Source organism: Ptychodera flava, chromosome 22 (genome assembly GCF_041260155.1).
Source record: "Ptychodera flava strain L36383 chromosome 22, AS_Pfla_20210202, whole genome shotgun sequence".
Lineage (NCBI taxonomy): Eukaryota > Metazoa > Hemichordata > Enteropneusta > Ptychoderidae > Ptychodera > Ptychodera flava.
This window is the reverse complement of record NC_091949.1, coordinates 19,634,935-19,707,023: the sequence shown is the minus strand read 5'-3', so window position 1 is coordinate 19,707,023 and position 72,089 is coordinate 19,634,935. Positions and strand designations below refer to the sequence as shown.

Here is a 72,089-nt window from a genome sequence, read left to right as displayed (position 1 = left end):
TTGGTTCAAGCAAAGTACATATCCAGTAACCATCCAGATACCTTATTATTGATGCTAACTTTAATTCTACTTCTTGAAATATAATCTTTGTTCAAGGTTAGATATCTTTTCTTGTCTTTAGCATATATTTCTTAATTATCTAGAAGATAAAATTTCTCTCTTAACAAATCTTTTGTCTGTAGGTATATATATGCTAGTATTTCTCATCTTTGATATTTTAATGTAAAAATTAAAATTAAAAGTTGATGTTCAGAATGTAGACTATCTGTAGTGATAAGAGATCCAAATGCCCGATGAAAGTACATTCAGCAAATTGTGGTCCTAATAATCTATACTGCGTTGGGTTGATAATACTGAGAATGTGATATTCTTGACCATGATAATCATGATCACCATTGCTCTATTTTGACCCCAGAGTGTACATTCCGAAGAATTCAGAAGTGGTTCAGCAGACCTCAGAGACAGGCTTTCGACACCAGCAGAGCAAGACCCAGCAGTGAGAAGGTCACTGGAGCAGGCTCCCGACCCAGACCACATTGAATCGTTTCCCTCAATTACTGTTAAACACCTAGGCGAACAAATGGACAGGCTTCTCGGCACGGCAGAGAAATCAGCACTCACGCCACACTTGGCAAGGACTGTGTCCCAAGTCCTGAAACTCGAGAGGGACAATAATACTAAAACGGTAATTACAATTAAGTGACTCGTCACCATTTCTATTATTTCACAGAGTTCAACAACTGTGAGCCGATGCCTTAGTTGGCTGTCATGTAAGTGTCAAAGCAAGATAATGACAAACTATCAAGGCACCAGAAAATGTTACATTTTAGTAAATAATTATGCCAAACTTTATTACACAACTGTCCAAGTTAGTCTTAGCAAAGCTGATATCTCAATCTGATAACTGGCTGATACTAAGTTGTTTAAGTTGTAGCCAATGAAATCATCGATAGTTTTTAATCAGCTCCTGTTTGATAGATTATTTTACCAACATCAATGAAACAATATTTCCGACATCTTTCCTACAACGACATAGCATTTGTTTTACCCTGACAGATTCTTTCAAGAAATCTAATGCTAGAGAACGCAGAACTGAAGACAAAATTGAACCAGGTCAAAGAAGAATATGAAGAACTTCTAAATCATCAAAGGTGAGGATACACAGCTTTATATGTCGATGAAATTAAAATATGTGATCGGCAAGATATAAATTAGTGTGTTATGTACCATTAATCATAGTAACTGTTTCTGCCAGCAATTTCATCGCAATACATTCATTGTGAAAAGGACATAGTATGTATGATGATTTAAATTGACTTTTTTCTTCAAAAGATGTGTTTTGACCACAGATATGACACTGTGAGATGTATGTATGTATGTATGCCTGCCTGTTTGTCTGTCTGTCTACATACAAAATTTAGAATCACAGTACCTTAACCAATGATAATTTTCATTCTTTCCAGGATGGAAATCAAAGTTCTGAAGGACAGAGTTAGAAAATTTTATGAAGATGAAGGGGAAAAGTATGAAATAGTTGAAAAAGCACAAGTTGAAAAAGCCATGAAGGTTACACCAACAGACACCAGAGAATCAAAGGTAGGGTCAACCTTGGATTTCTTTGACGATTGTTTTGAACATAATCAATTTTAAACCATGTCAATTAGTGTTGTATTGAAAAAATTAAATTGGTCCTACCATAATACAATGTAAGTTGATACTAGCATTAAAGCTGTAGATTATTAGTGTATACCATCAATCTGTAATCTTTGAAATGATTTTTTACAGGAGGATGAAATCCTGGTTACTGCTGCGGCTAAAAGTACAGAAGCAGAAATGGAAAAACTCAAGATGAGAATTTCTCAACTGGAAGGTCAAAATAAAGAGGTATGAGACATGTCCTCTTATGATGATATTTCACAAGTCACAGGGGATGGTTGTAGGGCACTTTTGAATATCGTAGAACATCTGCAGGAAAACTTGGCTCTGGTAGCCCGTCAACTGAGCAAAAAATCAGTGTCTGCATTAGGATAGGCCTTTTGCAGAAGAAAACGATTAACACGGCATTTACTACTGCCATTGTTGTACAGATATATGGCAAAAGAACACAAGCACTTGCGGTTCAAGCAATACATGAGCAAAAAACATGTCTGGATTCACTGGTTTGTACTCTAGTGTGCAAAAGAGGATTGTTTGTGTCACTCTCCGTTCAAATTCCAGATTTCTCCAATTTCTTATCTTCGGCTATTTCTAACAGTTGTTGCACATGTTTTTGTGTTAACTGCTTTATCTGGCACTTACTTATTGCTGAGATAGTATACTTAAAGTGTACATTTGGCCATCACTGAGATGTTACACTAAAAGTGTATATTCTGTTTCGAATAAGGAAGTGTACTTCATGGCAATTTTGAGACATGCCACTTTACGGTTTGTATCTTCACTTTGTAGATACTTAAAGTTAACCAGCAGTGGGACGCACATTATAAAGGTATGAAAGCATCCATGGAGGACCACATAAGGAAACTTGAGCAACAATTACAGGACAAAAACTCTGAAAACTTCAGACTTCGATCAGGACACAGTGCATCGTTTGATGAACAGAGGCAGAAAGACGTGGACCGAATGCTTCTTGATGCTAGGAAGAGAGTTGAAGTTGAAGAGAGCGCGAGAGAGAGTGCAATGGAGGAGCTTCAATTTGAGAAGCAGAGGTCTGGTACGTTGAATAATAGGGTTGGAGTCCTCGAAAGACAAGTCACACAACTTCTACAACTGAAAACTGGAATGGAAAGTGAGATTAAAAGACTCAATAAGGTAAAAAAAATGAAATCAAGAATATCAACTGTAAAATCAGAAATTGTTTTCATGAAAAGCTTCCATTTTGGTAAATATTCTCATGGTTTGCTGACCAGAGCACTTATAAACACAGTAAGATATCGAAATCTGTCCAGAGAGATCATACATTTCCTTTGTCTAGTTGAAATCCTTTGGCACAAAAAAAGATTGTTTCTAAGAGTTCAAAATTGCTGTGACCTAAACAGGCATTAGCCGAGATGCCACCTCAACCAAGGACTAGACAACCAAACCAGCCGCCTATCAACACGACAGATGAGATGAGGAGTCATATCGAGGCACTGCAGGCACAAGTCTCCGTTTACAAGGAAGATTTCGAAAACGAGAGGCGTGACCGCGAGAGACTTGCGTCTATCATCGATGAGCTGAAAAACGACAAAGATGCAATGAAAGCTGAGAGGGATACCTATGAACAACAGGTATGTCAGCCATAGAGGTTTTACAAGTCTTTCAGCCATCGCTAATTAGCTGTTGCAGCATTTTCTCCAGTTGCATGTCGTGTCAGTGCAGAAGGGCGACGGCCAGTATGACCTCCAGAACCAGACAAAGCACATAATGCAAGGAAGTGAAAATGTATAAATGTTATTTAAATTAGATCAGCCAGCAAAGCAGTAACTCTACAAAAGTAAACAATCAATAGTAGTCAACAAAGCGTCCAATTAAAAATACACTTTTTACACTCGCGGAAATCAGGTGAAAATAAATACAAGGGGTCAGAGGTCAAACTATTGTTGCGAATATGCCAAAGTTTATTTCCTGGTTGTAATCAATCATCTCATTGCAATCACATGAAACACTACAGAAATCGCTGATAGGGTGATAAGATTAATCCATTAATGGTTGCGTTAATGTCTGTTTCTCAAGGCCAAATGGTACGAGGAAGACTTCCGCAGAGAACAAGAAGACAAGGAGCGTCTGCAGAGAATGCTGAACAGACGGACAGTAGACAATGATTACGTGGTAAGCATACAATCGACACTAGGAAACAGCTCTCTAAACAGAGTAGTTATAGACATGCATGAGGCAGTCCCAGTATTCTTCCCGGTAGATATCTGTCAGCCTTGTCAGCTTCATGCCATCTTTGCAGAGAAGGGGCAACATCATCAGCATCTTCCATATATGCTGAATATTGAAGGTCCCTGTGATAGTAAACTGAAAATTGCAATCCAAAGAAATTGAAATCATTTTTTTCAGCTCATATTTAGTATGTGTATAAATGCCAAAGAGAGCTTGTATTTTTGAATTACAGGGAGAGTAATCACTCTTTACTATTTTCCACATATTCTTTCAAGTGAATTTCAAAAACAAGTTTCATACTTTTGACTGCATATTGGGCAGGCAAACCGAGAAAATAGCATTGTGAAGTACATTGTGACCTGTTGTAAAGTTGTCTTCATGGACAAGCCAATAATAACAACTGTCCTTATTCTATTTCTCTCAGTTCAATATTCAAGCACCCGCAAGGCCTATCGAAAAGAAGGTATACCCCCCTAGACCAGCAGAATATTTCCATGAGCCTAGGGAGTTTGATGCATATTACAGACAACCTGACAGGTACATGGCAACGCAGCAGATTCCGCAGCCCCCTCCATATTATCCGCCAGAAAACCCTGCACAGCATCGTTACAATGAAACCCAACAGGTAGGTCCACCACCACTTCTTGCATTGTTCTCTCAGTGTGTAAATACTTTTTTGAAATTCGTTTTACACGGAAACTGCTGAGTTCACCTTTTTGTTCGTTTTCTCTGCATGTAACAAAATTGGGGGCTGGTCCGGGATACAAATATTTTGAGCCATGGGTGACTTTTCAGTGATCATCACTGTCTTTACGGCAAAAGCATAATGAATCAGTTCTTGAAAATCAATGTTATGGAGAAAAAGAGAAAATGCACAAAAGAAGACTTGAGAGTCTGAATTGAAAAGATATAAAGTTTAATTGTGTATTTCAACTCACATAATAGTTTATGAACACATCAATACTTAAAAAAAATATGTGTATATATATAATTACATATATTACATATGTACAAACATTTGTATATATTTATATACATGTGTGCATAATGTATAAACACACCTTGTTCTGCATTATTGAGTCGCAGCAAAAATTTAATGTTCTTTATTCTTCACAGGGAAGGCTTATTCGTCGCGGCCCATCAAAGGAGGACCCACCCATAAGGTACCCAAAGCAAGGGCAAAATTTGGCCAGAACCGATTTGGAAGTTGACGGAATGGACGAAGTAGATGCCGTTGGTGCTGAAGCACTTGTTCTCAATGGTCGCAGTTTGAAGTGCCCAAGGTCAGTAAAAATCATCCTGTCATATTTGGCAGCTATTTGCCATATGCTATGATGTATGGCATGAAGAGTTTAACACAAAGGTATCCATTTAACATCTGTATATCTGACAGTTTTTATGTATGTACATATGTATGTGTGTGTATATATATATATATATATATATATATATAATATATATATATATATCGGTATATATATATATATATATATATATATATATATATTATATATATATATATATATATATATATATATATACGCATCAGTGTATGTTTGTAGGAATGTTGTTATATGTATGATTTTGCAGTGTTGAGTCAATGTTATATGCTTTAAAGTCCCTTTTGAACAGCTTCCACAACTATATATGGTATCCTTCCACCAAAGGGTGTAAACATTTTGGCTTTATCAATTGTCTTGAACTGTGAAATTAACAAACAGGAGACAATGTCTTGTATCAGAGTATTTCTTTTCTTAATGGGACTGAAGTTACCTGGCACGCTTTACATGGCTGAAGTATCCTGTATAGACCAATGTCAATCTGTCATACTTAATTGCAATCTGTCGTACAGACTTTGTGTAAACGACAATGTCTTGTTATGTTCTAGGTGTGAACGGGACTTCCAAGAACCAGAGGCACTTCAGACTCATGTGGAAAGATGTGTGGCATAGCTGAGGCACGAATCGTCACGTCAGTACAAAGAGATCGTATCTGCGAATTTCAGGAAAACCTAATTTTGTGATAATTGTAACCAAAATATGACTGTGAAGCATGTAATTATGAATATTCGATATCAATTTTACACAAAATTTTACTTTGACTATAGCTTATGTAAAGCAAGTAAAATCTTTATTTAAATCCGTTTATAAGTGCATGTTTTACATTTATGTACTGACTTCTTCCATAAAATTTTCTTTCACATCCTACCAAATACAGAAATTCGCAGATACGAGCTCATTGTACTGACGTGACGATTTGTTTAGTGTTTTGCTCAGTGGTACATTTAATCAGGAAGCATTCACTGAAACGAATTTGAAGCACTGCAATCCTCTATCATCGACTTAACTTTGACTTTTTTACCACAAAGCTATAAATGAGCGAGACACTAAACAGATCACATCCTCACCGCTGTCAGGACGCCATCAGAAATGGAAGCGGAAGGCTATTTCGGTTGTTTCATGACAGCTCTGTTAAAGTACAAGTACCTTTGAGGTACCTTATCAGAAGACTTATAAATCTCTGGGTTCACTTCTTTCATTCCTGTAATGGGCCTTCCAAGACTCGTCCAATCAGTGAGAACAACTACATTAGATATTGGTAGAGGCCCAGCAGAGAGAAATAGGACGTGAACACAGAGATAGACTCTCAGGGAATAAACATCGCCTCAGACGGTGCCGGAAGAGAAGAACCTAACAGTGCCACTATGACCGACCTATGATGCAAGACTTTGCGCCCAACAAATAAACTATAATAAACTATGTCACGGTTGGACGTAACATTTTGTGTACTGTACTCAAAAATCTCCGAGGTATATGTAGTTCTAATATAGTTTTGGAGATGTACATTACTTTTCTTGGCCTGGCAGTTAACATTCCGAAATGTTTACAAGCTGTAGCAGTTTCTATATTTTAAGCGTACTTTATGGCATAAAGTCTCATTGCACATATTTTATTCTGCCTGGTCAAAGTAGTTTTTCAAGCCCTGCAATATACCATTGTTCTATAGAGTATGTATTTTCCATCAATTCATCTGACTGCTTATTGCAAACTAGTATTGAGAGCTGTACAACGTGACCCTGAAGACGCCTGAATGGCCAGCGTATAAAGGTTTTACTTGAACTGTGAAGACTTATGGGTCGATTGCGGTATATGCTATAACTCATATCATGAGACAATAAAACGAGCCATACCTTGCAAGTAGTTCTATACAATTTTCGTAGGTATGTATGTGAGTGTGAGAGGGAGAGAAAAATTCATTAAGCGAAGTCATACTCAGCGAAGTCATACTAGAATGACTAGTCATAGCCGGCAAGTGTTACAAGTAATGCGCTTTGACGGTACATCTTCGGTGCATCAGTGATCACAACGGTGTGAAAGCTTTTTGAGACTTTTTAGCCGAAATACTACTATCCGAGTCAGAGTAGTGCGGGAAAAAAATTTCGATGATAAAACCGTAGAGAAGTGCGGACAACATTTATTCGTCGGTAACTTACTGGTGATCGTTGTGCAATCTATAGAAGTTTGGCGTAAGCCACCGACAACAATTCGGAACCGTTCGTAAACGACGGTCACTAACTCTACAAACCCGTGCGTAAATCTAGACTGTAGGCCTACTGCCTGTTCCAAACAAGTAAGTTATTTCAATTCTTCAGAACTTTAAGATCGGCTGAATTCACTTTTTTAGTTTTGGTGCGCGATCTTTGGTGGTTTCATTGCAGTTTTACTTAAAAAAACTACCTAGCAGTACAGGTAGTTTCGAGGTGGGACAGTTGCTTGCGCAATGTGAACTCTTGAGGGCGCTGGTTTTGCTGTATGTGTGACAAGTTTTGGCAACATTTGATATAGTTTTTCTTTAAAATAGAACTTTGGCAAGGTTGTTCGATTTTTGAAGTCAGGTTTAAAATTTTTCAAAAAGGTGTTGGAGATATTTTCTTGTTTATCAGCAATAATTTTTGTAACATTAAATGATCCGAAATTATGAAAGCGCGTTCATGTCAGTTGCCACGCAATTGGCAAAATCGTTCATATTTTTAAAGTTTGAAATAGTAATAGCAGGCATTAAGAATATGAGAATTTCAACCTTTAAAAATAAGTATCACAGGCCAGTATACAGATAATTTATTCATGTGTATTTATAATCTTGTATGAATAACAGCTTTCGTTAAGTCATTATAAAACTTTGTTCTAAATGACTGGCTTTGATCCCGGAAGAGCAGAATACACGAATTTCAGCTTTATTTCTAATGAAAGTTCATATTGAATGTTATGTTTGTTAACTTATTTTGTGTATGTTTTATATGAGTTGTAAATAAAAACGTTCTTTTTATAATTCTATGTTTTTTCTCTTTTCTTTATTCTTTTTCCGAGTTGGACAGTCACCAAGCATGGTGATATAGTATTCGATTGTGCAACGAAGGGGATCATGGGAATGTAAAGTTTATGATGCAATCGGGGTGTGGCTGCGAATCGAACCAGTCAAACTGTCATGGTCATAAATTTTTGATGCGTTTGTCGGGACCTGAGATAGAATGCGCCTCGGGAACAGATACACGGACCCTAAAAATCTTTTACAATACGATTTTGGTCTACCATTTGTGAGGCCCAATTTGAAGCTCATTTCGTAAATAAAGTTTGTAAAAAATCCAAAAAACATTTTCCCAAGATGTTAACACAGGGGACGGCGGCCATTTTGAATTTCAAGTATCGGAAATATTGAGTAATTTCTTTCTCTAATACCAAATTTTGCACGGTGAGCCCTATTTCATTTTCCATAATTTCGATCGGGAGGTTTTGAGGAAAAGTACGCTCGCTATATTTCTTACGAAACAAATTAAACGAATCTTCCGTTGGACGAAAATACAAAGAAAACTCACTCGGAAAGTTGTATGACTGCTGATAATATCAAGTCATATTATTCAACGTTAGTCAAATAGATGAGGAAGTTTCTCAAATTTACGTACGATATCCTGTATTTTCTATGCAAATAAAATGACACAGCTGCGTTGTGGCGGTGCAAATAGCTTGTAACGAAAATCCCCCGTTTCAGTCCCGCCAGAGAGCAACGCACACATTAAAGATGGCGGCATTACGCGAATACTATGTTGAGAATATGACGTGTACCAACTTGAGATAAAGTTACCCTTTTATGTTTTCAAACGGAAAAAATAAATTTATGAGCACGATTTGCCAGATAAGTGACATAATAATAGAAGCGTATAATAATTAACTCGGATCCTTGGTGTGGTCAGTTAATGCTTAGTTTGCTTTGTCACAACCTATAATTTCATCCTGATTTCATCAACAGAAGCCAAGGAAATAATTTACCTAAAAGACATATGTTATTTTTGTCTGCAAATGCGTATTTAAAGGAGGATTTTAGCGATAGTTCAAGCTATGCTTCGAGACTTGCTATTCTAATATTTTATTTTAGTTTCATTTTTAAATAGAAGGGCAATCTTATCTTAAAGGGATACAGTCGGAACTGCACTCAAAGGTCGTATGGGACCCATGCGACCAATGTAAACACTGTATCCAAGGTACGATGGTGATTGATGAAAGTTAAAACATGTCTGTCATAATCTACATCCTGTAATTTAAATGTTGCAGCTATGATGATGTGCATCTAGATAGCGTGCACGAAATACATTGTTTGTAAACAAGAAACTCGCACAGGCGCAGTTCCGACGACTGTTTCCCTTTAAACTTGTATTCTTTTGACCTCACAACGCAGAGTCTAGCTAGTTTAAAGGCACTGCGCTAGGAAAAATTAGAACACACTCAATCTTGTTCGTTTATTATAAAAAACGATGCCAAATGAGAAAAATGATCCTTCTTCACATATATATCAACCACGGGGTCAAGGTCATGAATGCGTCATGTTTTACCGTGAAGTCTCTTTAGAATATACATTTCCCTTGAGGAAAGAGCTATATCGTCATTTCGGAGAAAGAAAGTCGGCGATCAGTGTCCATTGCTTGGCATCAAGTGGCACCATTAGGGTAATGGTCATGACACCATGTTTCAGTGAACTGTTTTAATGGCGTTTGAGAGATCAAAAAAGCGATACCATCCGATCAGAGTACTAGAAACATTTCATTCGTAGATTTGCCCGCCATAGATCCTTGAATAAATGACGAATTATCCATCACAAGCAAACCTGGCTAGCAGAACCAAAATATTATTTGCATCTGTGGTAGGTCGAAATTTCGAGACATGTTTGTCATTAACCACGATTTGGATTATTGCCAATTTTGGTTACTGTTTGGGGAATTCCAATGACAGGCTGACAATAGCGGATTTGGGTACCGGTTCGGTTTCAAGGTGACAATATGTTTCAATGGGAACGAATTTAAACTGCTTTTGTGAGTATTTGTCTCCTACACGATCCGGTCTGTCAAACATCGGACGATTTTAATCTGCCCCGCTCATCCTGCCACTTCTTGTATCATATTCTGAAATGTTTGAGGTCTCCACATGCGCGGGGTCAGGAGTTGAACAGTGGTCCGGCTACGCCTCCACAAACAGATCGATCGAAGACAGGAAATCGACCCGGAATTCAAATATCACTGATATCCTGTCTGCTATTTGGGGCTTCTTCTCACTCTAACTGTCCCCTGCTGTCAAAATACTTCAAAGAAGACTTACATCACGAACAGGGAAGTAGACCCATCTGCATCGAGAGCAAACATGTCGTGATCGCGGCAGCAACAAAAAGAAGAACATCTTTTCCACAAAACCGAACATTTATTATTTTAGATGCCTGGTACAATCCAAAGAATCGAATATGTTGGTAAACTGTCAACAATTTATTTGATAGTTACCGTGAGCTCATAAAACGAACACTTCTCTATTCCGAAGTCTGAAAGTGTCAGTCGTAACAGAAAATTTGCATATTCAAAAATTCTACATTCACAAACGATTGACGAAAAAAGGTGAAATTCACCGAGACAACAGAATGAAAAGGAAGAGAGAAGGACACAAGTATAATTATAAGGAGTAATACTTTGTGTTTAAAACAACCCGTTCTTTCAATATACTGGCGTTCATTGTTGTAAATGTATATTCTGACGTAGTTATTCCTCATCATTAATCTTTCACTTTGTTCTCATCTCGTGCTACAAAAGATGTATTGTGGTGGCGCTGTTGTCGTGCCAAAGACAGCGACATGTACATTACCTCGCGTGATGATGATGATGATGATGATGATGATGATGATGATGATGATGATGATGATGATGATGATTGTGATGATGATGACGATGATGATGATGATGATGAAGATGATGATGATGATGATGATGATGATGATGATGATGATGATGATGATGATGATGATGGCGACGACTACGTTTCTGACATATACTACGTATTACCTCATATATAACACCCGCTAATGTATTTTGGGTTTCGCTCATTTAGTTTTTGCTGAGTCATCATAGTCAAAATTCGATTGTTCGAGGAAAGAATATAAAAATTATATTGCAGTACGGATACATCTAACAATAAGTCATGAAAATATACCGTTAAAACGTCATTTTACATCATTTTTCTTTTTAAATCTAACTAACGGAAAATGACTCAGCAAAAAGTAAACAAGCGAAACCCAAAATGCATGAGGGGGTGTTATATGTGGATCATCTGTGTATTTCTTTCTATATTTTGTCCTCCATGTTTTGCGCTCTAACTAAAAAGACAGCGAAATCAATCGTTTAATTGCATCGGAACAAACAGATTTTTGCAAATGTCTATGGGACTGTGCTCTAAAAATGCTATGATGATGATTGTGATGATGATGACGATGATGATGATGATGATGAAGATGATGATGATGATGATGATGATGATGATGATGATGATGATGATGATGGCGACGACTACGTTTCTGACATATACTACGTATTACCTCATATATAACACCCGCTAATGTATTTTGGGTTTCGCTCATTTAGTTTTTGCTGAGTCATCATAGTCAAAATTCGATTGTTCGAGGAAAGAATATAAAAATTATATTGCAGTACGGATACATCTAACAATAAGTCATGAAAATATACCGTTAAAACGTCATTTTACATCATTTTTCTTTTTAAATCTAACTAACGGAAAATGACTCAGCAAAAAGTAAACAAGCGAAACCCAAAATGCATGAGGGGGTGTTATATGTGGATCATCTGTGTATTTCTTTCTATATTTTGTCCTCCATGTTTTGCGCTCTAACTAAAAAGACAGCGAAATCAATCGTTTAATTGCATCGGAACAAACAGATTTTTGCAAATGTCTATGAGACTGTGCTCTAAAAATGCTATAACGTTCGGAGCAAATATAGTTATTGGCGAGGCGATATGACGTTGGTATGTTAATTTCCCCGGGAGCCATGCCAAGTCAATATGCCTCTGGTTACTGATATGATGAATGATTTTGAAATCGAGGCCCGTGTCTTATTCAATACTATTTTTGGGGCAAAATGAGCCGTCTATATAGTTCCATATTGGACCGGACGCGAAATGCAAGAATTAAGTACGTGGGTTTGCGTGTCCGTATAGCATAGACACTCGCACTGTAGGCGTTATTTAGTGTCACAACACACTTGTGTACTTTCAGCTTTCCAAAAAATTTCAGAAAAATCTAAGTAGGCGTTCTTAAGAATCGAACTGCAAAACTCTAAGTTTACTTATGGACAATATAATCAATATAATTGCTTAACTGGAGGAAAATAATTATCTTGCGCGTGTCCTGCATCCGCCTCGCATTAATATTCCCCTTACCAAATTCTCTCTCTCTCTCTCTCTCTCTCTCTCTCTCTCTCTCTCTCTCTCTCTCTCTCTCTCTCTCTCTCTCTCTCTCTCTCTCTCTCTCTGCTAGTATATATTGCACCCTCCCCTTAGATAACCCTCTCTATCTCAGGTCTCAGGCTCTCTCTCTCTCTCTCTCTCTCTCTCTCACACACACACACACACACACACACACATCTTTCGAGATTTCCGTTTTTCTCGCATTTACATCATGTCAATGCACTGCATCCATTATCAAAACGGGTTAACGTCATATTGCTAAAATTAGAAGAGAATGCTTATAAAGGATCACACCAGAAATCCGGTGGAATATTTCCTATTCAGTGGTGTCGTTTTAAATAAACATAGATGTAAGAGTTTGATGTTCATCGGTCCATTAGCCAGACATTACGCAACACCAAAAGTATCCCCCGACTTGAGTGATGTAATTGCTACCAGTTCTGAATAATACTTAAAAACACAGGATTCACATAGGAGTAATCGTTTTAAAGGAATTTTCTGGACAAGTACACAAAGTCGTTGATCGCTCTAGCCCAAGGTAATTTACACATTAGTACGATGCCCTTTACATTTCCTTGAGTGACAACACGAGAGACAGAGAGAGACAGAGAGACAGAGAGAGAGAGACACAGACACAGACAGAGACACAAACAGACAGACAGACAGACAGACAGACAGAGCATGAACAGACAGAGAGACAGCCAAGTAGTATCAGACAGATAGACAGAGGGGCAAGCAGATAGAGACATGCATAACTAGAAGGAAATAGAGATAGAAAGAGAGAGAGATAATGAAACAAAATAGACAAATATCGTGACTAGAAACTATGATAGATATACAGACGATAATTTTTAGGTCAAGTATTTACCAAAACCTCTCCGGGGGTGAGACAAATTAACGAGACGGAAGAAATGTAGACATGAAAGCAGAGACGAAAATGCATGGTAGGCCATTAGAAAGCTAGCACAGTGTTTTTCTGTGTACTGGACAAGTCGTAAATCTATTATTAATGACAAAATCATCAACTGTGCTTTTCAACGCTTTGTTCTGGTTTTATTCTTTTCTGGTAATTCTTCGCTTGTTCTATGCTAAGTTCTAATCTTAGGGTTTTGAAAGGCCCAACAAAATGAAACAGATTAATCTAAAGGGGAACTTTCAATCAGCCCAATTTCAGGAGGAAATTACTGTACATCACTGTTTTTTTCAAATCAAACGCGATATGTTGTAACTGTGAAATAAATGCTTATCTGTGATTGTGATTGAATTTTTTCCGTCGTGGTGCATTCATTTCGAGATCAGCTTCGTAGTCTGTGTAACCAATGTACCTGATATATGATAGCAAATTGAGGACTGCGATATCGGTATATTTTATGTATCACAATTATGGTAATTCGTGCCTCGACATTGAAAGACACTAAACTTTAGCTCAAACTGTTGGTATGGAAACTTTTAATCCTTTCCCTTCGAAATCGAGAATAAAAATCAGGGCTCACCGTGCAATGTTTAGCGCTAGAGAAACGAAGTACCTTCTAATAACATTTACCGGCATTTGAAATTCAAAATGGCCGCCATCCCTATATGTTCATAAATACAAGCCAGTTGAATTTAAGATACTCAATGAGCTTAAAAATGAATGACCAAAATAAGTAGTAGACTAAATAAGAATGGTAAAAGTTTGAAAGTCAGAATATCTGTCGCCAAGGCACATTCTGCCATTATGGTATAAGTTTACACTTCATTGTAGGCGCAGCGAAGTTTGAATTATCATTGAGGAAATGTTTTCCATAAATGTGCATTCACCTCGGTATTGGCGTCGTGATATCCTGTACTATTCTGTGCACTGCAGATCCTGCTTCTCGATAGGAAACTGTCACCTGCACTTCTAGTAAAATGAGGCTCTTTAGTCGGGCAATTTGCACAACAGTTGAATTGTGATTCAAGGTCAGACTTAAAGGCCTGCACGGGAAAATTAAGGGGAGACCCGGGCGGCTCGTTGGAAGACGTAATATTTAAAGGTATACTGTCACCTGTTCCAATTTTGCCACAGTTACCATGGAGAGAGAAAATCTAACCAATCAGAGATTTTAAGCGGGTGGCCATTTTTTAAAAACAGCGCCTCACATGGACATTTGAATACCAAGGAACGCCCCTTTGACCATATATGGGCATATTTAGATTACAGTGACTGTATACCTTTAACCTAATTGGTTTTAGTGTCAACGCACCTGGTAAACAGACTGATCCAACTGGGATATAGAGAATGAACCAATCACGGACAACCTTGTTGGATAGCTGCGGCCGAGGAATTACTATACTGCTTCGCTCAAGGGCGCCCAAAGCCTCCCCTTCCTCCCTCCCTCGCAAGGGGAGCACTGTCCTTGAATAAACTGCCTTCATGTTCAAGTTAGCCCAAAAAAATTTAAACAGTTCAATGTCAGACCGTAAAAAATCACAAAAACGCACCGCTCATGTTCTAAAACGAATCCCTCCATACATTTCTATAATTGTCTTTTTCAATGTTTGGTTAATACTTATGCACAAGCTTTTTCCTCGAAGTCCGATTTGCAGCAAAATGTCTTAATGTATTCATAAGTCTTGCGTATTTATGTCGAATGGAAAATTCAGTCTATTTTTATTTCTGTTCTCACCTTGGTTTAATCAAGCGTAATGGCATGCCCTTTACAAACTCAAACATAGAAGGGCCCGGACACAGTAATGGGAGGAGTACAATTAAAACTAATTAAAATAATAGTCCCACTTATGACTTAGCAAGATTTATAAATTTAATGCAAAGTTTTGTGTCGTTAAGGAAAGCAAATGTTCTGCTTAAAACATTTTAGAGATGCTAAGCAATTTTGGCAGAATGTTTCTTACTGTCTGCCCTACAAAGAAACTACCTACGATCACAATGCTCGAAATCTCCTATGGTCAGTTTATTAATGATCAAAGCTATAGTGATATCGTCAGTTGGAGCCGTACTTTTCTGCGATTGATTAGATTTTTTGAAAGAGATTTTTGCGGCGGTTGTATGATTTATCATCATTCTTGTCAACGAGATCGGCATTGCCCTGTCGTGAAATGAAGTTGATGCACGGTCTGCAGGGACTGTGCTTGCTGTAACTATAACCAAATAATGTATGCACTGTCTGAAGGGACTGTGCTTGCTGTACCGTAACCCTACTAATATACACGCACAATTAAATTTGGCATGAACCCGAGAAGCTCATAACATGTGAAGTCAAGTTTTTGAAAGTTTTCTATCACACTTCACTCTTAGTTTTGCGGACCTATGACAGCAGCCCGCAGTCTGTAAAATTATGCCGGTGGAAAGTTATTTGAGACAGTTTTACACATGAAATCAGATAGCTGTAAAGTTTTCCCGATATCTTTGGTTACATGTAATTCAATTCTGGTTCGCTGCCTTATTCAAATACTACCACCCTGTGCTTTATAACTCTCTAGAGCGCGACATATATGTCGCTCACTATCTTGTGCCGAAGATAAAGTTTGCCGTGCTCACAACATAGTATCTCGTGCTCGCGAAAAAGTGTAATCGTGTATCTTTCTCGTGAGCACAAGATGTACATACTATCTTGTGCTAACAAGAAAGTTCTCCTTAACACAAGATACGTTCTCGTGTGCACAAAATAGCTTCTTGTGCTCACCAGAAGGTTTGTCGCGAGCACAAGATATTTTCTCGTGAGCACGAGAAGCTTTCTTGTGAGCATATGATATAGTTCTTCATGGTAAGTCACAACATATGTTATCATTAGCACTAGAAATAAGTATTTTCCGGGAGTGTCCGGCACTTTATTGTCGCTGCTTGGCTCCTTTTGGCATTTTCATTATTAGTCAGGCGGTTAACATGAAAATTGTGCACTTTTGGTTAAAAGCATGAAACTTGGCACAGTTGTACATCAACTTATGACGAACATTTCTGGATATGGATCCAAGTCGGAAGCGCCCTCTGGTGGTCAAGAAAGGAAACTTATTTTTTCCCTTTTATTTATTGACGTATCTTGGTCAATTTTATCAAATATGCCAGGGAGAATCACTGATTTCATGTTTAATACTGTAGAAATTTCGTTGATGTGATATTTGCACTAGTACTTGATATATAGCTATGTAATTATCGCCCTCTATTGGTCAATAAGTGAAATAATTCCGCCATTTTCATTCTTGACAAATTTAGGTCAACTTCATATTTGAAAGGAAGCTTGACTGTTTCCTGGGTTGATATTTCGCTGAAATGATATTTTTCAAGATCATATCCCATTTAATGTAACTTTGAATGATTGTTCAGAATATCAATGTCCTATTATCAACCACAGGCTCATTGTATATTACTTACTCAAGCGTAAATACTGAATCTTTTGACACAGCTTGTTGCTTGGGTGCATGTTGTTATTGCTTATTGAATTCATATCACGACTGAAGTTCAACGCAACTATTGTCAACAATAATAACGAAACCATCAGATAAGCAGAAGATGTGTATCGGTTGAAATCAGGTTTCTGCATGTGCTGATGGGAGTTAACAGAGAATCTATAATTATATAGTGTAATGAGAGAAAAGCACGTAAGAGTTACATTGCTGGATTTACAGTACTCGCGATTTTAATTGGCACAGGGACAGAGTCACGAGTTTGGTTTTTTGTGACTTGGTCATGTAACATTACTTTGAGACTATTTTGAAAATGATGTTATGTTGCCTTGTTGAAATTTCCTAAAAGTAGCTTAAGTAGCTGTTAAGTTCAGATAGGTTCGTAAACATCACTTAGGGCCTTTGATAATAATGTTATATTGCCTTGTAGGAATTTCCTAAAAGTAGCTTCAATATTGGTTACATTTGATAGATTCAACAATCTGGTTTTATAAGCCAAGTTAAAACCAGTGTTTTTATGAAATCTCATTTTCTGAGTGCACCTTAGACAACAAAATTCTGTAGAGACTTTTCAAACATGTTAAAGGGCAGACGCTAGTCTCATACTCTTGACACCGTTAATCTTTTTTTGTCTGTGACTAGACGAATAATAAATATTTTCGAAGTATATCTTTGTCAAATTGCACCAAAAAGCGTCAAAATTGGTTGATTGCTTCAAAATTGTTATACGTGAGGAAAATAGCCCCCTCTTGAACTCTGTCTGTGAATGAGTGCCATCTTTATGCCATTTTGTTAAGAAAATAAAACAATTTCTGCAAATTCCATTTATCATAGCGCTTAGAGGGGCATCAAAGTGGTCGTAAGACAACGTTTCTCCATCTAGGATAGACATTTTTCTTGAAAATATATCACTAAAAAACCTTTAGACCACTCGCACACTGAAGTAGGTGCAGATGGCAGACGTGTCCAACCAATACAAGCTTGTAGAGTCGGAAGAACCGAGTCGTTCTAGTAAGATAATCCAAGAAATAAATTGGAAACTATGCATCCTTTGTCAGACTGAAACTGATGAGCCATTGCAATGCCCTGCTAATTCAAAAAGAAAAGATATTGGGGCAGGATATAAATATGTTGCAGAAAATCTTATCCAGTTCCATGAACTTAATGCACTCCCTGTGAATGTTGACATCGAGATGCTAGACACGGGATCAGGCATTGAAGTGACCCTACGGGATAACAAGCAGCATGGCACAAACAGTGTAGACACAAAATAAGTAACATGAACTTAGAAAGGGCACGCAAAAGGAAATCTGAAGAAACTCAAGAGTCAAGTCCTGTGAAAACCCGGAAAGCGCGTACTGGAAACCAAGATCTCAAGCAAAGTCAAAATATGTGCATATTCTGTGACAGACCAGCTGGTTCTGATAGCCTTCACAAGGCATCTACATTTGAACTTGATTTCAAGGTTAGAAAATGTGCAACAGAACTTAATGACACAAAGTTATTATCTAAGCTGGCAGGTGGAGATATGGTGGCTATTGATGCTGAATATCATTTAAAATGTTTGGCAAAGCTGTATAAGCGAGCACAGGTACAGGAAAGAAAAAGTCTAGGTGGGTCGTCTGAGGGTTTGGCACATGGTATAGCTTTTGCAGAGCTTGTGTCACATTTAGAATCATTTCGTGATACAAAGAAACAAGACCAGTCTTTTACATGACAGAAATTAAGAAGTTGTATTTATGTAGGTTAGCAGAACTTGGTGTCGAGAATGCCCAGGTACACACTACCAGGCTCAAACATCGATTAGAGGCAGCAATTCCAGACCTCAGGGCATATACGCAAGGCAGACAAGTTGTTCTTGCATTTGACCAAGATGTCGGAGAAGTGCTTAAACAAGTCCGTGATCAAGATTTTGACAGTGAAGCATTAATCCTTGCAAAAACTGCCAAAATAATACGTCGCGATATCTTCAAAACGAAGCTAGAATTCGCGGGAAGTTTCACACAAGACTGTCAGGAGAAAGCTGTACCTGCATCTTTGAATGCTCTTATCAGTATGATTCTAGATGGGCCGGACATTAAAGTGCAATCTGATGAGGCAAAACCGAATTCACAGGCTTCTAAAACTATCTCACAGCTAATTGTGTTCAACAGTGTGAAAGCAAGATATAGTCAAGGTACCTCAATAATGACTAATAGACATAGTAGGGACAGAGAAACACCTGTACCCGTATACCTGGCCTTAAAGATCCATTGTGAGACAAGGAAGAGAGGCCTGATTGACACTCTCTATAACATGGGTTTATCCATTTCCTATGATCGTGTCCTCAATATCTCTACAGACATTGGTAACAAGGTTTGTACTATGTATGAAAAGGAACAGGTGGTGTGCCCTCCAAAGTTGTCCAAATGTGTATTCACAACAGCCGCTGTCGATAATATTGACCATAACCCAAGTTCAACTACCGCAAAGGACTCATTCCATGGCACAAGCATTTCTTTGATGCAACATCCAACATTTGAAGCCCAAGGGGTGCCACGTAATGTCCCAGAGCTTGACGGCTCTGAAAGTGAAATGAGTATGAATGGCATTGCACAAATTCCAGTATCATATGTTACTGTCCCTCCTGCTTCTCCTGTAAGGAAAGATGTTCTTGTACCTGCGATCGTTATGCCAGTAGAGCCCGAAGGTTCATCTTGCTTACCAGATACTTTGGCAATAGAGTATGACTGGTTAGAGAATGTAAGAAAGCTTATCAATAAGCAAGAGCTAAGTAAAGATGACTTCATTTCATGGTCTGCACATCATGCATTCTTGCAGCAACCTTTCAGGAATTTCTTAACTACAGTTGCTCTGATGCCACTGTTTCAAGAAACTGCACATACAGTTGCCATGATCCAGCATTCCATGAACATCATAAAATCTGCTGTTCAGCATCTAAACCCTGAGCAGGTACCAGTACTGGTGATGGACCAACCTTTATTTGCAATAGCAAAAGTAATTCAGTGGAACTTTCCTGACACTCATGGCGAAGATAAGTTTGTCATCATGTTCGGTGGACTTCACATTGAAATGGCAGCATTCAAGATCTTGGGAGACTGGCTTGATGGAAGTGGTTGGACAACAGCACTGCACACAGCTGGCATTGCTTCTAGTGGCACAGCTGATTCCATGATTAAGGCCACACATCTAACCAGAACAAGGCGTGCCCATCAAATCACAGCAGCTGCTCTCTTTATCACACAACATCAGGCATACTCTGCCTACAAAGATTTGAATCCAGAAAATCCTTTGCAATTTACATCCTGGTGTGAAAAAATGTCCCTTGAACAGCCTCAGTTTCAGTATTGGTCGCTTGTTCTTCAACTTGAACTGTGCACTTTTGAGTTTATAGGTTCGATTCGAGCAGCAGATTTCTCAAAGTATGTTGAATCACTAAGACAGCTGATGCCATGGATATTTAGTCTCGACCACATCAATTATGCTCGATGGCTTTCGGTTCATGTGCGAGATATGTGTGCTTTACAAACAAAACACCCAACAGTGCATCAGGCATTTTGTTCAGGAGCATTTGTTGCACATAAGTCTAAACGTTCATTTTCTGCAATGGCACTTGATCAGGCTCACGAGCAGTGCAATGCACTGGTGAAAGGGGATGGTGGTGCAGTAGGGCTAACTGAGAACCCATCAGCATTGAGACGCTGGATGATCTCTGGTCCTGAGGTATCCCGAATGATACAAGAGTTTGAACACAACAGTGGTATAAAATTTACAAGAGAAACCACAACACACCATGAGCAGTCACAAGCTTTTCAATTATCTTTTGCAAAGGATGTCTCAGCTCTTGTTGATGTCTTCAATGATATGGGAAATCCTTTCAAAGAGGATAGTGGTGAACTACTCTCATTAGATACTAAAGACATCGTTGATACTGATGTGATTAATTCTGTCAGAGAGGTATACAAGATTGGCCAGGAGCAGTATCAACTCTTTATCAAGGAGAGGTTCATAGAACGATCGAAATCCATCCAGGAACCAATAAAGAAGAATAAGTTGCCACTATTCTCAAGAAGAGGGACTTCTCCTAAACAGAAGGCACAGATAACGACAATAAAGGAAGATTGTGCCTTATTCTCTAGATTATACATCGCATGCCAATCCCGAGATGGAAATCTTGAAGAGTTTTTCAAGTATGAAAATCAGCCATGGCCCCCTTCTTTGGCAAAGCAAGGTGAAATGAGATCAGGTAACAAAGCCGTACTGCTGGCTGAACTTGAACAACAGGTCCATGTTTCTAATGCAGCTCCCAAAGTTAGTACAAAGATCATAGATGGTGCAATGGCTGTCCAGCTGCTATCTCCGGGCACCTCCAAAACATTTAAAGATTATAGTAACAGTGTATTCAAGCCTTACATAATGTTAAATCTGATAAATGTTGACAGAGTTGATATAGTATGGGATGTTTACTTTCCTGATAGCTTAAAAGCAGCAACGAGGGCTAAAAGAGGTAAGGGTTATAAGGAGGAGAGTTCTACCCACATCAAATGTACCGAGTAACTGGCAAAGCTTCTTGCGGGACAATGACAACAAAACTGAGTTATTTCATTTTTGGCTGAAGAAGTATGTTCAATAGATATAGACATTGAAGGAAAGGAATTGTACAGTACTCTTGGTAATCAAGTCTTATGTACATCAGCCAGAGAAGACAAAAGTCATATTGAACCCTGCTCTCATGAAGAAGCAGACACACGTTTGGTACTCCATTTATCTGATGCAGCAGAACGTGGCCATAAGAATATCATGGTCCGTACAGGTGATACAGATGTAGTTGTCATAATTGTGTCTAAACTGCACTGCATACCAGTTGACGAAGTATGGATTGCCTTGGTACAGGCAGAAAACTACCGATATATAGGAGCTCATGAAATTGCCAACTCCTTAGGCCCTCAAAAAGCAAAAGCGTTAGCAGTATTCCATGCCTTGACCGGTTGTGATGTGACATCATTTTTCTGGGGAAAGGCAAAAAGTCTGCCTGGGAGACGTGGAATGCTTTTCCAGATGTAACTGATGCATTCCTGACACTGGCAGATGCTCCAACTTTTGTGCCCGATAACTGTATTTCGCTCATTGAGCGGTTTGTGGTTCTTTGGTATGATAGAACAAGTGGCTTCCATAGAGTAAATGATGCAAGACAGCATCTTTTCTCCAGAAAGTCAAGAGCTCTGGAGAATATTCCGCCAACAGAAGCAGCTTTAAAACAACACCTACTAAGAACTACCTATCAAGGAGGATATGTGTGGGGACAGGGCGCTGCAGAAAGATGCAAAGTTACCTGATCCAATGGACTGGGGGTGGACAAAGAGAGATGGGTCTCAATGGAAGCCAAAATGGTCATCTCTTGGCCAAGCTCAAGAGATGTGTTATGAGCTGATACATTGCAACTGCAAAAGATCATGCAGGGGTTTATGCAAGTGCTACAGGGCAAGTCTTACGTGCACTGCACTCTGTTACTGTGGAGGAAACTGTCACGAGGATTGATCTACAAGAGCACTTTATGGACATCACTTTCTACTATAACATTAATGTTTGTTATAGTGGTGAATATCAAGTGGATCGTTCCAATCGGTCCAATCACAGTGCATATGTGAAATACGCAGTGGGTATTTGTAGATAATGGATACATGAGGTATGAAAATATATTAACAAGACCCCTCTGCTACTCTAAAGTAGATGTTTATTCTTTCTAATGTTTCGTAAGTACGCGGATGACCTTCATCATTGTGCTTGTATAGCCTCTGATGAAGGTCGTCCGTGTACGTCCGAAACCTTAGGGGGAATAAACATCTATTGTATAGTAGCAACTGGGTCTTGTCAACTATTTTTCAAACCTCATGAATGTTTGCACATATCAATAAGAGAAATATAGTCTTGGTTGACAGATACTGTGGGAAAAATAGTGATGGTAAAATAGTGATGGTAAACCCAATCGTGAAACCTTTTTGTTTGCTTTTAATGGTGGTTAAAATGATATTCCATAGATTATTAGTATAATGACATAACGATATTCATGTTTACATTATGTTGAGCGCAAGATTAAATTTCATTAGAGTACACATCGATTCTGATCCTATTTGATGAAAGTGCAGCAAGCAATAGGGGTAATTTTGCATATTACTGAAAGCTTGCACAATACGCACGTTCCTCACCGCTAGAGGGCGCTTCTGATTTGGATCCATATCAAAAAATGTTCAGAACAAGTCAAACTGTTAATGTGCAAAATTTCATTCTTTTAACCCAAAGTGCACAATTCTCACAAAAATCTCGGGTTAGCTGCCTGACTATATTGATAGGAAACAAGGTGGTATTTTACTATTAGTTTTAACTACTGTGAAATTTTGGCTTTGCTAACGGCTTAGCTTTGTCTACGGCCTTCGGCTTTAGTCTTAGCTTACCTTTAAAAGAGTATTAAGGAAGGATTTGTTACAGACAGAAACACCAGTCTCTCATAAAAGGTTCATCTCATTCCTGCATGAGAGATCAAATAATGAACTAAATATACATTCTAACAAAACTTGATAGAGAATAGTTGATGCGAAACATAAATTTGAATGGGAGTACTTAAGAGAATATACCGTGCGTATTATACTTAACCAAGCTGTGTACTATCATGACTTAATGACGTATGCTTTTAATTGTATCGTAGTAAATACGATTATATGTTAAGAGAAAACAGTAAGTTTGCAGTAGACTGATTTTCCCATAACACGGAATAGACGAAGAATGCATAATTTATTTGCCTTAGTGAATGTCTCATACAAATTAGACTGCAAGTAGACCATCGCATAGAGGCGCGATTATTGGTATTATTATCATATTTGGAAAACGTCGGCGCATCGACAGAGGTCAACAACAACTGACAGTGGTAGCATGGTACTGCACCAGGCTGGATGGCTGACCAACATCCATGACTCGGAGAGAGTTGATATGTTCACGAGATTGCAGCTCGCGCTACTCATGCATGAAAGAGCCCATATTTTTGCCGCTCTTTTTCCTTGTACATGTCGCTGTTATCCAGAGGTTTTTTTTGCGATCCATTCGTGTTTAATACATGACAGGACAATTAATCTCAGCAAGAGTGATTTCAAAAAAAGAGTGGTCGTCCTCCATGACAATTCAAGAATTCACAGACTTGAAAACTTGGAAAAAGCTATAACTGCGCTGTAAGAAATGCATCAAATTGGTCAATAGAATACAAGAAACGAGAATGGAGACACAATTTCAACTAATATATCGTTCTGTTTCCGTGTTGCTCTTTGTCGTGTCTCTTAAAAAAAATACGGTATTAAAAATGTTAAAAATATACCATATCTAATGATACAAATATCAGGCGTGGCGCTGTGTTTATTTGCACTGACAGTACAGAGCGCATATCAATTGAACTTTAACAAAATCTATTATTGGACTGATGCTATCTTGCTTTAGACCAAAAGTTCAAAATTAGCTTTTTAATTAGAAAATTCCGAGATTTGAAATTTTCACTCTTCTTTATTGATCAGCCGTATCGCTTCTAACGATCTACTATGACCGTGTTTGAATATTCAAGTGTTCGCTGGCATTTCCAGTTGGTAGATTTTGTAAGGGCTGATTCTCTCAGCAGACTTAAAGTGATAAAGTAGCACATTTTTCTCGTAAAAATGTTCCTTTTTAGAATATTTATAGTCACTGAATGTACAAAAATATATACTGAGTGAGGTATTATAATTGCGCAATGCAAATACGTGAAAGAATTCATTTCCTGGTTTTGTACCCAAATGTGGAACAGTTAGTATGGTGTGTTAATTGATGTCCACACGTGTTGGCGGATTTAACCTTTGATGTCTCTCTGTGGCATACCTGATGAGCTGTGAATAGCAAGGGTGTGACTGTTGCTAAAATCCCCTGCTACAAATAATAGACGATTTTGAATTCCGAAAGAAACTGAAAAAAAAACTGGTAGCGAAAGACAGAGCGACTGAAATGGGAGGAGACGGTGACAGATGGTGACAGGTACGCTGGTGGAGACGTGGGCAGACACTCCGATTGATAACAAAAGGACACACATTTTACGAAACGTCATTGAAGATAAAAAGCAGCCTCTACGATAAAGAAGTTCGATATAATTAAAAATTGTGACCAGTATATAATTCCTTCAACGGTCCCTCTTGTTGTGTTGCGTGTTTTGACTTGCAAATGTATTTCTGAATGGCGACAGAGGGCGCTATTAATCTTGATAGTCTCATGGTCGACTTTCGGTCCGTTACAGTCTGAACAAGAGACGTTTGGAAGATCTAAAATAAGAATTATATACATAGAGTATGATAAAATGAACAGCTGCTCCTCTAGGGGTTCTGAAAACGCAGACGACATGGATGCGGCACTGTGTATATGTGTGTATATATGTTATATGTATATATGTATATATGTATGTGTATGTATGTATGTATGTACGTATGTATGTATGTATGTATGTATGTATGTATGTATGTATGTATGTATGTGTGTATGTATGTGTGTATGTATGTATGTATGTATGTATGTATGTATGTATGTATGTATGTATGTATGTATGTATTGTTACGTGCAGAGATAAACGAACAAAAGGGTGAACTCAGCAGTTAACGTTTAAACAAAATTTATTACGAAAAAAAACTAATTGCTAAGTCAGGGATAGAGTACAAGCTTTAAAAGTGTACAGACTACTTATCTCAGCTGGGACGGCAAAGCTCCAGTCTCAGAGTTGTAACAGTCAGTTGAATGAATGAACAGTCCTTGCAGGCTTGCAGCTGCACAAAGTCCACAGTATAAATCCAGCGTTGACAGTGAAGGTCTTGAAAAGTCTTGAGAATGACTACTGCTGGAGTTATAGTAACACACAAGAGACACGATCCCAAAAGTCTGACTGGAAGCTGTGCACGTCCCTTTTATAAAGGCATATAAGAACAATCTAGAACTTTTATTGACATGCTAATTACTGTTCTAAAATTATCTCCCTTACACAACTAATCAACTTTCCAGAACATTCCAAACATGACTAATTGAATTCAAGGTTGTGAGGTCATCAAGGGCAGTGACCTTGAGAATGTTCTAGACTAATTGAACTCAGGTCATGATGAGTGTGGGGGAAATGACCTACATAACACACCCCCTCTTCAAAAAAGAAATTTTTCAATGAAAAATCTTTCTTTTACAAATGTAATCTTAAAAGTGTGAACAACAATAAGTTCTAAATACGAGAGAGACAGTCTGCAATTAAATTGTCTCTGCCTTTGATATGTCTAATATCAAGATTAAACTCCTGTAACATTAAACTCCATCTTAGCAATCTCTGATTTTTGCCTTTAAATTTCTGCAGAAAAACAAGAGGGTTGTGATCAATATAAACCACTATTGGCTGATTTGAAGAAGTAACATAAACTTCAAAATGCTGTAAAGCTAATATCAAAGATAAACACTCTTTTTCAATTGTAGAGTAGTTTCTCTGGGATTTGTTAAATTTGCGTGAAAAATAGCAAACAGGATGATCTATCCCATGACTATCCTCTTGCAATAAAACAGCACCAGCAGCCGTATCACTAGCATCTACAGACTAATTTGAATGGCAAAGTGAAATCTGGTGCAGACAACACTGGGGCACTTTGCAGTATGGCTTTAAGTGTATCAAATGCCTGTTGGCATTGCTCTGACCAAACAAACTTTACTTTCTTTTTAAGTAAGTTAGTCAAAGGCTCAGTAATTGTGGAGAAATTTGGACAGAATTTTCTGTAGTAACCAGCCATACCGAGAAAGCGCATCAGTTGTCGTTTGCAGTTTGGTATGGGAAAACTTGAAATGGCACTGATTTTGGCATCAACAGGTTTTACCTCACCCTGTCCTACAGTATGTCTGAGGTAAGTTACCCTCGCCCAACCAAACTCAGATTTGGCAAGGTTGACAGTTAACATTGCTTTGCTCAGTCTCTCAAAGAACTTCCGCATGAGCTTGATGTGTTCCTCCCAGGTGTCACTATACAGGACGACGTCGTCAACGTAAGCTGCACATCCGTCTAGCCCGGATATGACGTCGTTGATCATCCGTTGGAACGTTGCCGGAGAGTTCTTCATTCCGAATGGCATCACCTTGTACTGGAACAATCCGTCTGGTGTAACAAAGGCGGATATTTCACGAGCACGATCCGTCAGAGGGACTTGCCAAAATCCCTTCAGTAGGTCAAATTTCGTCACATACTTGGCTTTTCCCACTCGGTCGGATGCAGTCATCAATCCTCGGGATTGGGAAAGTGTCTGTCTTTGTTAAAGTGTTGACCTTCCTAAAGTCCGTGCACATACGATAACTGTGATCTGATTTGGGAACAAGTATGCACGGCGAACTCCAGTTACTTTTACTGGGTTCAATAAAGTCATTGTCCAGCAGGTATTTGACTTCTTCCTGGAGATATTTTGCTTTTGTTGGATTCAGTCTGTATGGATGTTGTTTTACAGGCTTACTGTCCCCAACATCAACGTCGTGATAGATGACGTTTGTCCTCGTTGGAACATCTTGAAACAGGTGTTTATATTCGTGGAGCAGTTCTTTCACCTGTTGTTGTTGTTCTGGCTGGAGGTGTGCCAACTTTGTAGACTCCAGCTTCTCCAGGATTTCTGAGTTCTGAAGCTTGACCGAGCCCAGCTTTGAGTTTAGAGTATTTTCACTCAAGTCAGTTTCAGTATCACTATCTTCATAATGGCCTGAACTGACTGCACTGACAGGCTGAGTTATAGTAGGATTATCCCTATCCAAATATGGCTTAAGCATATTTATGTGACATAGCTGTTTTTGTTTTCGCCTGTCAGGTGTTATTATGATGTAATTTAAATCACTCAATTTCTATCAATTAGATATGGCCCAAAGTAACGAGCATGGAGTGGTTTGCCAGGAATTGGAAGTAGAACAAGAACTTTTTGACCTGGTTCAAACTTCCGTTTTGAGGTGCTTTTATCATATTTGATTTTCATTGACTGCTGAGATGACTCAAGATTTTCTCTGGCTAATTCACATGCTTTAGAGAGTTTTGTACGAAAATCTGACACATATTGCAAAATATTCAGACAATCATCATCGTCTGATAGGAATTTCTCTTTAACGAGCTTAAGTGGGCCACGGACTGTATGTCCAAATACAAGCTCAAATGGGCTAAAACCAAGAGACTCCTGAATTGACTCTCTAACAGCAAAGAGCAAAAATGAATTCCTTCATCCCACTGCTTCTCTGTGTCAAAACAGTAGGTCCTAATCATGTTTTTCAAAGTTTGATGAAATCGCTCAAGAGCACCCTGACTTTCTGGATGATAGGCGGATGACCTATACTGTTTAATGCCTAGCTGATCCATTACTTGTTGAAAAATACCAGACATAAAGTTGGAGCTTGATCGGACTGGACACATTTAGGGAGGCCGAATAAAGTGAAAAATTTGACTAAAGCTTTCACTATAGTCTTTGTCTTTATATTTCTCAGTGGTATGGCTTCTGGGAACCGAGTTGATGTACACATTATTGTCAACATGTACTCATTTCCTGATCTTGTTTTTGGTAGGGGCCCAACACAGTCTATTAGTATCCTACTAAATGGTTCTTGAAATGCAGGAATTGGCTGTAAAGGGGCCTTTGGAATGGTCTGATTCGGCTTTCCTACCATTTGACATGTGTGACAAGTTTTACAGAAATGTGCTACGTCCTGCCTGAGATTAGGCCAATAAAAGTGACTGAGAATTTTGTGATAAGTTTTCCTGACCCTAAGTGACCAGCCCAGGGGTTTCATGGGCTAGGCGCAATATTTCAGCACGATAGGGCTTTGGAACCACAATTTGATGTTTTATAGCCCAATCGTCATCAACCAAAACATCTGGAGGTCTCCATTTACGCATGAGAATACCAGATTTTGTATAATAGGAACAGAGCTATCTGAAGTTTTACCTTCATCATCTACCCTGTCAAACAAAGACAAAATATCTGGGTCTTTGTGTTGTTCTGCAATGAGATTTGATCTAGAAAATGTCTGACTTTGGTCAGCAGAAGTTTTACTGGAAGTTTCAAATCCACGAGGGATAACGGAATGATCCGTGTCAAACACCTGACTGAGAAAGGTGTCATTTAAGTCAACATCTGTGACATTATTTTTGAGAGTATTTTGATTCTCGGAAGTTTTCTTTGACATGGCTCGAGTAATGGCACATGAAGGAAATAAATCGGGTATCTCTTGTTCAATTGGCTCTGGATCCTGATCTAAACTAGGATTATCAGTCACAGTGGATTAGTAATGACCTTGTCCCCAGCAAGGTCGTTTCCAAGAAGAAGGTGAATCCCTTCAAAAGGCAAAAAAGGCCTAATACCTAAAGCCACAGGTCCAGAAACAAAGTCCGAAGACAAATAGACATTATGGAGAGAACAGGAATGTAGTCATTACAATCTACCCCCTTAATAAGAACTTTAGAACCTGAAAATGACTTTTCAGAAAACGACAGGGTATCTGCCAACAAAAGAGACTGGGAAGCCCCGGTATCTCTTAAAATTTTGACAGGGGTAGCGGAAGAGAAATCACTAGAAAGTGATATAAAACCATTATGAATAAATGGCTCGAAAATACCCATAATGCTATCTTGAGAAGAATTGACCTTGACCTCATTAATTGGGGATGAGAGGGGTTTAACCTCAGAAAATGTGTTGCACACATTATTAGACTCTAATTGAGTTGATGAAGAAATAAAGCCGGTTGGCTTAGATCCACTTTGACCACTTTGACCTTCACGTTTTCTTTTCAATTTGAAACACTCTGACATTAAATGGCCGTCTTTCTTACAATAATTACAAGAAAGTGTACCGAACTGTTTGTCAGAAGGAGATTGAGACTTGGGATCTGATGATGTGGGAGTGTTACTTGAATTTTGTGAACTGTTGTCATTTGATTTCCTACTCTCCTTTGAAAATTCTTGGATGAAAAGGAGGAGTTAAATTTACCTGCATTGTTTCTGTATGAAAAGGACTGGGATGGTTTGCTGAGAAATGAAGATTTGTGGGTCAATGAATAATCATCGGCCAAACGTGCAGCAACCTCCAATGTATCTGCCTTTTGTTCATTGATAAATGTCTTGATGTCACTCCGGATGCACCTTTTAAATTCCTCAATCAAAACAAGCTGTCGTAATTTGTCATAATTCTGACTGACCTTTTCAGAAGAAGCACCAACGATCAAACAGTTGTTCTTTGTTCGAGCAAATTCAACATAAGTTTGATCCTTCACCTTCTCACAATCCCTAAATTTCTGACGGTAAGCTTCAGGCACCAACTCATAGCCCTTGAGAATTAATTCCTTCACAGAATCATAATTTGAAGCCTGCTCTACTGACAACTGAATGTAAATTTCTCTGGCTTTACCCACCAAAGCACTCTGCAAAAGCATAGACCAGGACTCCTTAGGCCAATTCAGACTCTGAGCAATTTTCTCAAAATGAAGGAAATATTTATCAACATCCTTTTCTTGGAAAGGGGGAACTAACCTGAAATGCTTAGTGATGTCAAACTTGTCTGAAGGGAAGAATTTTCCTGACTGTCCAAGCTCTAAACGTCTCATTTCTAACTGTAGTCGATGTTTCTTCCAATTCTCTCTCCTTTTCTCTCTGTCTTTCTTCCATTTGTAATTCTTTGTCTTTCATTTGTAATTCTTTGTCTTTCATTTGTAATTTTTCCTGCCTTTCCCTTTCTCCATTTGCAATTTTTCCTTTTCTAATTCCAATTTCTTAAGCTCCAAATCTGCCTGTATTTCTAATTCTAATTTTTTGAGTTCGAAGGAAGACTCAGACTCATAATCTTTTAAGGCAGACTCCTCAAAATGGCCAGAATTAACTAAATGTTTTGCAATCTTGAACTGAATTTCTCGCTTGCGCATAGATCTTTTGACATCTACTTTAAGGAAATTTGCCAGTGCTATGAGGTTGTCTTTTCTGAGGGAATTAAATGTGTCCTGATCAAGGTCATCCATAAATTCGTCTGGCTTGAATTCCGCCATGATTAATTTCGCTGAGTTCACAGTATACAGTAGTTTTGAAAAGGTAGGCAAAATGTTGTCAAACGGCTCAAAATATTCGTATCCCGGACAAGCCCCCAATTTTGTTACGTGCAGAGATAACGAACAAAAGGGTGAACTCAGCAGTTAACGTTTAAACAAAATTTATTACGAAAAAAAACTAATTGCTAAGTCAGGGATAGAGTACAAGCTTTAAAAGTGTACAGACTACTTATCTCAGCTGGGACGGCAAAGCTCCAGTCTCAGAGTTGTAACAGTCAGTTGAATGAATGAACAGTCCTTGCAGGCTTGCAGCTGCACAAAGTCCACAGTATAAATCCAGCGTTGACAGTGAAGGTCTTGAAAAGTCTTGAGAATGACTACATGCTGGAGTTTATAGTAACACACAAGAGACACGATCCCAAAAGTCTGACTGGAAGCTGTGCACGTCCCTTTTATAAAGGCATATAAGAACAATCTAGAACTTTTATTGACATGCTAATTACTGTTCTAAAATTATCTCCCTTACACAACTAATCAACTTTCCAGAACATTCCAAACATGACTAATTGAATTCAAGGTTGTGAGGTCATCAAGGGCAGTGACCTTGAGAATGTTCTAGACTAATTGAACTCAGGTCATGATGAGTGTGGGGAAATGACCTACATAACAGTATGTATGTATGTATGTATGCATGTATATTTGCAATTTGTATATATATATATATATATATATATATATATATATATATATATATATATATATATAAAAAATCACATTTTCTTTTAATTTGTTGTATGAAGGATAAGTCAACGAACTGTGTGTAGGGGCATCAAAATAAAAGATATTTTCCTACAGCTTTTTACCGGTTATGCTGATGACATAATGTTGGCAGTTTATTTAATTCGGATCTTAAAAATATGATTGATGTCGCACATAGATATATTACTTGCCATGGTCTGCTATTTAATCCAATGAAAACTGACTGTGTTAGTTTTCGTCCTCGTACACTACGAACGCCACATCCATATTGGTCTCTAGGTGGCGTAAGACTTGCAACATGTTGATCGTGAAAGCGTAAATTAGTTGGGAGTTACATTATCATCTTTCACTACCAACGAACAAATTATGAACAGAGTATTAAAAGCACACAGAAAGGGCTTTTTATAGTTTTCAAGGAGCTAGATTCACAAATTATCACAGTAACTGTGACATGTTTGCTTATGCATGGAAAGCTGCTGTCAGGCCAGTTTTAACACTCTGTATTAACTGTATAAAAGTCACGAAAAGACTCAGACAAAGTTACCAAAAGCTGGTTTTGGCATTCATAAATTTTGTAGATGTACTCCCTTTTTAAAGTACTTGATATTTCGACAGTTGAAAAGACAATAGAAGTAAGTTCTTTATTGTGGACGAAATTGATATTTTATAATATCGTAAATCGTACATGGTACGCTTGGGTATTGTCCTCGACTCACGCGTCTTGGATAATACTTCGCTGTACGATGTACTTAGACGTAAATTCCGATATTTTGTGAATAACCTTATATCATTACATCATATTTGATGTCATTTCTGTTATAATATATATATATATATATATATATATATATATATATATATATATATATATATATATATATATATATATATATATAGAACGGAATCCTTCGTGAAAGTCAATGGTATTAATTCTGCTGTGTTTTCAATTGATACTGGTTGACAAGAATACAGTTTCCATTCCTGAAAGAAAGAGAGAGAGACAATTCCTGTAGCTGGAGTTGTTTTTTATATTTAAAGACAGTTTTTGTCTTGTGCCATATGGCGATAGAAAATGATCTTTTACAAGGTGAGTAAATTGTTCCGTTGTTATACTGGCTTAACTCACTGACTGAAAGAAAGTGACAAATATGCCTCGCTTTGAAAAGTCGTTGCTTTGACGTTATTGTTTGCACATTTTGATGCCATTGTCTTCGTATACCAAGGTCATTTTAGTCGACATTGTCCATTTAGACATGAGCTCGGTTTAGTGTTTACCAGAGAGCCTATGTCACATAGGTAAAGGGTGAGGTCGGCTTCTTGTATGCTCTAGCTCTTAATAATATGAAAATTAGTAAAACCCTTTAATTAAAGATCCGGTAGTATAGCCTTAACTTTTTGGTGATTTTCCCTTGCTATTCTTGTTCGGTACTTCAAGTGCAAATTCTTTGTCTAACTCCCTCCCCAAGCATGAAACATCAACTATATATTAAGTTCGTTCACACAAGTCTATACTTGAAAAATGCACTTTTATTGTTTTTCATTAGAATTCTAGTCCGGACCAAAAGTCAATTAGTATCTCACCGCAAACTCGATCTCTTTATCTCTTACTCGTATATTCCTTCATCTCACGCTTAACCCTCCGCGCCCGACGGCTACTGTAATCCATAAACTGTGTTGACAGTAATATTTGTGTAAGCAACATTCAAATGCAGTATGTATACGCATTGAGGTAGAAGGGGTCGTTAACCGGTCGGTCGGGATGTATATGTGTTGTTATACTGAGAGAGAGAGAGAGAGAGAGAGAGAGAGAGAGAGAGAGAGAGAGAGAGAGAGAGAGAGAGAGAGAGAGAGAGAGAGAGAGAGAGAGAGAGAGAGACAGACAGACAGACAGACAGACAGACAGAGACAGAGACAGACAGATAGACAGACAAGGACAAAAACAGACACACACACTCACACGCATAGAGGGGGAGGGAGAGAGAATTGATGGACCACTGGTTTAGGGCCGACTCGCAGCGATTTCGAAGCTGTTATCCAATTGGTTGGCAGAATCGTACCGTTATAATGAAATAATACAAATAAACTCTCTAAGTTGCTGTGAATAATGACAATCGACCAATCGGATATAACCTTGCAAACACGCTGCGAGTCAGCAGCTGGTTTATGGGACACAAAATAAAGCAGGCAAAGGAAGAGCTGCAAGGTGATAATACTTTTCAACACAATAATTTTTTCGGACCAATAGAAAACTCTTAACTGTGTTTAATCGTTATAAACTTAATACCAGCAAAAATGTATGATCAAACATTAGCGTGTGTCAACTCTTTGTGGATACGGTACCGTAAGTACACCATTGCGAGTAGGTGAAGTATAACAAAGAAAATATCCCGATATCTTATTGCGCTTGAATACCTTAAAAATGACTGTACGGTTCAAAGAATAGTTTGAATGTAGCCATTATTTCACAACTAATAATACACTACGTTGAACGAGGAATGAAAACCTATGAATGCTATGAAAACCTACGACAAAAAGGGTGTATCGGTTGCACTCACCATGACAAAACGATATCAGCTCACACCGTAGTAGGTGACACTATATAAGGGTAAGTTGACGTGAGAAGTGAGGCGATCCGAGCTTGGTGCTACTTAGCGGGCAGATATACAGACTAACGGTTCAAGTTAAAGAACCCGGTGAGGAACATTTTCTAGCTTCTTACTTTAAATAGTGGTTGTTGTTTGAGTTGAATATTGTGAAAATATCGCTTGCTCAAACTGCTTGGCGATGACATAAAGCTTAAACCTACTGTCTGTGTAATCTTTTTTTACTATAAACACATAAGATACCCGCAGGGGGCATAAATGTATACATTTACATGTGAAGTTCATAATTATCATACGCTACACATCATATAAATCATTTACTGCTCTGCTGCTCAGTTTTCGACCGTTTAACTGTCGTGTTACGACGTCACAGTGCAAACCAATTTAAAGTGCCTTGAATCGTAATAAAGGGAAGATACGTGTGTGCACTGTACGTACGTTGGGGAGGTGTAGACAACCTTTGAAAGCCCAAAAAGTGGCTTTGCTGTCTATTGCTACTCCGAATAGTTACTTAGTGATTATTCATTAATCGATACAAATGATATTTATATTAGCAATGAAAATATCTTATGTGTAGGTCCTTTTAAAATTTAGAATAAAGGATTTTTCCCGCTCGTTTTCTCGATAAATTTGTTTTTATCTTCTAAATTTCTGTAAACAGGATCACGGAGTTTAAATTATGGGAAATTTCAGTGCGTTGTTGAGTTGCTTGTTGGCGCTCACAACCTTGGAAGATGCAGTGCATGGTGATGCGGACTACAATTCACGGAGTCCACGAGACTTGCGTCCAAGATTTGTAAAACGTGAGGTCCAAGCGCCAATAATCCATGCCGGCGATCCAGGTGCACGATTAGACGACGAATACATCGTCAAACTTCGGGTGAGTGTGAAACACGGATTTTGAGTATCTCTACTGTGAGAAATGTGGTTAGACGTGCAGGTACACGGAATTTATGTGCGTGACACTTTATAATTATACATGTACTAATTGCTCACACTGAATACGATACAATAACTTTAAAGGAGCGATATTTGTAACTCATGTTGATATTTAATACTTGAAAACAATGATATTGTCTTATCCTCCTCCCTACAATATGCTGAATAATATTGTAGCTTTGTCAATACCTGTGAATTTTGTGACGTCAACCCCGAGATTATTACTGATAATATGTCCGATTATCATGGCCCAAGATGTTTTCTACAGCTACAAATTCACTTGCATTGCCAAAACTATAAAATAATAGCAATAATGTACCCCCTCCCGGCCCATAATGGACTCAAGTAAACTCTGCATTACATAATGCATTCGGCTTTGCCTCATACACTGTCTTGTAGAGTTTATTTTCGTCCATTATGGGCCGGGAGGGGATACACTATTGCTTTAATACAAAGACTTAGCACTGCTAACACAATGCTTGGTGTACCATGTGAAATGTTGTTTTTAACAAATAATTCCATCTTGGACTAAAATGCAAATGTCAATAGATGATTGCACTTTACAAACTTACATATTTCAACTGCGAGACATTTCCACGTCAACAAGACAGTAGAACAAGAAAATATACAGTACAGAGGGAAATGGGAAATAAAGTCAAAGATGGAGATAATATATAGTTTAAAATCTGTTTACTCAGGATGATATGACGGATGACGACATGACGGCACTCGAGGACAATCTTAGCCAACTTTGTGAAAAGAGAGGAATTCGTGTGGATTTTCATGAAGACATTAAAACACTGATGAAGGGATTTACGGCCAGGCTTCCAGACGACGCAGTTGAAATAGTAAGACCCAATTACGCCAAGTTGTTCTTGCGCAGAAATTTGCCGTACTTTTTAAAGGGAAACAGTCGTCGGAACAGGCGCCTGTGCGAGTTTCTTGTTTACAAACTTTCTTGTTTACAAACAATTATGTATTTCGTTCACGATATCTCGATGAACATCATAATCATGGCTGCAACATTTAAATTATACTACGTAGATTATGACAGACATGTTTTAACTTTCAGCAATCACCATCGTACCTTGGATACAGCGTTGCCATACGACCTTTAAGAGCAGTTCTGACGACTGTACCGCTTTACCATGCACTTCTCAACATTAACTTAAAGTAGACCGCGCGTCGGGGACAGTAATCGCACTCTAAAACTTTTACAATATTAATTTGGCCTACCACTAGTTTTGGCTCATTTTGAAGCCTCGTATAGGGTAAATAAACTTTTCACCGGGTTCTGTCAAAGTCGGGAATTTTATATTACCCATAGATATATATAACACAGGAATTGAAAAGTCTTCCAATTTCGAGGCGGATACTGCCTTAAGTTGGTAAAGTAGGCCGATGACAGTGCAAAAAAATCAGCCTTGGAACTTGTCACGGTAAAATTGAATGGCCAGCCTCAACGATCAAATCATGAGGTGTATTTTTAACTCGCTTTCATGCAAGATGTTCAATGGTTTGAATCCCTTGGTGGTTATACTGCAGAACTGATGGAGATTCCTAAAGTTTGATAATTTTTTTGATTAATTGATCGATTGATTGACTGGTCGATTGATTGATTGATTGATGAAGCTAAGCTTTACCTGTAGCAATAACGGCTTTCCTTACAGTTGCGATGGCTTGATGGCGTAGAATTTGTCGAAGAAGACGAGTCCGTTTTAGAAGACGCCATACCGTGGGGTTTGGACCGCTTAGATCAATCTCATCTTCCCTTGGATGGAACTTACAACTCCAACATAGGTATTTATCATCTGCACCAATGGTTGCCGTAGACGAGTGTATTGATCAGAAACAGAGAGTAGATCGATTCTTTACGCTGATCTACCACTTCACGATTTCCACGTCAGTCTTGATATAATCAGTTCTAGGGTTAAGTGTTCTCACAAACTGAATGACGAACGCCCGCAGCGTCCTAACCATGCATATTTATTGCCTTTAAGGTGACGGTAAGGGAGTCAATGTGTTTGTTATTGACAGTGGCATACACTATTCTCATGTTGAATTCGAGGGACGGGCAAAACCGTTTTTCGATGCGTTTTCGGACACAAAAGAGGTAAGATTACGTTTTGCGAGCATTAGTTGTTTGTGTGTTCGATGAGTGCTAGTATGCAGCGGAATCGCGGAGATGTGGTGAATTTCTGTTGTAACAATGGGGGCGCTGCATCGCGATGTCACACTCTCAGACCTTTCTCAGTCCACACAGGGACTTCATTCCTTCCCATAAATTTTAGTGTTTAATCACGCAGTAGTGAAATTTACTATTATTTATATATTGTCCTGGGGTGTTTTCACTGAATTACATCCTATGAAAGGAGTGAATAGCTATATATAAATATATATAGCATACCGGATATTAACTTGGTGAATGTGTAGGGCAAGGAATGCAAGCAGGGTTCACTAGCTAACAATTGAAGGTTTTGGTGAATCCTAGATAGAGGCAGTTCCCGAGATAAGGAGACAGGCCGTTTTCATTGGTCGCAAAGATAATGCCCAGGGCTAAAGCGTTGCAGGGCGCATGCGCAGATTATTGCCATGCTGCCTTACGTTTTGAGAGGATGTAGTAGGCGACGCTCCCTGCGTTTGATTGATTCTTCAGGAATCCTGTCGAATCACGTTATGTTACAATTTTTCAGTGTACGAAATGTTACCCAAGCAGCTGCACGTCATGAAATCGAAAAACTGTATACGATCTTTAACACCGGACCGCAAGTGTAATGTAAGCTAGCAAAACCCACAGGTAAGTGGAGTTGCCGTGTACGCTTAGAGACACGCTTACGGTCCCCACATTTGTGGAGGGACCGTGATAGAGAAACTACTACACGGCAACTCCACGTACCTGAGGTATAACCGGGTCCCTCCTCAAATGCCATGGGACCTAGCTATAACGTTGTGCTACATCGATTCTCTGAGTGCTGTTCTGCACGGTAGGGGGAGAGAAGCGGTAACATTTGATAATTTTTAACATAATGACCGTAGTCATCAAGTTATTGTGATGGGGTTGAGTGGATGTCGGAGAGTGAAAATTGTCCGTAAACGACAAGAAGTCAAACACTGATGAACAGACTGTGTTGATATTTGGTACAGATGTTAGGACCATGTTCAAGGTTCCGATTCCTCAAAATGGTGCCAAACGAATCAGCGGTTAGATAGATATGGGAAATTGTTGACCCTCTTTTTCTACTAATTTATTTTAGGGGCCTTCCATATGTGTATTTTTGGAAGGTACACCAATACTGCACTTTGGACTGTTTTATGAATTATGGAATAGAAATGAGTGTTAGATGAATGCTAGAAACATGCAGGATGCACTGAATGGAAGTATCAGAGATTTCCATGCTCTTTTAGGCATCAAAAGCGATAAAAATAACATATTTCATATTTTAGATTCTCACATTTGAGACGACCCTAGGCATTTGTCATATTATCTCATATCTGCTCACTTCAATCTTCAGTAAACATCCTTGAGTCAATATACAGACTTTGACATTCACATTCTAGAGATTAGCCTGTTCACCCACAGTTCCCTGGAAACAGGTCCAAGATCACCATTCTGATAAAAATTAGAGGAATGTTGACAAAGGTTAACTTCGGAGACTGATTTTATTGTTTTTGAGAGAATGGGCGATTCTATTTGGATTTTCTTCAATATATTCTTACTTCGAACACTCTATTGAACTTGTCTATACGATACAAATGAATGTTGACAAAAGTGGGCTTGGAGACAGATTTTATTGTTTTTGAGAGACTGGGCCACTACAGTTGCAAGAGCCATACCCCTGTCTCTTTTCAAATTAAAGTGTTGTTTTTGGAATTTCTTCAATATATTCATACTTCAAACACTCTAATGAACTTACGTTGGTAACAAATGACAGGAGTGTTGACAAAGGTTGGCTTCAGAGACTGATTTTATTGTTTATGAGAGAATGGGCATTATAGTTGCAAAAGCCATGGCCCTGTCTCTTTTCAAATTAGAGTGTTGGTTTTGGATTGTATTCTATATATGCTTACTTCAAACACTCTATTGAACTTATCTAGGATACAAATGACAGGAATGTTGACAAAGGTTGGCTTCGTAGACTGATTTTATTGTTTTTGAGAGAATGGGGCATTATAGTTGCAAAAGCCATGGTCCTGCCTCTTTTCAAATTAGTAGAGTGTTATTTTTGGAGTTTCTTCAATAAATTCATACTTCAAACACTCTATTGAACTTATCTAGAATATATATGACAATGATGTTGACAAAGGTTGGCTTCGGAGACAGATTTTATTGTTTTTGAGAGAATGGGGCATTATAGTTGCAAAAGCCATGCCCCAGTCTCTTTTCAAATTAGAGTGTTGTTTTGGAGTTTCTTCAATAAATTCATACTCCAAACACTCTATTGAACTTATCTAGAATATATATGACAGGGATGTTGACAAAGGTGGCTTCGGAGACAGATTTTATTGTTTTTGAGAGAATAGGGCATTATAGTTGCAAAAGCCATGCACCTGTCTCCTTTCAAAATAGAGTGTTGTTTTTGGAGTTTCTTCAATAAATTCATACTTCAACACTCTACTTGAACTCTATTGAACTTATCTAGAATATATATGACAGGGATGTTGACAAAGGTTGGCTTCGGAGACGATTTTATTGTTTTGAGAGAAAGGGGCATTATAGTTGCCAAAAGCCATGCCCCAGTCTCTTTTCAAATTAGAGTGTTTTTTTTTTGGAGTTTCTTCAATAAATTCATACTTCAAACACTCTATTGAACTTATCTATAATATATATGACAGGGATGTTGACAAAGGTTGGCTTCGGAGACTGATTTTATTGTTTTTGAGAGAATGGGGCATTATAGTTGCAAAAGCCATGCCCCAGTCTCTTTTCAAATTAGAGTGTTGTTTTTGGAGTTTCTTCAATAAATTCATACTTCAAACACTCTATTGAACTTATCTAGAATATATATGACAGGGATGTTGACAAAGGTTGGCTTCGGAGACTGATTTTATTGTTTTTGAGAGAATGGGGCATTATAGTTGCAAAAGCCATGCCCCAGTCTCTTTTCAAATTAGAGTGTTGTTTTTGGAGTTTCTTCAATAAATTCATACTTCAAACACTCTAATGAACTTATGTAGGTAACAAATGACAGGAGTGTTGACGAAGGTGGGCTTCGGAGACAGATTTTATTGTTTTTGAGAGAATGGGGCATTATAGTTGCAAAAGCCATGCCCCAGTCTCTTTTCAAATTAGAGTGTTGTTTTTGGAGTTTCTTCAATAAATTCATACTTCAAACACTCTATTGAACTTATCTAGAATATATATGACAGGGATGTTGACAAAGGTTGGCTTCGGAGGCAGATTTTATTGTTTTCGGAGAATGGGCAGAATGGGCCATTATAGTTGCAAAAGTCATGCCCCTGTATCTTTTCAAATTTAAGTGTTGTTTTTGGAGTTTCTTCAAAATATTCATACTTCAAACACTCTATTGAACTACCTGACGCCCTCACGTGTGCCTTATATGTGTTGTTTCCGATAATTACTCATTCTAAGTGGCGATATAGAATCTAATCCCGGGCCATAGTCAACTAAGCATTACAGAGACAATGTCTACCAGGGTGCAAGAACTGTGCAGTCGCTTGATATCACTTGAAGAATTGAACACTGACAGCGGCAAAACCGGAGAAAATGATGATACGATAAAAGATATAATGGATGAACTTGGTACTATGAAATTGTCTATCTCCGGTCAAATAGAATCCCTTTCTGATGAAATAAATAACAAAATAGGACAAATTGAAGCTGAAATGATAGAGGTCAGGTCAGAGCTACAGCGGAAATGTGAACATGTTAAATTACTCGGGTATGAAACTGAACAACTACGAACACGATGTTAAACTCGTATCTGAAGCCGACTGTACTACATCGCAATCAAAACGCAATGATTTCATTGTTTATGGAGTTCCTGAGCCTGCAAACGGTAAAGAAAGCTGGGATGATAGTGAGGAGAAAGTGGAAGCCCTACTGAAAGACGAATATAACATTGACGGTGTGGACTTTGAACGTCCTCATCGGCTTAATACCCCTTCCCTTCCGCGACCAATCATTGCCAAGTGTACAAGTTTTAAACAGAAGGAATAGTCCGGGGTCAATTGTCATTCCGTGTGTTTTGAGTGAAGATTTTTGCCAACCTAGCTCATCGATTTACTTAATGGCCAAGTTTTACAAAAAAAATTGTTGGCATTTTTTCTGACAACTCTGAAGGTCATTTCAAGGTCATTTCCTTAAAATCGACAAAATTTTTTTTTTCAGCTAAAAAAAGATTTTATGGCCAGTTTGCAACCATATTACCTTTGGAAACATGCATTTTGATGTGAATTATTCCTTACAATCATTAACATTGAGGATTTTTGAAAAAAAACCCGGTTATTGTATTAAAATATATAGAATTACTTTACCAAAGATCAATTGAAGGTCAGTATAAAATTTCTTTCTAATTTTCGTAGAAATGCCTTCCATATCTTAAAACATCACAATGATTATCTTGTATACAATTTCAGATTCATAAAACTTATACAACATTCTCAGGAAGTCAGATGTCTAACATTTCCTGTCAAAGGTCAATGACTTTTAATGCCATAATCTCTAATCTGAAGAAAGTTTTGTTATCAAAGTAACACGATCACACAGCAACTTCAAAACTTTCATAACTCTGCATGAGTGACTTTCAAAAAAAAACAGACGATTTTCATGCTTAAGTTGTTAATCATTATCAAAATCATCAACAAAAGTGTCACTTATAGGAGGTGAACAGTTCGGACAATAATTTTCATCAGCTCACAGTGACACATTTCCGTACATGTGATGTCATTGCATTCGTCTTGCAAGAGCAGATATTTGTTTTGCATATATTTTGTTTACAAGAATATCTGATCAAATGCACAACAGCTTCAGGGAAAGGAGGAAGCATGCTTACTATGGGTGTGAATGTGTTTTTCTCCAGCTTCCATTGTTAGTTTGCTGGAGGTGGCAAGTCAGATTAGACAATGATATCATTTTCCATATCATTGTTTGATAATGGGCTCTGAGAATTGCTTGGGTAAGACTGCCTTTAGCTGGTGTACTTCTTGAAAATGATATTGCTTTTCTCAAAAATTTGGTAGCTTTGAACGGTACTCTTACATTTTTCTCTGTACTTTCCTCAGCAACTCCCTGTATCTTTAGTAGCATTTAGCAAAACCAGTTCCGGTTCACTGTGTCGTGCAGATTTTCCAAATTCCAATCTTTTATGTGATCAGTTATAATTTTCTTTAATTTCCTATTTCCAATTGATTGGTTCACAATTCCATGTTCCTTACGTATTGCCAAATATGATTCATGTACTTCACCCAGCTTTAAAACTGAACCTTCAGCTAAAGAATTTTCCAACAAGGAAACAATTGATATCTGCAGCAAGCATGGTGGTATTTATCATTACAGACATTTGCAGATCCAGTCTCACACAATGTGTCTGCATTTGTGTTTAAATTTTGCAATACATTTTCAATGTCTTTAGTCCAACATCTTTTGTGATTGATATTTAATGTCAATGGTTTTAGCATCCTTTGGATCTTTTGCACCACTGAGTCTGACTTTTAACAAGTCTGATTTTCCTTGGTTTACTGCTCTCTGTAGTTTTTCCCCAGCATTGAATGAAGAATCCTCATGGAGAGGACCCAAAGGAAATATATATTGTTGACAGAAAAAACACATGCTTTTGTCGTATGTACTAGCTGATGATCTAGTGAAAGCAGCTTTAGATTCAGGTGAACCAGCACTTTACATGGTAGATGAGAGTAAAGTTGGTGTACAGGGTCGTTCACGAGCTAAACCTATTAATACAGAGCTATATCATCTTGCTCTAACGCGTTTTCATAGCGCAATTTTGCTCTCTGGAGTAGACCTTTGTGGCAAGTATTTGCATAGCAAGCACCACAATCTCGAAGGGAAGAGGAATCATCATCCTTGAGTCTTGAACATTATTGGAAAGAAATTATCACAAACTTCACCTCTCTGGTGAACAAACCCCAGCACTGTGTCATATTCAGTGGGATATGTGACACAAGCTCACCACTTGCTTCCTGACTTATCAGGCATAACGTCCTCGTTTCGGAGTAATGAAATGCTTTTTTACTGAAAGTTTTGAAGAAGTTATTTGCATGCAATGCCAGTTATGTGAAATATGTATATGTGAAATGGAACCACTAAATGTCAAGATTCCGTGACAATAAAATCTCGAGTGAATAGCCTTTGGATAACGGTTTCTGAGAAACTACTAACACCGTATATGACTAATCTCGTCGTTTTTAACCCTAAATAATCTACGGATTTCCAGTGTCTCACAATAAAGGTTCAATCCATTGTTAATGAATCATTTTTCGTACTCAGTATCAATATTTTAACAATGGGTGTCTTGGTTAGTACAACATTGTGCGTACTGGAGTTGATTTTCAAAAGCCACAGGTAATAGCCTATATTTCTCAGCGCAGAGGCTTAGTTGTGATAAATGGCTTCTGCATGTAGCCTATGATTAGCAACAAGTCTCTAATCCCTGCTATTGTTAGGAAAAAGTACAAATCGTTTTATATGACTTGGAGAGAAATGCGATGAAAAGGGATAACTTACTCTCAATACAAGCAGAGAGTACACAGTGCTAGCTGCACAGCAATCCTGTCTGCTCTAGTGAAATTTTGCATGTGGTCTGGAATTTACAACCTACCAGAGTTGGTAATACTGCGGATGGCTTACGCCGAGATGCAGGGAAATTTATGATGTAGTTGTCAAGCACAGTGCATGTTGAAAACCGGTCTGTGTCAATATTTAACACAGTGCATGGAAAAAGATGTACAACTGCAATACAAGCAAATCCTTGTAATTGCATATAAATTCATATAAAATGGTAAAAAAACAAAAACAATAAGGTTTTTTAAATCTTTTATGAGCTGTGAAGTTCCCTTCCATCACTGAAGGTATTATAAAGTAATTTGGTCAATGAGTATAGCCATTTTGTATGCACTACCATGCTTAATCAATGGATTTTGTGGAGTAACGAATGACCTTGAATTTGACCTTGACGAAGTGGAAAGAAAAAATGCCAACAATGTTTTTTGGACTCTCCAGATATTAAGGAACAAAATGATATATGTTGACAAGAGTCTTCACGAAATGCACACGGAAGCCAAATCATGACAAGTGACCCCGGACTAGAACAGGTGTTAACAGCTGCACGGAAATGCAAATACTCTAAAACACAATACCCTATTGCTGAAGATTTCTATATCCGTGTTCGTAACATTAGAAAGAACTTATCGAAATTGTTAGACAAGCCCGGCAAAACAACCAACGATGTAGGCTTTCTTTATATGATAGAATTATTATCGAAGGTAAAGTGTTTGTGTATGATACAATGTTAACGATGATATCAAACCAAAAGGTAGATCAAAATAGGGTCTAGGCCAAGGTCTAAAGTGTAATAAAATAAAAAATACCGCAATTATACGGTGTCGCTCAAATTTGATCAGAATTGGTATATACCAGTATGGGTTACCAATGATCAACAATAAATGTTGTTTCTATCTGTTCAGTGGAGGAAAATTCTATGTTGATGTTATGACAATGATTTCTGCACAGTACAACCAGAAAAACAACAAGAAATATTTAAACCAGAAAAACAGGAATGACAAACGTAATTAAGGTCTGAAACTTTAGGTAGGTCTGAAACTTTAGGTACTGGAGGTCAACTTTAGCAACATGCATAGCAGAAACAAGCCCCTCTTAGTTTGAGTATAGACGGTCTTCGCCCCCTCTACTGTCTATGGTTTCATCAGGTCTGTTAATATGTAACAGTTCATAAACAATGACAGGAAATGATTCAAGATCAGTGGAGTTGGCCTGTTTCTTACTGGCCTGCACATTTGCAGGATTTCACTTTTTCTTACCTCATTTGCACATTTTTGACACTGATGTGTTCATTTGAACAAATTCACATCTCAACCCCTACATCTACCTGTACACCAAATACTGAGACGGTAGATTTGGCGGTATGGGAGCCTTTGTGTGTGACGGACATACATCCGCACATACCACAAATCTACAGACATGCAAATCAGATGCAAATGAACTGATTCAGCTTATACGATAACCTCACATTGGTATACCAAATGTGAGCTAAAAATGATAAGGATGTCTTCTCTAAAACTTGTATCTGTGAAAACCATTTTAATACTGCTGTTGATATTTCGACTAATGTTTTGAAGACACTGACACTTAAAATTCGAGGGCTAAGGTTTTCGCAGATGAGTTTCAATCAACAATTGCAAATCACAATATCCTTGGATTTGTAGAGACCTGGCTTAGTGGATCTGATGAAATGCTATGTATTCCTGGTTACGTTGGTTTTAATATGCCAAAGGTAAAACGATGTAAACGAGGGCGCAGGGCAGGGGAGTTGCTGTCTATGTTAGTAATAATATTGTAGACGGTGTCACTCAATTGAAATGCAATTTGCAACATGTAATTGTACTACTGTTTCAAAATGATTTCTTTCATTCTAAATCATCTACAGATATTGTTTACTTTGTGTTTACACTGCACTAGAATACTCGACTATATACCATAGTTTACTTGACGTAAACGGAATAGTGCTCCTCGAAGAGTGAATGTCAGATATATTGTCTGATTATCCTGATGTAAATGAAATTTTAACAGGAGATTTAATGCAAGAACCTCTTCTGAGGATTGCAATATTTTAGATGATTCTATTGATTATTTATCATTGGAATCATATTCCTGTGATACATTTACCTTTCCACGCCAATCAAAAGACAAATTAAGTCATCAATAACTTTGGTAAGTCGTTTTTATCACTTTGTAAAATATTTGATATTCATATCGTAAATGGAAGTTTCGAACCAGACATTCCTGGAGAGTATACATGTATCTCAAATAATGGGTGAAGCGCTGTTGATTATTTAATCATCTCTACTGATTTATTTAGAGCTGTAACATATTTTTCAGTTATTGATATTGATCTGTCTGATCATTTTACCGATTGTATCAAACATTGAAGTGAATATGTGTATTCCATAGAGTCTTCAAAAGCCCTCTGTAAATGAGTATGAGGGTACACGAAAGGCTGTCAAATCTAAATGAAAATTATCTGAAAGATATTTTTATTGAGCGCATGAGTGCCTCAGAAATGTGGGATAATGTACGTTTTGCGTTTGATATTTCTGATATTTCTAGCCGTATAAGTATATGTGTGATATTTTTGAATCTGTTGCTGAAGAAATGAAATACGAACAACGAAATTCATCAATATTCATCAGTACACATGCCCCATGGCTGGTTTGACCTGTGGTGTCAACAGCTGAAGTCTGTGAAAAACAAAAATCTTCGTAACTTTCGTTTACGAAATACAGAGTCTGATCTTTCTAATTACATAGAAAGTAAACGTAAATTCAAAGCTTTCTGAATGCAAAAGAAACAAGAGTATCACGATAACATTAAATTGTCATTACTGAAGTAAGGTAGATATAGCAAAACATTGTAGGATACACTATAGGAAAACATTGCGAGACTGGAGCGAGAAAATGACGCTTTCTCGCAATTGGTGAGAATCTCTTGTTATTCTCACCGCAGTCAGTGAGAACTTGAGCTGCGAGAAATACACTCCTTAGTGAGAATAAAGTATGATAACAGATTCTCACCAGTGAGACTGGAAATTCTCACCAAGCATGGTGAGAATATATCATACTTATCATTCACCAGTGAGAATCAACCAGACTCACCATTCACTGGTGAGAATCAAGTAGACTGAGTCTCGCTGTTCACTGGTGAGAATCAGCCAGACTCGCTGTTCACTTTACCAGTTAACAGCGAGTCTGGTTGATTCTCACCGATGAACAGCGAGTCTGCTTGATTCTCACCGGTGAACAGCGAGTCTGCTTGATTCTCACCAGTAATGATGAGTATTATACATTCTCATCGTGAAAATTACCATTCTCACCGTACTTGGTGAGAATTTACAGTTTCACTGGTGAGAATCTGTTGTCATACTTTATTCTCACCAAAGAGTGCATTCTCGCAGCTCACCGGTCAAGCGTCACTTTCTCGCAATTTTTTCCTATAGTGATAAGTTTAAATCATTGAGTACAATATGTTTAAGCCCTGAAATCTCGGTAAATGAGTGGTTTGAGTATTAAAAAAGTATTTCAATCCCTTTGTCGGATGACACTATAGCTCCTGATTTATCTATGGACGACACCTATAGTGAATATAACTCAATATTAGATAGTGTTATTACAGCAGACAAAATTCACAAAGCTATTCAGTAACTTAAAGCCAGGAAAACACCGGGTTTTGATGGAATGCCGGCTGAATTTTTCAAAGCTACTGAGGATGTCCTCCTATCATACCTTGTTAGACTTTTTCATTTAATCTTTAATTCCGGTAGTTTTCCAGAGGAGTGGACTACGGGTGTTATCGATCCACTTTATAATTCAGGAGACACTTAAATGTAAATAATTATACAGGTATCACGCTTTTAAAGGCCTTTGTTGGCACCAGATTGTCTCATCAGAAAATTAAGATTACAATTTCAAAAGAAAATAAAAGGCTATCAAACCTCCATAATCCTCTTACAGACTAGAACAAAGACGATCCCAGGGATCGCAAACAGTGCCTTTAAGCAACTTTAGCAAATTATTTACCATTATTTTGTATAAAATATTAACGAATGGGCCAAGGCAGAAGGAAAACTGTCAGAGTGCCAAACAGGTTTCAAAAAAGGATATTCAACCTTATATAATATTTTTACTTTATATTCCATAGTCAAGAAATATCTTTGCAGGAACGGAGGAAGATTTTACTGTGTTTTTGTTGATTTTGTTAAAGCATTTGATACCGTAAACAATACGCTGTTATTTACGTTACTCCTACAAATGATGTACAAGGTAAAATGCTTTTAATAGCATATATAATGATGTTAGTAGAACAGGTCAGCATATCACAGAAAACTTTGATTGTCTAATGGGAGTAAGATAGAGATGTATCCTTAGCCCCTTTTTTGTTCGCTGCTTTCATAAATGAACTACAAAGTATTGTTGAAAACGCGGGTCACATGGACGTTCAGATAACACAAGAATTGTAAGATATTTTTCTTCTGCTATATGGATATGCGGATGATATAACTCTGTTTGCTGATACAGTAGTAGGCCTACAAAGACTTCTAATTTTACCCAATTTGTTTGCTGATAAATGGAAAATCAAAGTAAATCTTGCACAAACAAAAATCTTCAGAAATGGTGGGATATTGAAAAAGACAGAACAATGGTTTTATAAAGGGGAAAAGGTTGATGTTGTATCGTATTATAAATATCTTGGCATTGTATTTTCTGGACGTAATGATTCGTTTAAGGCCACCAAAACTCTAGCAGACTAGAATTATTTTCTTTATATTTAAAATCAATAGATATCGAAAGGCACTGTCACAGTCCCAGTTACGTTGTTCCAGTCACAAACTATTGATTGAAACTTGTTCAAGTTGTAGTAAATACTTAGTGCGATCAGAACGTTCGTGTGAAATCTGTGATAGGCCTACTCTTTCTATTGATGGTGAATTTCATTTTCTGTTCGAATGTAATCTTTACCACTGACAATCTACAGATTCAGTTTCTACCGAATTGGGCAATTAGAAACCATGGTCTACGAAATGTAACGAAACTCTTCATGAGTAAAATTATATGTAATTTAGCAAAGTTTACCTATCAAGCTTTTGAATTAGGGAAAGAAGCCTTGGTATTATTTACGTAGTGGTGTAATCTGTTTATGTTTATGTAATTCTTTTATCTGTATTGATGTTATGGGCTGAAGGCCTGAAGACAATAAAGTTGTTGTTGTTAAAAGATGTAACATTTTCTGGTGCAACGAATTTCTGAAGGCAGTGCATTCCACAGAAAAGGAGTACGTACCGAAAAAGCTCTGTGACCATAAGACTTATTAAAATAGCCGTGAGGAGGAGTTACACGCAATTTCTTAGAAAATCGTAGATCTCTTGTCGTTACATACAGGTCAATTGAATATTTCAAATAAAGCGGTGCATCGCCACTAACAATCTTAAAAGAAGTTATTAACTAATACGCGCTTTCACAGGTAACCAGTGTAAATCAATAAAAACAGGAGTGATGTGGTCATATTTATGTGTATCTGTGACTAGACGGGCTGCTGCATTATGAACAGACTGCAGACGATTTAGTTGGTCATTTGAAATACCATAGAACAAACTGTTACAATAGTCGAGTCTGGAGGTAACGAATGCATGGATGAATTTTTCAGTAGTGGGCTTGTCCAGTAATTTCAATACGAATTTTACCTAAAAGATAAACTACAACGTTTGATTAACATTCGAAGTGATATAAAACGTTGAGTATATGGCTTTCATTTTACATTTTAGCAGTGATTTTACTAATTTGTAATGAAGCCATGGCAAAAATAATTTAATGGTCACGACCATTAATTCATTGTCATCATGGTTTATGTATCGTGTCTAAAACCGGGGTCAAATATATGCATGGTCACCAGTGTTCCCTCTAAGGTTTTGAGAGGGTGCGCAACAGTGTTCTCCCCAGGATTTTTTGAGAAGAGGGCGAAGACGTGGTGCGAAGCACCACAAGCGACCGCGTCAGCGGTCGCGGGGGGGGGGGAGGGGGGGGGTTCCCCCCTCCTGCCGTTGGAGCTTTTGAAAAACAGCGATTAAAATGGTGTCATTTGGTGGCACTTGGGGAGTATTTTTTTCAGATTTTTTTCGTATAAAAAACTCAAAGGAAAGGAGATCTGAGACAGTGTACCATAACTTTTATTACAGTTCACTGATTTCAATTATGAAGATTTCATTTTTGAAAACGAAAACGTAGCGAGAGACATACATTTATTCATCGATGTCAAAATTATCACCATAACACTCAGGTTTGGGGAGCATTTTTTCAGATTTTTTTCGTACAAAAAACTCAAAGGAAAAGAGATCTGAAACAGTGTTCCATAACTTTTATTACAAACGAAAACATAGCGAGTCTAGAGACATACATTTATTCATCGATGGCAAAATTATCACCATAACACTCACGTGTTCTCATCCTGATACAAGTCCGACCGAGCCTAAAATTAGGTTGTTTTGCTTTTGGAAGGAATACACAAACGAAATTCTAACCTCCTATAAAAACTTCAGTGTACTCTGCTGTCCTTGGTTACCCTCAAGCTCCTTGCCATGTTTACTCAGCTAAGTCGGTTACCTAATGCACGGTCCCTATGGAGGGACCGTGGCTAACGTAACGTTACGGACTGAGCCATGCAAATATGGCTGCCTTCGATGAGTTGCACGTGGGCTTATGATCTCGGATGACATCACAAACTCGCGAGATTTGCAAGATCGATGAGAATTACGTTTGCAGTCTGCAGGATCGACGCTCACGCTCGCATTTTGCTTGTAAATCACTGTCAACTTTTTTCCCCGTACATTTTATTGTTTTATTTTTCAAAAATTCAGGGAGAACACTGCCGCAACTTGAGATACGCCTGATTGCCTCACAGGTAGGTCCATTCATTTATATGCTAATTTATTGAGGCACGTCACACCGTACAATGAACGTTGGTGGCAACTGCGCCGCAAATGGGCGCTAAACTCGAAACACGGAAGTAAAATCTACGCTGAGATCGCACATTTCGCCCCGAGTTATCGTTTCCAAAACTCATACCGATCGAAATGACTGAGACTAATGTTGCGCAAAACATGAAATTTCACTGCGAGAGCAGTCGGAGACACTGCGCAAGTAGCGCGCAAATAAGCCTTAGCGGGAACACTGATGGTCACCCATTCATTATCTTTCAACATGTCAAACAATATAAGTAGTATGTTGCATTAAACAAACTTTATGTAGAAATGGCCGACTTTGTCCCTTTAACATATGGATACGTTCATATTCAGGCGTATGTAGCAAGAGACTGACAAGAGCAGAAGTGAAACGGAAGTGAGAGCGCCTCCACTGTTTGAAGTGTGGCAACGATGTCGGCCGGGCCGACATCGTTACAGCGATGAAAACGCCCTGTCTCCTTATCTCGCGAACTGGTGTTCTGGAATCCTAAGTGGATCGCAATTTAACTCTAGAGAGGGAAGCATAGAGAGCGCCCTCGGGGGACGGATCTTTCAGTCTACCCTCTTCCGTACCTATCATGTCTTTATGTCATTGTTGTGTCTGTTGTTGAGTTTCTTTCTTTCTTTAACTCCCCTGCAGGGTGCGGACTGCGACGGTCATGGTACGCACTGTGCCGGCATCATAGGCGGCAGGACGGTCGGCGTCGCCCCTGGCGTCAACCTCTATTCTTGTCGGGTGTTTGACTGCAAGCGACAAGGATCATTTAGCGGTGTAATCAAAGGTAAGTCATCGCCATAGCCGTGCTTTCTGCTATGCAAGGTGACTAAAAGTTTGTCAAAGAGTTTGATATAAATTCTTGCCATTTTGTCATGATATCCTCAAAAACTGGCCGGCAAAATCGAGCTCCTACAGAGGCAATTATGATTGACGCTGTTAGCGTGACGTGGTTGAGGTTTTCGCTAAATAATGCTCTTTTTTGTTTAAATGGATACTCTTCTATAAGCTTACTGTATCTTCATAAGTACTTAATTCACTTTGCGACTACTGCTTCAATAAATCAGTGACAACCCAGACTTCTTTAGCAAATTCCCATGTTTCCTGATTTGCATCTTCTTGTGAGCAACAAATTCATGAACAGTGTTCCCAAAGTGACTCTGCATGTTTACAAACGTATCGTCACTAAATATCTTACCTCCATTTCTGTCGTTTGATAATACAAACAATTGTAAATGTGGCTCAAAATCAAACGACTAAAACCATAAAAACGGGAGCCTAAACTTTGCATGAGATGATTGGTCCGTCACAACCAATGGTCTCCCTTATTTAGTAGAGTTTAGACTAAAATGACGAGAAAACCCATAATAGATCGGAAATAATTAGATTACTGGAATGCTTCAAATTACCATATACTCCAGGTATGGATGTCATTGCTGCTTCAAAGATAAAACCAAGCGTTGTATCTATGTCGCTCAGAGGCGGACGTTCAAATGCAATAAATTTGGCGGTGAAGCGTCTGACGGAGGAAGGATACATCGTCGTAGTGGCTGCTGGGAACGATGGCAAAGACGCATCGAAATATTCGCCTGCATCGGCCGAAGAGGTATTTTTCCATGAAAGTCCATTGCACCAAAATACGACATTTTCTCGGAACAGCACAAATTATTGGCGATAAGTTGCTTTAGGCTGGGATGCGTGCTTCTGATTTGAATCTTGAAACGACGAACTATTAAAGGTTTCACTATTTAAGGAGTAAATATTTAAAGAAAGATGAAAGAACTGAATTTTGTTTCAACTTTCGCATTCTAAATCTGATCAACATGATGGAACTCAAGCTGAACGCAAGTCACTCCTGCTAACATACGGTGTGATGAATTAACAAGGAACGGATCGTACACTCCTCTTTACTCAAAGTAGTATGCACCCCTCACACGAAACTAAAATGGTTAAATTTTGCTCAAAGAAACTTTGAACCATTTTCTTTCATAAAAAACAATGAAAATGGACGGGGGAGACACCTCGCACATATTTAATAAACAATAACAAAATACCTCAAATTTGCCGATACTTGAAATTCACAGCCATGAACATTTTATTTCGACAGGCAAAAGTTCACATCACACCAGCGACACCTCGTACAGGGTCCGGTCTGGCACTTCGATGGCAGCGCCTTACGTATCTGGTACGTGAACGGGAATAATATTTTTAATGTTGAAGACGAGCAAGTCTCAGGAAGACACTAGACTGTCTTCAAAGCTGCATTTCTCTATATCTCCTGTGAATAAACAGAAATTCTAATTTTTCATCAGTCGTTAAAACGAGACCGCTGCAACAGTCTCACTGGCATTTTCAGCTCAATTATTCGAATTCATGCGCAGCGAAATTTCTATGCATTGTTTTGCAAACTAACAAAATGTAACGGAAAAATACAACTTAACGATTCATTGTTATATATACTGTAAGATTACCGACTGCAATTTATGCTACAAAAACAGTCAACGAATCAACTTTTCTATCGAACAACACAAAAGTTTTCACAGAAGTAACCCCGGTGCCAAGTGAACTTAAGGTAGGAACAACACAGAAATGGTTCTGCATTCATTGTGATGTGAACCACATTGTGGAGGGACTGTGTGTGAACCAAATCATTGTGAAATCTGCCTACTCATTCCGTACCACTAAAAACCTGACGTCGCACTGGGACTCTTTGCACAGAAAATAAAATGAAGGCCCACGCCCTATCGCTGACCCTGTTATACTCAACACATGCATGTCACATTCTTTGTCAATACATAAATGAGTACAATGAAAACGTTTAAGTGAACACAGTAGGCATACAGTGCGCACCAATGTGTTCCTGAATAAAAAAACTTCGTTTTGTATGATAACAATGCATATGATGTATTGGCAAGATAAAAACCGGGCTTTTCAAGGTGCGTGCTCATAGTAAAATAGCTTTAATAGCTATCTGCTTTATTGGCATCCACCTGTGTACATGCCATCGTTCTGAAGGCCGTAATAGATTTATTTTTATCGGTTGCATTGCCCTGGTATTCAAAATGGTGTGCATTACACAAAATGTTGCAGCCATCGCCACCGGTAACTTTTGAACCTAATTTAATAGGAGGACGATTTCAACGGAGTCTTCTTTTCAGGTGTGGTGGCGCTGTTGCTTCAGCAAGACCCTTCACTGACGCAGGACCAGGTTGTGGAAGTCTTGGTGCAGTCTTCTCGGCATGGTGCAATTGATATGTCAGTATTGTCCGGCAGTGACCTAGATGAGACTCCAAACAGATTGTTAGCGATCCCATCATCCTTTGGTGCAGCTACGACAACAAGTAGGTGTTACGTCTTAGAGACTTCATTTTAACGCGTACGGTGTCGTTTGCATCATTTGCCATCAATATAATATCGCAAAAATGCCCTCAATTATATGAAATAAAATTCGATATCTACTCACAATACGAAAAACGTTGGCAAATCATTCTAGCGAAGACTCTTCTGGCATATATACACTCCATTTGCACAGGACGCGCACATGAATTGGCCAAAGTAGGAGCGGCGAGATTCTGAGAAACAATTTCACTATTTTTCCCGGCCTTACGAGCAAAGGCACATCAGTAACTAAACATATTGCCACACCTTAAGAACAGTGGAACCACCCTTTTCAGGTTGTAATCTTCCTGTCTAAATGAGTTCATAAATAGTAACGTGGTGATTCTAATACGGCTTAGCTAGAAACCATAATAGTGTCGAGTTTAACAAAACATAGGCTATCGAAGCTAGTCTCATCAGTTTTGCCCTGTGCACAGTCTCTCCACCACGTGATGGAGGCACTGTGCTCTGTGTATCAACGTAATTTCATCAACTGTAATATCATTCTGAAATGTCGGAACAGAAATGGTCGCATCAAAATTATTAAAAAAAAAACCAGTTTCCCCGAGCAACTTTTCGTCAGAAATACCAGTACTCGCTAACTTAATGCTTTTGATGGAAAAAAACACCTCCACCTCAACTGCAAGAAAAAACAATTTTAGTGACCCATTTAAAAAAATGGACATTCCTGAACTTTTGCATACCACGGGATGACGTTTTGTTCAGATGGCATATGCCCCGCTGATATCATCAAATTTATACCATCGATACTTTAAATAGCCAATTTTGAAGAGACGTAAACACGTCATACCTTCAATCGTGTGTCACGTTTATTTCAAGCGAGCATACTCAATATTGAAAACTGAGCTTCAGACACAATGTGATTGTGCCTACAGGCAACATGCTTTCATGTCTTGGTAGACTAAAAAGCTCCTGTGACCGGACGCATGACGCGATGAACGGTTATATGGAAACTACCCCTGTATGGTAATCTGCTCGTATGCCCGTAGGCCGAGGAAATCTTCCATTTGTCGTCTCACACAAAGGGGAATCTATTTAAGTTTAAAAGGCGTAAACTGGTATTGTGAAGAAGTGTGACCGACGATACTCTTAAACGGAACAGTTGCCACGAAATCACTTCATAGTCAAATGGAGTCAAGCACTCACTTCCCGTCGTACGCACACATTATGCCATATCGCAGTGTAATCCCAGCTCTTTCACTCATGACAGCGAACGATCAAAACTCGTCCTCTTCTGGAATTAATTGCTCACTTGTACAGACAAATACTATTGCTAATTAATACTTTTTTCAACAGATTTGTAGTGCGTTCTATATGCAATGGCATTATCAACTTCTTATATATTGGAACGATTAAAAAGTCAACATGATCCGAGTCCTGGTTTCGCCTAACAATTCATTTACTCCACATTTGCCAGTTTGTGTGTCACCCTCTCTAACCTGTATGGATTTAAGTCTATGTAAACTGTTCGTTTTCTCTGCAAGGCATCAAATTAGTTACCTCCATCCAATCGAATCGGCAAAAAATCTTACATTTTCTGATGAATATGTTACCAAGGTGGTAGGAAAGTTGTTGAATCGCTGACGGCTTGAACATATAAAAACTAATTAAAGTTGGAATTTCGCGTAAAATGGCAACAAGACATCATCTAGGCAGGAAATATGAAAAGCTGCTCGCCCGATCAAAATTGTGCCTTCCCTGATATCCAGTGTGCATTGTCTCCCTGGAATCTCAAACCAGGATTTACCGCCTTTTACTTATGATCGGGGCATTTATCACTGAACAACTATCTGCTCGAGATTTGTGTAAGTGGTGGTGCTCGGATAGTCGTCCCTCATCCCTGCATACGATGGCGATAGGATCAGGCCATGACGCCATTGAACCATTACCAACTCACAAAGTCCTGTGTATGTGTGCCAAATTAATGAAATTACGCCATCGTGGCTCTCAATCAATGAGCTGAGTAAGCTAAGACGTATGGAACTGCATCTGCACCAGTCTGTCCTGTGCGATGATAGGCGCGCCCTCTTAATTTTCATTCAACAAAATTTAGATCTTTTATCGTTCTTTTTATTTTACGAATATCAGATCTCACCTGATAACTAATTTGTGTTTGATCGAAATCTTACTTTTGTTTATTTCAGATGCAGCGATGTGTACGAACGAGTGTCGCTATCGCAGTGACGGCATGTGTGACGATGGCGGCCCGGGGTCAAAGTTCAGAGTCTGCCCCTTGGGCTCAGATTGCGATGACTGCGGGCCACGCTGAAGGAACTTTCGCAAATACTGAGAGAAATCGACCGTCACCGGGAATGCCACGTTATTCCCCAGTGATGTACTTTTAAAAGGGGAGAACACTTCCTCCATTTGTAATTTCTTTTTCAAAAAGTATTCAAATACGACCCTTTAACCATATTGCAACGACCGTAACTTGGATACCAAAAGATCATCACAACGTCACAGCAATAGTACACTATCAACGTCTGTCACCTCCACAAATGTAATAATCTCCACAAATGTAATATCAACCACAATTGTAATAAAAGCAACCACAAATGTAATAAAACTGTCAACCATTAATGTAACAACCTGCAACCACAAATGTCATAAACAAATTAACCATAAATGTAATAAAACTCAACCATAAATGTAATAAACTTGAACTTACATAATGTGATCATTTTATTATCAATGCTCAAAGTAAATGATAACTTTAATAAGACTAGTGCAATGTTATTGCATACTTTCCTGCAACTAGGTTTTCTTTCCGAAACACAGAATAGAATACTTTGAGAACGCTATCAGAAAACGGCAAGGTACCGATCAAAGCGTTAGATAATGGAAGCGGAACAGCAGTTCTAGACACTGATAATTACATAATAAGGAAGCGTCAAAATAACTCGTCACCCAGTGATACCACACAAAGTTTATGACAGATGACTCAGAACAAATAACAGAGAAATATGCAATCTTATGATAGAAACTTACGACACAAAACAAGTTGACGAGAACATGTATCCATGTTTAAATCTAGTAAAAACAATACGAACACTACCTTGAACACAGTAGAACAAAATTAGACATCCTAACATCCCCAGTGAAGGAACAAACATCAAGTGGGACAACATAGGAATACAGAAAATCTATCGATTATTCCACACAATTTATGCACATAAGATGAATTTGATGCAACTGATTAAGAAAGTACGGCAAATTTCGTTAAAAGGCGTTAAAGGATCGTAGTGTTATAGTGTTATACAGTCTCCTCCACTGTGGAGTAGAGACTGCACTGACGTTCAGATTACAGCTGCGTCTCGCCATGGCCAATCGGTTTTGTACCAAAATAGGGAAACGTAAAATACATTTTCAAATGTACAAAACACACTAAACGCAAACAATCAAGGTATGAATAATGTATGGAGTTGCTTTCCTTATTACAAAGATGAATATTTAAGGGCTAATTCCTCAATTGCAACGACAAAATAGATTTATTACATTTATGGTTGACAAGTATTACATTTATGGGTGATTTTTTTATTACATTTATGGTTAGCATTTATTACATTTGTGGTTGGTGTTTTTATTACATTTATGGTTGATTTTTGTTACATTTTTATGGGTGATATTACATTTATGGGGTGCACTTTATTACAATTATGGTTGATATTACATTTATGGAGATTATTACATTTGTGGAGATTACAACGTCAACGTGAAGTTCCTCAGGGAAAAATAATCAACCAAATAGAAAAACATTCTTAGCAAACTGTAAATGTTAGGAAAACCAGAGAAAAATTTCGCCATAGGTATGTGCTTTTCGGGGTAAGACAAGATTTAATTTGTAAACTCGTCTGTTTTACTTTATGCTATATTGTTTCTGGTATCCACGTGTTCCAAATAAAATGCCGTGTGCAAGTATATAGCCTCAGATATCACTACTATAAATGGCATTCCATGAAAATTTTGATCAGAGAGATGTTTCACTTCAATAAACTTGAAAATGAAAATGTTCTTCCTTCTTGTGTCGTAATTTGATCTTGAAATCTTCATGGTAATTTTCGCTAAAAAGATGACCATGACTTGTTCGGCAGGATTTCAAAGTAGAAAGCGTCTCAGAGACAGATATTTTTACTCTCAATTTTTTACAATTTTCTTCAAGGTTCTTCTACCACTTGTGGGGTGGGGGTGGGGGGGTCATTTTAAAGCGCTTCGAGGCGCATACATGCGCTACCAAATAACGAAGTTCGCGAGCAGATACTAGCAACGAAGGCCAGATCGTGATACATGTAGATGCATCTTTTTCCAGAACACGCGGTCACTCGACACCATAAACGCTTCTTTTATCTCCTCTTCATAGAGGAACTCCTAAACCCAAGTTACATTTGCACAGTATACAGGTTATTGACAGCAAAACGTTTGGCCGTTTTCTACTGTTATCTTTATAATTTTCAACTTATTTTGTACAAAAACTAAATTTAGCGCTGTATTTATCAGAAATAAATTCATGGCGAGATTCGTCTGCCAATCTATGCTAGTTTTGCCCACTGTAATGCCAGAAAATTGAAGTTTCAAATCTCAGCTTTGGTGGCCGGATGAGTATTGGCGTCATCAACTTTCCTTTTGTACCATCAGTGTTGTATGAGTAAAAGTTGTCAGAGATAAAGGACCCCATACGGAAAATTAGATGTTTCTCTAATTCTCGCCACCTCATAGTGTTTTTCCTTTTGCTTTAGCAAACTACATCATTATGTTTTACCCACAATGCATTTCAATATAATATTGAAATGCACTGTGGGTAAAACATACTTCTCACTACAGCAGCTGTTTGAGATAGTATCTGATAAATACTTTAAAAACAATACAGCAACTGTTGTCATTGCAAAAAGTTCTGTTTTTTTCGTGAAAGTTGCTAAAGTCATTCATCTTTTCATCTTTAGAGGCATCTCTGGCATGACTTTCCTGTATAACCTAGAACTTCGCCTGTGCTTCTGTAATCTTATATGTTTTACCGGTAGAAATCCGCAATATTAAAAATATGGTCGACCGCCTGAGACTAGCATAGTATGACTCATTTAGATAGCTGTAACGCATTGACTTTTGCACTGCCTCTGTACTCGCTGAACAACATCGTTCAAAAGACAATAAAAAGCTATTAGCATCAAATGAAAGAGGCCTGTTTACTTTTGCTACTTACTAAAGTTCCTTGAGTCCATAACACAGGACCTCGCCTCCATTTGGTTTTGATATAGGCTGGTACTATACGTATTGTCGAATTTCCGTCTCGTCTTACCAAAGTGTGTGGGTGGCTGTTCGGGGAAACCCAAGATGCCACACACTGACCTGTGTAACCATCCCGAAGCAATTTTTTTCTACGTGCCACGCTTGGACTGGAGTAGACTTAAGACTTCCTTTCGTGCCGCCGATGAATTTTCACACGAGTCCACCCATCAACGTTTTATAACTCCCCAGTTGAATCCCACATCCCAAAATTAGATGCAGAGATGTAGCTTGTTTCATGTTTTGCCTCACACCAGCTGTTCTCGCCTCTTTGTAAAGGGCGAACAACAACGTAAAAAGAATACAACGGAAAAGCAAAGATATGAAAGAAGAGACATCCAATAGTCAATCCCTACAGCTTTTAATCGCATGAGTTGGTTCCCCAAGGCCTTGCCTCCCACAAATGTTGTAACTTGCTTTTTTTACATAATGCCACTTTTGAAAACGCCCCAGCGGATGTCAGAGAGAGATATAGTCCGGAGTCACTTGTCGTGATTTTGGCTTCCGTGTGCATTTCGTGAAGACTCTTGTCAACATACATCATTTTGTTCCTTAAAACCTGGACAGTCCAAAAAACATTGTTGGCATTTTTTCTTTCCACTTTGTCAAGGTCAAATTCAAGGTCATTCGTTACTCAGCAAATTCCATTGATTAAGCATTGTAGTGCATACAAATTGGCTATAATCATTGACCAAACTACTTCATAGTACCTTCAGTGGTGTAAAGGAACTTAACAGCTCATAATAGATTTGAAATACCTTGTTTGAGGCATTATTGTTTCTGTTTTTTACCGTGTTATGTGGATTTATATGCAATTACAAGGATTTGCTTGTGCTGCAGTTGTACATCGTTACCCATGCATAATGACATGGATCAGTTTCTGACATGCACTGCGCTTGACAACTACATCATAGACTTTATCTTATCAATTTCTGTGCATTTCAGCATAAGCCATCCACAGTATTATCAGCTCTGGTAGGTTGTAAAATCCAGACCTCTGCGAAGATTTAACGAGTGTAGACTGGATTACTGTGCAGCTAGCAATGTACTCTTTTATGTCTTTGCTTGTAGTAAGAGTAAGTCTTCCCTTTTCCTCGCATTTCTCTCCAAGTGACAAGTCATGTAAAACGATTTGGATGTTTCCTTAGTAATAATAGTAGGGATTAGAGACTTGTTGCTAAATAAAGGCTACATGTAGAAGCCATTTATCAAAACTAAGCCTCTGCACTGAGAAATATAGGCTATTACCTGTGTCTTTTAAAAATCAACTCCAGTACACATAATGTTGTACTAACCAAGACACCCATTGCTAGAACATTGATATAGAGTACGGAAAATGATACATTTACAATAGGTTAATCTTGGGTTAGGCCAAAGTAATTAAATTCTTTGTTTTGCGTCCACTCTAAATGGGAAAAGGTACGCGTCTAAGCGGCTGAAAAACACACACAAGAAAATTAACACAATGTAATTTGATTGCAGCAAATAAAAAATTGTAACAAAATTTTAGTTCAAAAAAGCTAAGCGGTCATGTCCTAAAATTTCCTATTCAAATACATTGTGTGTGTTTTTCATGAAAACCTTAAAAACCTACGCGGATGGGGACGCAAAACAAAGAATTTAATTACTTTGGCCTTACTGAGACACAGGTTTAGTCCATAGGTTATTTAGGATTAAAGACTACAAAAGAAGTCCAAGGCAGTGTTAGTAGTTTCTCAGAACCGTTGTCCAAAGGATATTTACTCGATATTTTAACGTCACGGAATAGTCAACATTTAGTGGTTGCGTTTCACATATAAATATTTCATATAACTGACAATGCACATAACATCGTCAAAATTTTCAGTATGGAAAAACATACCATTCCTCCGAAAAGAGGACGTTCTGAAACAGACTTACAGTCTTTTTCAGAACGTTCTCTTTATGCCTGATACGTCAGGAAGCAAGTGGTGAGCTTGTGTCAATTCCCACTGCATATGACACAGTGCTGGAGTTTGTTCACCAGAGAGGTGAATTTGATGATGGTGTCTTTCCAGAAATAAGTTCAAGACTCGGGGATGATGATTCTTTTTCCCTTCGAGCTTGTGGTGCTAGCTGCCATAGGGAATGCTATGCAAATACTTGCCACAGAGGTCTACTCCAGAGAGCAACATTGCGCTATGAAAAAGCATTAGAGCAAGGTGGTAGCTCTGTATTATTAGGTAAAGTAACTTTAAACCTCATCTACCATGGAAAGTGCTGGTTCATCTGAACCTAAAGTTGCTTTCACTAGACCATCAGCTTGTACATACGACAAAAGCATGTGTTTTTTCTGTCAACAATATAGTTTTTCTTTGGGTCCTCTCCATACAATGCTGGGAAAAACTACAAAGGGCAGTAAACAAAGGAAAATCAGACTTGTTAAAAGTCAGACTCAGTGGTGCAATAGATCCAAAGGATGCTAGAGCCATTGATATGAAATATCACAAAAGATGTTGGACCAAAAACGTTGAAAGTGTCTTGAGAAATTTAAACACAAATGCAGACTTACACTCATTGTGTGAGAGTGCATCTGCAAATGTCGGTAATGACAATACCACCATGCTTGCTGCATATATCGAATTTTTTTCCTTGTTGGAAAATGCTTTCGCTGAAGGAGCTGTTTTTAACCTGGGAGAAGTACATGACTCATATTTGGCAATACGTAAGGAACATGGAATTGTGTGATCGTAATACTTTTATAGCTAAACTTTCTTCAGGTTAGAGTTATGGCATTAAAAGTCTTTGACCTTTGACAGAAATGTTAAGGACCAGTCAATTCTTCGGCGGCGGTGGATTATTTTTTGCCGGTGTCAAAAAGTGGCTGACCTCCCTATTCCAACTTTTGAAAACAGGGTGACCCCCCTGTGCGCGACAAAAGGTGGTTTTCATGTTAGTTGTAAGATAGGACCTTAAAAGTGTCAATTCTAAAGTTTGAATACAGTGTTTTGAATGAGCTGTGAATGTATTCCACACTTTTTATGCATAACCAGATCTCCAGAACTGTTATAAGACAAATGTAAAATTTGTTAAATATTAGTGCATGTTGCTTTCTCATACTGAATTCTCATAGAGGAAACAGAAAAGTATCAGGAACTTGTCATGCTTTTCATATGAACTGCAGATTTCATAATGATTAGTACACTTTGCAAAACTGACTTTCAATTTACAGACATCAAGATATTTCTGACATATATCTCTGATATATTAAAATACTGCGCCCTAAGGGCGCGCCGAAAAATATTAAACATCGAGATATCTCTGATATATATATATGTGATATATGAAAGTCATGCGGATGAAGGACGTGATGAAAAATATGTTTGATATTTTTAAAGTAACGCGCCTGAAGGGCGCGCCGAAAATCTTTAAACATAAAGATATCTCTGATATATATGTCTGATATATTTAAGTTTCGCGCTTGTGGGGGAGCTCTCAAAAATATGTCTTATTATTATTAAAGTTACGCGCCCGAAGCGCACTCCGAAAATGCAACTCAATGATGAACTTTGTGGGTGGCAAGATGCATTTTAGGCAAGTATAAGCCCGTGTCGACCCCCCTATTTGGCATTTCAAAAACACGGTGACCCCCTCTATCACCAAGTCAAAAACAGGGTGACCCCCTGAATCCACCGCCCCCCCAAGGCCAAAGAATCTGACCGGTCCCTTAGACATGTGATTTCCTGAAACTGTTGTATAAGTTTTATGAATCTGAAATTGTATACAAGATAATCAATGTGATGTTTAAGATATGGAAAATAAATGTGATATTTAAAATACGGAAAACTTAGAAAGAAACTTCATACTGACCTTTAATTGACCTTTGCATGAGGGAAAATGCCAAGAGGGTTTGACTACGCAGTTTCTGCGTAGTGAAGCGTCATTACGTATTCATGGTGACCCCTGGCCAGCTGTCAATATCTTTTGGGGCTTTTGTCTTTTGGCCTGCTTTGCATATGCGTCGTTGGACACGACCTGCCAATCACCCAGGTAGTCAATTAAACTATTAATTGACTGTTTACCGACCCAATTAACACTATCCAGCAGTATCAGTCATATTTTAATCGCGTGGCCCGGGTGGGCACAACGTAGGAACGCGTGTATTTCTATGTGTACGTTTCACTTGTGGTGTTGTTTGTACCATCGTGCGTTTGAAGTCCTTGTTTCACCTATAGCATTACATTCAAGGTGACAGGCTTACTATTAATGTTCAGTATCATTGCACCGAGTTCTGCCCACGGTGAAAACCACCTGTTTTGCCTACTAATTACTGCCCGTCGCTGCCCGTCCTGAATGTAGCCTATCTATAGCTACAGTAATCAGTCAATATATAATTCCCCGCTCCTTATAATTTTTATATAAACCACAGTCTCTCTATCCACGAGGGACTGTGTATAAACTTATAAAATCATAGTCCGTGCCGTAAAATTGTTGACTTTCGATGCGATATACAGGTTGATCGTTGAATCGCACCGGCGCATCCATGTTTACTTGCCCCATAAGCTTACTACTCTGCAAAGGGTGGGTAGATGGAATTCCTGGGCCAAAAATGAACACCGGGGCGAAACTTTTTGTGAATCCATGTGAAAACATAAATCATTTATCAGTTTTGATATATACTCCTAAATTGTAAGTTTGATCAAAATCGAGACCACATTCAAGGGCTATGCAGACTGTCCATGTACGCACACACAGTGACAAGAAGGCGGCAAACACCTACTTACCAAGCACATCGAATCGGCGAAAAGAAGCATAAAAAAGCTATAGGCTCATCGCCAAAACAAACGCGCCAAGCGCTAACAAAAACCCATACCAAGCGGCCCTTTTCAGGGCCACCAAATACTCCAAAAAGAGAACTACCAAAAAAACATAAAATGACATAGAACACACAAACACTTAAAAGAATAACAAAAATCGTACACATAAAAATAACGTAACAGAAAAAATGGCCGTGGAAATAAATCAGCTATTTCCAAAGAAAAGCCGACAACAACATGAAATTCAACAACAACCTATCATCGCTCAAACTATGAAACTCCGAAAATAGTACTAGGCAAAGGCCTTAAAATTAATTCGAACGCCAACAAAACCAAACAGAATAAAACCACCTCAGGATTTCAACAAATAAAGTCGTAAAATGTGACTACGCTACATCGTGAGACACAAACAATCGCAACAACACAAATTCAAAGAAAAGTCAAATTGGGCTCCACAAACAACAAAACCAAAAACTTGAAAGCTATCTGAAGCTGCTAAACTCGCACTTCTAGAGATACCCTTTCAAACAAGGAAACAAAACATGTCGCGTGCTAAAGAATCGCGATAAGCCAGCTTGCAAACAATAGACAAATTTCGGGAAAAGAAACCCTCGACAAGGGTCGGTTTTCGTCACTGTCAACACAAACGATTACGTACTCGAATGCGAAAGGCAATTACGCAACACTCAGTATTATACACAACAAGCCAGAACAAACAGTAAACAAAGTAAACGAACTATGAATCAAAATGTACGAGAACAAGCACATCAACCAGGATACTTGTGATTATCTTGATCCAATAACATAAAATCCGTACCACCAGTGGTACTTATTGCCTAAAAATTCACAAACCTCCGCAAAAATCTAAAAGACACACCAGTCAAAACAAAATTTACCGAAGTAAAGAAACATAGAACAAACAAACCGAACCACCAAACGGACTCACAACGTGACCAAAAATAATATACTTGCCTCGCTAATCGAAAAGCAAGACCACTAAAATGCATTAAAATAAATTTTCACAAACACAAACTAAGGAAAGAATCTACACCGCGACTGATGAGAAACCACACCCGGGTTTCGAAACGCAAGCGTCAAAGGGCGACTCTATCAACTTTTGTAACAACATAGGTCCGGCTGCGTCTCGCCATAAGCTTTCCCCACACAAACAAAACATTACCGTACACACTAATCCAAACTTCTCTACAAATATCCAAAGCGAAACAAACATTTTTATTAACACACACAATCGGATAAGAATGTAGGAACACATTTTCGAAACGAATCAAACACAAACTCGACATAAAACATTTAGGATAGTTAGGTGGGGAGCCTCTTTCAAATGTTTTACATCTCGCTATACTGTCTATGATTCTAAAAATAAAGTCATCTGCCACTTTTTCTGTATACGCGGTTTGGCAAAACTCATCTCTTCAATCGAAAGTCGGGTGATTTCATGGTTCTTTGGGGTACGTCGAGCTTAAGGAATGTGGTTATATTCGCGATGTTTTATTCGAAATTATTTATTTCTTCTAGGGCAAATGCACGTAATTCATGCTGTTGGAAATACTGGCCGCTCATAAACAAGACAATAAACTCAATATCTGTGCATCTTTACTTTTATTGTCAAAGTACCACCGACACCCCAAAAAACCAAATGGTTCAGTCCACGCGTGGGTTCAGTCCAGGTATTTGCAACGCCAGTCACCTAGGCGACGGTAATCCGCACCACTTATCACCATCGGGAAGGTACTCCTCCCCCTATACCACTGGCGATCCCACCCTCAAGGCACTGCGTCATTCGACCAAGCATTGTTATTGTAATTTCCTGCATAAAATTAACAGCGAGGTCAACCGGTCAAACCGTCTTGGGATTTTCTGGCATGGTAAAGTAGTTATATGTATTCTTAATGCAATTGCCTTTTTTTCAACAAACCTAAATGTTAATGATTGTAAGGAATAATTCATATCAAAATGTATGTTTCCAAAAATTATTTTGTTGCAAACTGGGCATAAATATAGCTAAGAATAACTGATTTTTGTTGTTTTTAAGAAAATGACCTTGAAATGACCTTCATAGTTGTCAGAAAAAATGCCAACAATGTTTTTTGAAAATCTTGGCCATTAAGTAAATCAATGAGCTAGGTTGGCAAAAATCTTCACTCAAATCACACGGAATGACAATTGACCCGGACTAAAATGGAGGTCCAGGGGAAAAGGGGTACTCTAAATATTTCAATATAGGTTGTTTGGCATCTACCGATGTTTATTCCAAATATTGACCGAGTGTTAGGGATTTTCTTGACATATTTGGGGAATATTTACTGATTTTTTTATATTACATTGGTAGGTTTTCCTAACCCATGTACACTTTTTCTTTTGTTATCGACCCATATTTGGTTTTTGATGAAAGTCGACGCATTTTTAGGAATTTTGCGTGAACAAGTGACCCGTACAACGTTCGGGGCACAAACTCGTACGAATTAGATGACCAGAGAGTCATTAAATACCTAAAATTTCGATATTCTCCGCCCGGGAATCGAGGAGAAGGAATATTTCACCCGATGAAGTGATGACAACACAAATAGGTCAGATTACCGATGCTATAAAATGAGCAGCCAGCAGTCGTATAAACGCAATAGAACTCCTGACAGTGTACGCAAGTGTGGATGCAAACAAAAGGGAGAGCGACAACTTTTTGTGAAGGCAAACTCTTTATGTAAACCCATATCCATGACTTCCACGATGAAACATGCACACACATGCGTGCACAAACATTTATACATACCTATCCTACATACCCTACTTACCTACCATACACACATACATACATACATACATACATACATACATACATACATACATACATACATACATACATACATACATACATACATACATACATACATACATACATACATACATACATACATACATACATACATACATACATACATACATACATACATACATACATACATACATACATACATACATACATACATACATACATACATACATACATACATACATACATACATACATACATACATACATACATATGCACACAACCACCCGGCACCGCGACCAACACACAGACAGTTTGTGTCCCTGTACACACGTATTATATATGTAGTCCATAGAATACTAGACGTACATTTCACATAAGGTTACACATTGCCAAAATTTATTTATCTGCATCCTAATCCAGTAATTCTCAATAAAGACAAAATCTACATAGATTTAAAAATAATGTTTAAAAGATCATCATAATGAAGTACTCGGAATCCTAGAATCACTTTACAGTTTTAATCAACATGAACAATCTGGTGACCGTTGTTAAATATCCGTTTGAAAGCATTACTGTAACAAGTGTAGTATTGACAATTGAATTGTATTGTGGTCATCAAAATCAAAATCACAAAGGTTTGCTTAACTATGTAACATGACAATGTATCATATAAGACAAGTGGCGACAGAAGCATTATAACATATATACTAAATTTGTGGAAAGACTTACAGTACAGATGTTAAAGGAAAACATGTATGCGAGATTCGTCTGCCAATCTATGCTAGTTTGGCCCACTGTAATGCCAGAAAATTGAAGTTTCAAATCTCAGCTTTGGTGGCCGGATGAGTTTTGGCGTCATCAACTTTCCTTTTGTACCATCAGTGTTGTATAAGTTGTCAGAGATAAAGGACCCCATACGGAAAATTAGATGTTTCTCTAATTCTCGCCACCTCATAGTGTTTTTCCTTTTGCTTTAGCAAACTACATCATTATGTTTTACCCACAATGCATTTCAATATAATATTGAAATGCACTGTGGGTAAAACATACTTCTCACTACAGCAGCTGTTTGAGATAGTATCTGATAAATACTTTAAAAACAATACAGCAACTGTTGTCATTGCAAAAAGTTCTGTTTTTTTCGTGAAAGTTGCTAAAGTCATTCATCTTTTCATCTTTAGAGGCATCTCTGGCATGACTTTCCTGTATAACCTAGAACTTCGCCTGTGCTTCTGTAATCTTATATGTTTTACCGGTAGAAATCCGCAATATTAAAAATATGGTCGACCGCCAGTAGTAAAGTAAAGGTGGACACATGGGATAAATAGAATTTTTACACCCATTTTATTCATTTATCTACATGAAGTGAAGGAAAAATTAACCATCCATGTAACTAAAGTGTGACCCTGACCTATATATGAACTCACGCGCAGCAGTGCATTGTCCTGAACTAAGCGGGGAAATTCCCTGCTGAGTCAGGTCCTGGACTTGCGCAATACAGTAGCTATGACTCACAGGGTATTAGAACGGACCACTAGTGGACAGTAGAAACTTGTTCTGTCTGACCTAAATACACAACATGTATAAACACGTTCCGAAGGTGTACGGGAAATTCCGTGTGAGTCATCACCATCAAACTAGCCTATATAAAGGGACTTTTACCCCCGTTGTCAGTCAGTCGCGGAGTCTAGCTGATGTTGAACACGAAGTTAACTAAATTTCATATCCATTCAATCCATAATGTCGTAGATATCTTCCAGAGGTGGACTAAATCCTTCTTGTTTTTGATTTCTAGCGCCTGATGAATATGTTCTGAATAAGTTCTGACCCCGGAGCCTCTGTTGTTGCAGCTTTTTTCTTGTATTTGTGTAAGCAGCTGTTTATATTGAACGTAATAATGTTTATATTTCTCTCGCCTCTTTGATACTCCCGTTTTCCCTTGTATTACATCAATAACGACACCAGGTATAGGTGTTAAGGCTAACAGTACCGGAACTGTCGGAATTGCTGCTATTACAGCAGAAGCTTACAAGAATTCCCTTAGTAATATTGAGAGCCATATCAATTCGACCCATTAATTTATAACTTCGTCGATATGCAGCACTTGTTCTTTCTATATAATCGAGCCAATTGTTCAACGCTTTCAACAACTGAGATGTGCATTTTTACTGTATATGTAAGGGGGGATAAAAAATAATTGTAGTAATATAGAAATACAATATGGCAGAAGGAGGAGAAGATATACCACTCCAGGATTTAGTTGATGCAAATGTAAATGATGATGATGACGCTACTGCTGAAACATTCTTTATAGAAGATGATAATACCATTGCAGAAGCTGATCCTTCCCTGGCTAGCCCACAGGTGGATATTTTAATTAAACAGAGAGAGAACTTACACAAGTTATGGCTGAACAACTCTTAGACAAATATAATATTACTAATCAGTATGCACGAGACGAATTGATTATAAATGCTAAGATTATTGGTAATGATCTGTATTATAAAAACATCAGAGTTACAAACAGATAAAGGAAGTAGATTTTTAGAGAAATCCACATTAAAAAAGTTAAAAGGAGGTTCTGAATTTGTAAAAAAATATATAAATATAGTGAGCCCGAATATGTGAGTCGTACATTGTATTCTGTAGATGTGGAAACGATAAAATACCGGCTGAGAAGATGACGCCAGAAGACATGGGTATATACAAAGATAAACTGACAGAGTTACGGCAAGATGCTTCTGGTAATGCAGACAAAATACAAGCTTTTGAAAATAAAATCGAACAATGGAACAATCTAAACCCAGAATATAGAGCTATTAATGATGAATTAAAGATTGCGAATATGCGTATTAGCGAGCTTAACAATGAAAAAAGTAAAATAAGGCTAGAGAAAAGAGAAGTTGAAAAACAGTTAAAGGAAATTCCTGAAGATCACACCCAAGGAAAAAGAAAAGCCGAGAAACTACTAGCTGAACTCATAACAAGAGAAGCTAAAATTGTTGATCGAATTGAATACGAACATGGTAAGATCAGTGAGGCACGTGAAAGTCTAGCTACGACTAGGTCTCTTCGTGATGTAATTTCCGATCCAGAATTGTCACTCAGGCTGAAGCTGACAGAGTTATTTAAACGAAATGGTATAACAATCGCTGCAATACTGACTGCCCTTGGAATGACAATATCAACAATTGCCCTGGCTGTGACTAGAGAGAGGAGAGGAGGGAGCAGGGGGAGGAGGAGCAAACGCAGGAGGTTCAGGTCCGCCCAAAGTATATACAAAAGCGAAAGAAATTGTAAAGCAATTTGGTGAATGGTTAAAACCTTGGCCGCAAAAAGTGCTGCTGCAATACCAGGTTTAATCGGCTCCCTTGTCAGTTTTCTATTAAAAACAGCAGGATCGGTTGTCGGATTTGTTGGAGAACAGCTATGGATATTTTTAACTGGATTAACATTAGTCATTATAAATAAAATTATGTATTAATATATGACACCCCTACGGCATCGACATGTTTGGTGAAAAGAATATTGCAAAGTTTCTTTCTAAAAATAAAGACCTGTTTTGGTTTCTCTGTCGAATTGGAATGGTGCAAACTTCGGCGGGTAAATCGCCATATCCTTCGAGCAAATCCAGGTGTCCGACTCAAAGATGATAATCTATATCATAACATTTTAGCTTTCGTGAAGGAATGTCAGAAGACTAACTTCTTTAAGCGACTAGAATTCATAGCTGTATTCCAGGATACTGAGGATGACCAAGAGGCTCATCATCTCCAAGAATATTGGGTTCTTCGATTGATTCGCGACACAGGCAATCGATTTATCTTTCAGGCAGACGGAAATATTTACGTAAAGATGTGATTTTTTCTTCTAAGTCATTATATACACGAAGTGAAACTTAAGATGTGATTAATTTTCTTTATAACATGTAATTTCTTTTTTTTCTTCTACTATATACATTACACGAAAAATGGGGTACGATAGAACATTATCACCGACTTTCACCAACCGAATACCGAATGGAACAAAGTCAGAAAGAACTCATCACGTGATTGCTCATAATCCAAGTGAGGCAGATCCAGGCCAGACACTTATCATACGATGTCCGAAGTTAGAAAGCGGAGTACTCTTAGTTCCAGATACTTTCGACCTGGTTTTGATCTCGAAGTAACGGGAGATGAATATAACCGAGTAGTACAAAATGTTGCAAAAAATTTGGTGGAGCGTATGAAACTCACATTTGAGGGTCAGACACTTTCCGATTTGAGTAAATATAACTTTATTGAATGCTATCGTGATCTCTTCAAACATAAAAAGGAGAGAACGAACATGACACTGTACGGAATTCAGAACGAAAATCTAAGAAAATTAAGAAGCGGTGCGACCGATGCAGATCAAAACGTCGTGGGCGATAAGTTACTTTTCGACACATATAAAACAAAATATGCTATTCGTCTCACTCATCCCCTCGTGACAGACCATGGAGTTGCATATCCAAAAGCGTTAGGGAGTCATATTGAATGGGAAATTACGTTGGCACCCGCCCCCCAATTACTTGTCAGTAATCAGGTTGTTACAACCAATTATAAATTAAAAAACATTCAAATGGAATACGAGACAATTTCTGACCTCGATCTCGCGAGGTCAACTGCTGGTTATTACAACGGTGGAAAAAGTTACCTTTACGAGCATATACATTATTTTAGAACAATCCCATT

The 72,089-nt window shown here is 38.2% G+C and overlaps 2 protein-coding genes across 6 annotated transcripts in view; both read left to right on the top strand.

The window, feature by feature from the left end:
* Positions 1 to 8,198, top strand: part of LOC139122899 (TNFAIP3-interacting protein 1-like) — a 17,859-nt gene extending 9,661 nt beyond the window's left edge. For all 5 annotated transcript variants that reach the window (XM_070688755.1, XM_070688753.1, XM_070688757.1 and 2 more), the window contains 10 exons: positions 416 to 685; positions 1,057 to 1,151; positions 1,464 to 1,596; positions 1,786 to 1,884; positions 2,446 to 2,808; positions 3,036 to 3,266; positions 3,712 to 3,807; positions 4,289 to 4,489; positions 4,981 to 5,147; positions 5,753 to 8,198. In XM_070688755.1, coding sequence (XP_070544856.1) covers positions 416 to 685; positions 1,057 to 1,151; positions 1,464 to 1,596; positions 1,786 to 1,884; positions 2,446 to 2,808; positions 3,036 to 3,266; positions 3,712 to 3,807; positions 4,289 to 4,489; positions 4,981 to 5,147; positions 5,753 to 5,816 — 1,719 coding nt within the window. In that variant the 3' untranslated portion in view covers positions 5,817 to 8,198. The remainder of the gene's footprint in view (positions 1 to 415; positions 686 to 1,056; positions 1,152 to 1,463; positions 1,597 to 1,785; positions 1,885 to 2,445; positions 2,809 to 3,035; positions 3,267 to 3,711; positions 3,808 to 4,288; positions 4,490 to 4,980; positions 5,148 to 5,752) is intronic.
* A 26,256-nt stretch (positions 8,199 to 34,454) lies between these two features.
* Positions 34,455 to 58,525, top strand: LOC139122369 (aqualysin-1-like). Its single transcript, XM_070687759.1, has 10 exons — positions 34,455 to 34,563; positions 35,135 to 35,353; positions 36,111 to 36,260; positions 37,083 to 37,212; positions 37,413 to 37,525; positions 51,775 to 51,916; positions 52,551 to 52,735; positions 53,237 to 53,314; positions 54,288 to 54,470; positions 56,673 to 58,525. Exons 2-9 carry the CDS (start codon positions 35,153 to 35,155, stop codon positions 54,324 to 54,326), a joined length of 1,038 nt encoding a protein of 345 aa, XP_070543860.1. The 5' UTR covers positions 34,455 to 34,563; positions 35,135 to 35,152; the 3' UTR covers positions 54,327 to 54,470; positions 56,673 to 58,525.
* The last annotated feature ends 13,564 nt before the right edge of the window (positions 58,526 to 72,089 follow it).

What these genes read in the sequence shown, in the direction of transcription:
- LOC139122369 (XM_070687759.1), top strand. Translation starts at nt 35,153, where the DNA reads ATGGGAAATTTCAGTGCGTTGTTGAGTTGCTTGTTGGCGCTCACAACC. An exon ending in AACTTACAACTCCAACATAG is followed by an intron (nt 37,213 to 37,412) that starts GTATTTATCATC and finishes ATTGCCTTTAAG; the next exon opens with GTGACGGTAAGGGAGTCAAT. An exon ending in ATTTAGCGGTGTAATCAAAG is followed by an intron (nt 51,917 to 52,550) that starts GTAAGTCATCGC and finishes CATATACTCCAG; the next exon opens with GTATGGATGTCATTGCTGCT.